We start from the raw sequence: 72,089 nt of genomic DNA, 5'->3' as shown, positions 1-72,089 counted from the left end.
TGGTCTGTTTGTCATACCCCCACACCATCCAAGACAGTATATAGTATACAGTTAAGAGTTATGTTCATAAATTACTTGAATTTATTTTCTTTATTTTTTCCTTTGGAAACATAATTGTCTTCCTTTATTTTAGTTTTAGGCATTTTTCCCTTTCTTATCTTTATTAATCTTATTTTATTGTTTGGACATGTAGAACATTATTAGGGTTCCAAAATAAAATCTAAATAGAAAGTTACTCAGAAGAGAGATGTTCCCACCCCTCTCATACCTACTTCCTTCATCACTTGTGTGCATCCAATTTCATTGTTGTCTAGCTTCTTATTCCTGTACTTCTTTTTGCAAATATTAACAGATATATTGATGTCTTCTTATATCCCTTTCTTTCTTATGCAAATAGCATATTAAATATGCTCTTTTGGACTTTGCTTTTTAAAAATTGAATAATATCTCCTGTAAGTCATTTTACATGATTTCCTAGATATCTCCTTTATTCTTTTTAAATTTATTTTATTTTATTTTTATACATTTAGCGGGTACAAGTACAGATTTGTTACATGCATATATCACACAGTGGGGAAGTGTGGGCTTTTAGTGTACCTAACCAAATAGTGAGCATTGTAACTAGTAGGTAATTTTTCAATCTTCATCCCCCGCCCACCTTCCCACCTTTTGAAGTTTCCAATGTCTATTATTCTACTTTGTATGTCTATGTGTACCCATTGTTTAGCTCCCACTTATAAGTGATAATATGCAGTGCTTCACTTTGTTTCTGAGTTATTTCACTTGGGATAATGGCCTCCAGTTCCATCTGTGTTGCTGCAAAAGATATGCTTTCTATCTTTTTTATGGCCAAAGAGTATTCCATGGCGCATATGTATCCCACATTTTCTTTATTCAGTCATCAGATGGACATTTAGGTTGATTCCATGTATTTTCTACTGTATATAGTGTTGTGATAAACATACAAGTGCAGGTGTCTTTTTCCTATTACAATTTAGTTCCCTTTGGGTATGTACTCAGTGGTGGGATTGCTCAAATGATAGTTCTATTTTTAGTTCTTTTAGAAACTTTCATACTATTTTTTATAAAGGTTGTGCTAATTTACTTTCCTACCAACAGTGTGTAAGCATTACCTTTTCTCCATATCCCCACTTTGTAATAGTAGCTATTCTGACTGGTGTTCCTTTTTTTTTTTTTTAGATGGAGTTTCGCTCTTGTTGCCCAGGCTAGAGTGCAATGGTGTGAACTCTGCTCAATGCAACCTCCACCTCCTGGATTCAAGAGTTTCTCCCACCTCAGCCTCCTGAGTAGCGAGTAGCTGGGACCACAAGCACCTGCCACCACGCCTGGCTAATTTTTGTATTTTTAGTAAAGAAAAGGTTTCACTATATCGGCTAGACTGGTCTCAAACCCCTGGCCTTAGGTGATCCACCCGCCTTGGCCTCCCAAAGTGCTGAGATTACAGACATGAGCCCCCACACCCTGCCCTGACTGGTGTAAAATGGCGATCTCACTGTGTATTTCACTATAGTGTTAATTTTCATTTCTCTGATGATTAGTGATATTGAACATATTTTCTTATGATTGTTGGCCACATGTATGCCTTCTTTGAAAAACATCTGTTCATGTCTTTGCCTACTTTTATTATTTTTCTTGTTGAGTTTTTTGAATTCCTTGTAGAGTCTAGCTGTTATTCCTTTACCAAATGCAGAATTTGCAAATATTTTTTCCTATTCTGTAGGTTGTCTGTTTACTCTGCTCATTGTTTCTTTTGCTGGGCAGGAGATTTTGAGTTTAATTACGTCCAATTTGTCTGTTTTTCATTTCTGTTCCATTTGCTTCTGAGAACTTGGTCACAGATTCTTTGACCAGACCAAAGTCCAGAAGAGTTTTATCTAGGTTTTCTTCTAAGAGTTTTATAGTTTTGAGTCTTGTATTTAAGTGATCAATTTATCTTGAGTTAATTTTTGTATAGAATGAGAGGTGTGTTTCAGTTTCATTATTCTGCATATGAGTATCCAATTTTCCTAGCACAATTTATTAAATAGAGTGTCCTTACCCCAGTGTAAATTTTTGGTGACATTGTCAAAGATAAGTAGGTTGTAGGTATGTGGTGTTATTGCTGGTTATTTTTTCTGTTCTATTAATCTATGTGTCTATTTTTATATCATTACAATGCAGTCTTGGTTAGTTTTTACTTACAGCTGCATTATACTCTATTGTGTATACATATCATAGTTTATTTAATGATTTCTCATACTTGGGCTTGTAGGTAAATAGTATTTTTCAGCTACAAATAATGCTTCCATGATGAACTTGGAGGATTTTGCATTAGTGAGGTATATTGCAAGGCAAAGTCCTAGAAATGAAATTGCTGAGTTAAAAAGTAAATGAAGATAAAGTTTGTTAGATATTGTCAAATTTGCCTCCATAGAGGTTGGACTATTTTGTGTCTCTACCGACAATGTATGAGACACCTGGGTTTTGTACTAACATTGTGCACTGAGGTTTCTTTTAATTTTCGACAATCTAATGGATAAGAAGGGATAGTTCTCTATAGTTTCATTTTCATTTCTCTTTATGAGTGAAATCAAACATTATATCTCATGCTTAATGGCTATTTTTATGTCTCTTTTGTAAATTTTCTATGTATCTTGTTCACTGCTATAGAAGCTTTGAACATTATCTTATTAATTTTAAAAGTCCTCTGTAACTTAGAAATATTAGCTCTTGTGATTTATGTTGTTAATATTTTCTCACAGTTGTGTCATTTTCCTTTTACTTTAATATATATATTTTATTGTGAAATAATGTTTTCTAGTAAAATGTATTATTTTTAAAAATTGCATTTAATATTTGAGTAATAATTAGAAACTCTTCTTCTCACCCAAGCTTTCTTATCCAACATACTTTTAAATCATTTATCTTATATTATTTTGCAAAAACAGATAACAATAATTTTAAAATTAAATTTTGGGGTCGACAGCCAAAATTTATTATCATCAAGGAGAAACAGTTGATTTGAAGAATGAACCAAAGAAGAATTTAGGGTATCTTGAAATTTTCTTTGTAGGCTACAATATGTCCAAATATATAAATTCTCAGTACTCAAATTATCCTATCAGCTTTGACCCACTTCTCAGAGTAAGAGGCAAAACAATCCCTATTGTAAATCATGACTCATAATTATCTAGTTTCTCAGCTTTCTGTTGTTCTATCTCCCAGCAAAAATAAAGATGCTTTAGAATAGAATGACTTTAATATGCATCTCAATCTAACTTTTTTCTTAACTCTTACTCTTCTGAAATTATGAATCCACTACTCAAGTTGGATTAGTTAGCATTTTCTCTTCTAATATAATCTTTATTCTTGCTAAATTTTTACTTGTATTTTTCTCCCTTTTCTATTCACCAATTTAAACATCTTATAAGAACTAATTTATATCTATAATTTTCTTTTTAAGAGACAAGGTTTTTCTCTGTCTTCCAAACTGAAGTGCAGTGTCATGATCACAGCTCACTGCAGCCTGGAACTCTTGGACTCAAAGGATTCTCCTACTTCAGCCTCCTGAGTAGCTGAGACCATAGGCATGAACCACAGCACCAGGCCTGCAACAGCTTTTGTAATGAGAACATAGTAATAACTAGGCTTCCTAATTTAATTCAGTAAAATTAATCTATTCATCATATATTTATTAAAGACTATGTCTATAGTAGATGAATTGGTATGAATTCATAGACTTCTTAACATTATGTATTATTGATACTGATATTTAAGTATTAATATATACTGAATTGTATTGGCATTTTAATGTTTTAATTTGCATTGTTTAAGACCATTCAAAATTTAAAAGAGTTTTTGAAGAAAGAGAATGTTTTATAATTCCTTTAGGGTGTGAAATTTTGCTTTGGTTGCCTAGGAACAATTTCTTCCCAAACTGTCCTGGTGCTTCACTGGAAGGAGACCTCTCCCTCATGACGAGCATTGCACTCTGGCCCCAACTAATGGAGTAATCTCTCCCTTATTAGTCTAATTAGCCTAGAGCGCAGGGTTTCCGTTTGAAAATGGTCACAAAACATGTTCCTACTTTTGGACAAGAAAGAAGAAGGATTTACTGTATAAGTCATTGACAGCAAACTTGGGTCCAAGAGCAGATGTATTTGATGGATATGACTTCAGTGCTAAGGCAGAGGGAGGCCAGAAAGAGGAATTATTGAGCCAAAGCCACCATTCCTTCCGTAAGTTCCATCTCCAGTTTTTACTACTAACTTTTAGAAAATCAGGCACTGGGTTAGTTCAAAAAAAACGAAGAGTCTTATATTGAACTGAAAATTTCTCCAGTCAGGGTTATTAAGTATTGCTGTTGCTAGTTAATATTGTGATATCTTTATTTATTTATTTTTTATTTTTTATTATACTTTAAGTTCTAGGGTACATGTGCACAACATGCAGGTTTGTTACATATGTATACTTGTGCCATGTTGATGTGTTGCACCCATCAACTCATCAGCATCCATCAACTCGTCATTTACATCAGGTCTGACTCCCAGTGCCATCCCTCCCCCCACCCCCCTCCCCATAATAGGCCCCGGTGTGTGATGTTCCCTTTCCCGAGTCCAAGTGATCTCATTGTTCAATTCCCACCTATGAGTTAGAATATGCAGTGTTTGGTTTTCTGTTCTTGCGATAGTTTGCTAAGAATGATGGTTTCCAGCTGCATCCATGTCCCTACAAAGAACACAAACTCATCCTTTTTTATGGCTGCATAGTATTCTATGGTGTATATGTGCCACATTTTCTTAATCCAGTCCGTCACTGATGGACATTTGGGTTGATTCCAAGTCTTTGCTATTGTGAATAGTGCCACAATAAACATACGTGTGCATGTGTCTTTATAGCAGCATGATTTATAATCCTTTGGATATATACCCAGTAATGGGATGGCTGGGTCATATGGTATTTCTAGTTCTAGATCCTTGAGGAATCACCATACTGTTTTCTACAATGGTTGAACTAGTTTACAATCCCACCAACAGTGTGAAAGTGTTACTATTTCTCCACATTCTCTCCAGCACCTGTTGTTTCCTGACTTTTTAATGATTCCCATTCTAACTGGCGTGAGATGGTATCTCATTGTGGTTTTGATTTGCATTTCTCTGATGGCCAGTGATGATGAGCATTTTTTCATGTGTCTATTGGCTGCATGCATGTCTTCTTTTGAGAAATGTCTGTTCATATCCTTTGCCTACTTTTTGATGGGGTTGTTTGTTTTTTTCTTGCAAATTTGTTTGAGTTCTTTGTAGGTTCTGGATATTAGCCCTTTGTCAGATGAGTAGATTGCAAAAATTTTCTCCCATTCTGTAGGTTGCCTGTTCACTCTAATGGTAGTTTCTTTTGCTATGCAGAAGCTCTTTAGTTTAATTAGATCCCATTTGTCAACTTTGGCTTTTGTTATCATTGCTTTTGGTGTTTTAGACATGAAGTCTTTGCCCATGCCTGTGTCCTGAATGGTATTACCTAGGTTTTCTTCTAGGGTTTTTATGGTATTAGGTCTAATATTTAAGTCTCTAATCCATCTTGAATTAATTTTTGCATAAGGAGTAAGGAAATGATCCAGTTTCAGCTTTCTACTTATGGCTATCCAATTTTCCCAGCACCATTTATTAAATAGGGAATCTTTTCCCCATTTCTTGCTTTTCTCAGGTTTGTCAAAGATCAGATGGCTGTAGATGTGTGGTATTATTTCTGAGGGCTCTGTTCTGTTCCATTGGTCTATATCTCTGTTTTGGTACCAGTACCATGCTGTTTTGGTTACTGTAGCCTTGTAGTATAGTTAGAAGTCAGGTAGCGTGATACCTCCAGCTTTGTTCTTTTGCTTTAGGATTGTCTTGGCAATGCAGGGTCTTTTTTGGTTCTATATGAACTTTAAAGCAGTTTTTTCCAATTCTGTGAAGAAACTCATTGGTAGCTTGACGGGGATGGCATTGAATCTATAAATTACCTTGGGCAGTATGGCCATTTTCACGATATTGATTCTTCCTATCCAAGAGCATGGTATGTTCTTCCATCTGTTTGTGTCCTCTTTTATTTCACTGAGCAGTGGTTTGTAGTTCTCCTTGAAGAGGTCCTTTACATCCCTTGTAAGTTGGATTCGTAGGTATTATATTCTCTTTGAAGCAATTGTGAATGGAAGTTCATTCCTGATTTGGCTCTCTGTTTGTCTGTTACTGGTGTATAAGAAAGCTTGTCATTTTTTGCGCATTGATTTTGTATCCTGAGACTTTGCTGAAGTTGCTTATCAGCTTAAGGAGATTTTGGGCTGAGACGATGGGGTTTTCTAAATACAAAATCATGTCATCTGCAAAGAGGGACAATTTGACTTCTTCTTTTCCTAACTGAATACCCTTGATTTCTTTCTCTTGCCTGATTGCCCTAGCCAGAACTTCCAACACTATCTTGAATAGGAGTGGTGAGAGAGGGCATCCCTGTCTTGTGCCAGTTTTCAAAGGGAATGCTTCCAGTTTTTGCCCGTTCAGTATGATTTTGGCTGTGGGTTTGTCATAAATAGCTCTTATTATTTTGAGATACATTCCATCAATAGCAAATTTATTGAGAGTTTTTAGCATGAAGGGATGTTGAATTTTGTCAAAGCCTTTTCTGCATCTCTTGAGATAATCATGTGGTTTTTCTCTTTGGTTCTGTTTGTAGGCTGGATTATGTTTATTGATTTGCGTATGTTGAACCAGCCTTGCATCCCAGGGATGAAGCCCACTTGATCATGGTGGATAAGCTTTTTGATGTGCTGCTGAATCCGGTTTGCCAGTATTTTATTGAGGATTTTTGCATCGATGTTCATCAGGGATATTGGTCTAAAATTCTCTTTTTTTGTTGTGTTTCTGCCAGGCTTTGGTATCAGGATGATGTTGGCCTCATAAAATGAGTTAGGGAGGATTTCCTCTTTTTCTATTGATTGGAATAGTTTCAGAAGGAATGGTACCAACTCCTCCTTGTACCTCTGGTAGTATTCAGCTGTGAATCCATCTGGTCCTGGAATTTTTTTGGTTGGTAGGCTATTAATTACTGCCTCAATTTCAGAACCTGCTATTGGTATACTCAGGGATTCAACTTCTTCCTAGTTTAGTCTTGGGAGAGTGTAAGTGTCCAGGAAATTATCCATTTCTTCTAGGTTTTCTAGTTTATTTGCATAGAGGTGTTTATACTATTCTCTGATGGTAGTTTGTATTTCTGTGGGGTCGATGGTGATATCCCCTTTATCATATTTTATTGCATCTATTTGATTCTTCTCTCTTTTCTTCTTTATAAGTCTTGCTAGCAGTCTATCAATTTTGTTGATCTTTTCAAAAAACCAACTCCTGGATTCATTGATTTTTTGGAGGGTTTTTTGTGTCTCTATCTCCTTCAGTTCTGCTCTGATCTTAGTTATTTCTTGCCTTCTGCTACCTTTCGAATGTGTTTGCTCTTGCTTCTCTAGTTCTTTTAATTGTGATGTTAGAGTGTCAATTTTTAGATCTTTCCTGCTTTCTCTTGTGGGCATTTAGTGCTATAAATTTCCCTCTACACACTGCTTTAAATGTGTCCCAGAGATTCTGGTATGTTGTATCTTTGTTCTCATTGGTTTCAAAGAACATCTTTATTTCTGCCTTCATTTCGTGATGTACCCAGTAGTCATTCAGGAGCAGGTTGTTCAGTTTCCATGTAGTTGAGCGGTTTTGATTGAGTTTCTTAGTCCTGAGTTCTAGTTTGATTGCACTGTGGTCTGAGAGACAGTTTGTTATAATTTCTGTTCTTGTACATTTGCTGAGGAGTGCTTTACTTCCAACTCTGTGGTCAATTTTGGAATAAGTGAGATGTGGTGCTGAGAAGAATGTATATTCTGTTTCTTTGAGGTGGAGAGTTCTGTAGATGTGTGTTAGGTCTGCTTGGTGCAGAGTTGAGTTCAATTCCTGAATATCCTTGTTAACTTTCTGTCTCGTTGATCTGTCTAATGTTAACAGTGGGGTGTTGAAGTCTCCCATTATTATTGTATGGGAGTCTAAGTCTCTTTGTAAGTCTTTAAGGACTTGCTTTATGAATCTGGGTGCTTCTGTATTGGGTACATATATATTTAGGATAGCTAGCTCTTCCTGTTGTATTGATCCCTTTACCATTATGTAATGGCCTTCTTTGTCTCTTTTGATCTTTGATGGTTTAAAGTCTGTTTTGTCAGAGACTAGGATTGCAACCCCTGCTTTTTTTTGTTCTCCAATTGCTTGGTAGACCTTCCTCCATCCCTTTATTTTGAGCCTATGTATGTCTCTGCATGTGAGATGGGTCTCCTGAATACAGTGAACTGATGGGTCTTGACTCTTTATCCAATTTGCCAGTCTGTGTCTTTTAATTGGAGCATTTAGTCCATTTACATTTAAGGTTAAGATTGTTATGTGTGAACTTGATCCTGCCATTATGATATTAACTGGTTATTTTGCTCGTTAGTTGATGCAGTTTCTTCCTAGCCTCGATGGTCTTTACATTTTGGCATGTTTTTGCAACGACTGGTACCGGTTGTTCCTTTCCATGTTTAGTGCTTCCTTCAGGGTCTCTTGTAGGGCAGGTCTGGTGGTGACAAAATCTCTCAGCATTTGCTTGTCTGTAAAGGATTTTATTTCTCCTTCACTGATGAAACTTAGTTTGGCTGGATATGAAATTCTGGGTTTAAAATTCTTTTCTTTAAGAATGTTGAAGTGAGTGTCCCCCACTCTCTTCTGGCTTGTAGAGTTTCTGCTGAGAGATCTGCTGTTAGTCTGATGGGCTTCCCTTTGTGGGTAACCCGACCTTTCTCTCTGGCTGCCCTTAACACTTTTTCCTTCATTTCAACTTTGGTGATTCTGACAATTATGTGTCTTGGAGCTGCTCTTCTCGAGGAGTATCTTTGTGGCATTCTCCGTATTTCCTGAATTTGAATGTTGGCCTGCCTTACTAGATTGGGGAAGTTCTCCTGGAAGATATCCTGAAGAGCATTTTCCAACTTGGTTCCATTTTCCCCCTCACTTTCAGGCACACCAATGAGATGTAGATTTGGTCTTTTCACATAATCCCATACTTCTTGGAGGCTTTGTTCATTTCTTTTTCCTCTTTTTTCTCTAGACTTCTCTTCTCGCTTCATTTCATTCATTTGATCTTCAGTCGCTGACACTCTTTCTTCCAGTTGATTGAGTTGGTTACTGAAGCTTGTGCATTTGTCATGTTTTTCTCATGTCATGGTTTTTGTCTCTGTCAGTTCATTTATGGCCTTCTCTGCATTGATTATTCTGGTTATCCATTCTTCCATTTTTTTTTTTCAAGATTTTTAGTTTCTTTGCGCTGGGTACGTAGTTCATCCTTTAGCCCTGAGAAGTTTGATGGACTGAAACCTTCTTCTCTCAACTCGTCAAAGTCATTCTCCATCCAGCTTTGATCCATTGCTGGTGATGAGCTGCGTTCCTTTGGAGGAGGAGATGTGCTCTTATTTTTTGAATTTCCAGCTTTTTTGCCCCGCTTATCCCCATCTTTGTGGTTTTATCTGCCTTTAGTCTTTGATGATGGTGACATACTGATGGGGTTTTGGTGTGGGTGTCCTTCCTGTTTGTTAGTTTTCCTTCTAACAGTCAGGACCCTCAGCAGTAGGTCTGTTGGAGATTGCTTGAGGTTCACTCCAGACCCTGTTTGCCTGGGTATCAGCTTCGGAGGTTGCAGAAGATTGAATATTGCTGAACAGCGAGTGTTCCTGTCTGATTCTCACTCTGGAAGCTTCGTCTCAGGGGTGTACCCCACCGTGTGAGGTGGGGGTGTCGGTCTGCACCTAGTGGGGAATGTCTCCCAGTTAGGCTACTCAGGGGTCAGGGACCCACTTGAGCAGGCAGTCTGTCCGTTCTCAGATCTCAACCTCCGTGTTGGGAGATCCACTGCTCTCTTCAAAGCTGTCAGACAGTGTCTTTTACATCTGCAGAGGTTTCTGCTGCTTTTTGTTTAGCTTTGCCCCATCCCCAGAGGTGGAGTCTACAGAGAGAGGCAGGCCTCCCTGAGCTGCTGTGGGCTCCACCCAATTCAAGCTTCCCATTGGCTTTGTTTACTTAAGCCTCAGCAATGGCGGATGCCCCTCCCCCAGCCTGGCTGCTGCTTTGCAGTTAGATCTCAGACTGCCTAGGTAGCAATGAGGGAGGCTCTGTGGGTGTGGGACCCTCCCAACCAGGTGTGGGATATAATCTCCTGGTGTGCCGTTTGCTAAGAGCCTTGGTAAAGTGCAGTATTGGGGTAGGAGTTACCCAATTTTCCAGGTGTTGTGAGTTTCAGATTCCTTTGGCTAGGAAAAGGTATTCCCTTCCCCCTTGCACTTCCCAGGTGAGGCGATGCCTTGCCCTGCCTCAGCGCTCACTGATCAGTCTGCACCAGCTCACCAGCACCGATTGTCCGGCACTCCCCAGTGAGATGAACCCTGTACCTCAGTTGAAAATGCAGAAATCACCTGTCTTCTATGTCGCTTGTGCTGGGAGCTGGAGGCTGGAGGTGTTTCTCTTCAGCCATCTTGCTCAAAATCCATATTTTGATATATTTAAAGAGTAAGATGTGATTTGCTGAAGTATACTTTTCAATCAATGCATACCATTCCCTTTGAGGTTTTGCAGATTAAATATTTATTTCAAAAGATAGATAGATCTACACCAGAAAGATATTTTGGAAGGTATGTAATAAGAAAGTAAACTTTTACATTTAATTTGTAATTGATAGAGTTAAAATTTTCTTTTAATATAAAGACATATGCATGTGTAATTTAGCATATATATGTATGTATAGAGATACTTTTAAAAGAAGTAGCATAAAATATGTATTTTATCAAAATTACATCATTTTAAAAATTTCTCATCATCTATCAAATTAAGAATTTGTTACTTACTGAATCAATGGCACCCAAAAGTTTTGTCCTCATAAATGTATTTAACTTGAATTAAGACTCACCAGCAATACAGAAGAATATTACCATGAGACTTAATATAATTACTTCTAATACAATCTGATATTTTTCATGAGGGAATTGTGCTACTTATGATTATCATATTTTTGCTCCAGTTAAGGACAACCTTACTTTGTCATTTTTCTCTCTGTGTAGTTTACAAAAGGCACCGGCCCCCCATAGAAAATCTTTCTTATAACTTGGACTGGTTTCCTCACAAAAAATTGTGCCACTTCTGATTTGAAGAGCTTAAATTATTATATAAGTTTTTGCAAAGCTTCAAGCTCATTAGCAAGATAAAATGTGCTGTGGCTTGCAGGGGAATTCTTTGATCAAAACTCTTTGGTTCCCTAAAATTCTACCTGTGCCACAGTGTTTCAGTAGAGGAGAGTTGAATGAGCTATTGATATTACAAAGTTCTCATAAGAATATGCATGATTAAAGATCTAAGTAAATTACAGAAATGAAAACTTCAGAAGCACAAGATGAGGCTCAACAAGAACAGAAAATTCAGAAATACTTCAACACAATCAGAAAATGCTTTTGTAAAGCACAGACATTCAAGTAACTCTTTCGTATTGTGGCAAACTAGGAGCTTGGAATAGAATCTGGCTTCTTGCCAAAAAACGTTGTAATGTTCCTGAACTTATTACTTTTTATAAATGAAAGAAAGTAGAGAACATCATCTCCAGCCTTGGAAGGACACCATCAATGCACACAAGTTTCTACACATTTTAAATTAAATTTGGTGGAATGCTGACACAAAAAGGTATCAGTAACAGAGATTTAACCTTTTATAAGAATTTTGGATAAGGTGGAAGGGAAAGGCTTGTTAAAATGGTCTTCACTGAAAGAGAGCTACTATTTTAATTTGAATTTATTTTGTCCAGATATGTAAATTTTAGTTGCTAAGCAATGCTGACCTCTTTTGTGAATACCCAAGATACACTTAAGCCAGATTTCTTATTTTCTTTCTTGTTTCCTTTATGTTTACTTAATTCCTAAAGAAATAGTGAAAGCACTCACTTTACTGAAACAAATACTAACACCAAAACAAAACCAATAAATACAACTTTAAATACATAGTGTTTTCGAAAGTCAACCAGCCTTAAGCTTGGCTAAGTACCTTATTAGAAATGACCTATATGGACAAACAAAGACTGCTTTCGTGGCATAATATTTTTCTATTGTACTGAATTTAGCAAAAAGACTGTTAAACATTAAAAAGTGTTGGTCAGTTTGTGTTTAGTAAGATGTCACTGGAGTTAAACTTGATTCTTTTGGACACCTATGCCTATATTAGAATTTAATATAACCTCTAGCTTTTACTTATTAGGTTTAAATTTTTTTTGTCCCTGAGTACCAAGAATTTTATTCCCTTACTACCAAGTGTATTAAATCAGTGTGTTCAGTAGAGTGAATTATTATTGCACTTTTGCTTCTCAAAATCCTGATTCATCCCCTGGGTAAACTTTAGACACTGAAAAGAATATATACTCATCATTTTTCTTCAAGCAAGGGATGTTCTAATGGCCCTCATTTTATAAAGTGTTATTTTTTGTCTATCTTTTTCAAACAATCTGGCTACAGCCTCTCTATATTCCAGTTCTTTCCTCTGTAAAATAAATATAGTAACTGCGTCAGATGATTGATCTAAGGTTCACATGAAGGTACACAAGTGACCTAGCACATTGCCAAGCACAAAGTTAAGTGTTATATTAAAATAATGTACTGTTGTATTAGTCCATTTCACACTAATATAAGGATATACCCAAGACTGGGTAATTTAAAAGTAAAAGAGGTTTAATTGACTCACAGTTCTGCATAACTGGGGAGGACTCAAGAAACTTAACAATCATGGCGGAAGGTGAGAGAAAAGCAGACACAGCTTACATGGTGGCAGGCAAGAGAGGGCAAATGAGCAAAGGAGGAAGAGCCCTTTATAAAACCATCAGATCTCATAAGAACTCACTCACTATCACAAGAGCAGCATGGGGGAAACCAACCCATGATCCAATTACTTCCACCTGGTCCCACCCTTGACATGTGGGGATTATGGGGATTACAATTCAAAGTAAGATTTGGGTTTGGACACAGAGCCAAACCATATTAGTTATTATTTTTAATATCAGGTATTGGAGAATTATTTGAGATTTGTATCTTTAGGCAAAGTGTGTGGCAATATCTGGTACTCTAAGAAAATGAGCTACTTAATTTTTTTAAATAAACCTTATTCTTTCAGTCAATCTTAAAAAATTTATTCCAAATTGAAGTCTTTCTAAAATATACCACATACTTTGCTTTGCCTAAGTCAGTTAGAATATATAATAATTAAAATTTGTTCTTGATTAGGCCCTTTATGAGGAGTAAATATTACAGATATATCTTAGTAACTGCTTACTATATGCCATGACCTACACTAAATACCACATAGATTATCTCAGTTCATCTTCCTCAAAAACGTTCAAGTTAGGTACTGATAAAATATTTATAAGCAATATAACTGAAGGTTATGAAGGTTATGAAGCTAAAGAAACTTACTCATGGTCAAAGAGAGTAATAGCAGAGCTACATTTTAAATTTAAAATTGTCTAAATTGAAAACTTGCAGATTTAATTATTATGAATAATCTTTTTCACATACTGTTTTTGTGTATGTGAGTTTTGTGGACAAATAGAATTATGTCTATTTCATTTGCACAATAGTTAAACTAATTAAATTAGATTACATATCTCGCTAAGTTTGTATAGGAACTGGTAGATAGTTTTTCGCATTCTTCCTATATATGTTGCCTAAATGAGGGACAGAATGTATGATGAGATGTGAACCTAGTTTTCATTTAAACAAATGAGAAGCAGTGTATTACTTAACAGATTCTTGTGTGGTGTCTACTCTTGGTTTAAAAATTAATTGTAAACTTGGGTTGTACTAATATATAATAGTGTTTGAATCAAGAAAGACCCTTTTTTTTCATTGTACTGAAGGTGATATTTACTGCTGTTGGTACAATTATCTATAGGACACAGAGAATTAAGACAAATTAAGAGCAGTGTAAACAATATAATACAGGGTTTACAACTCTTATCTTTGAGGAATATTTACAAGTGCTGAAGAATTCAGCTCTAGAGGAATTGGCAACATGATTTCTGTTTTTGAAAACGTGGAGCCTGGAGGAGGAATTAGAATTATGTTCCACAGAACTACAGAAATGGGCTCAAACCATCGAATGAAAGGTGAACTTCCATTTCAATATAAGAAGGCGTTGCATGGTGGATCAATCCAACAATGGAATAATTTGCTTATATGACTAGGGAATCACATCCTGAAATGTTTTTTCTTTTTCAAAAAATGTGTTGTAGGTTATATAAAACTTAATAGTGTGTAAATCATATGCCTTGATGAAAATTTTTATTTTTTTTGTCACAAACATCAAATAGGTGCTCATTACTCTCAATTCTCAATCTCTGTAGAAATGGAAAGTAGCACATGAATAAAATCTAAAGCAAATCCCTAAATCTCATTTGAACAATTAAATTTCCAACTTCTTTTTATATCAAAATCTTCCTTAAGTTATTAACAAGCAGTCTTACTAAATTTATTTGCATTTCACAGCTTCTTCACTTATCTGCTTTGTGCAACAATGGGAAAGTGAGAGGTGGGGTAATAAGCAACAGAAAATAAATAACAAAAACACTAAAAGTTTGTAAATGATATTTTGAAAGTGATAACTTATTTGAATATTGACTCTCCACTGTATGGACTCAATATCTTCATACTTTCCATAATAGTAGATGTTTGCAAAGTTTCATTAAAACTAGTTTACTCATTTTCTTTTTTGAAAACAAATGTCATTCTTTTTAGTCTTTCTCTACTCTGAGTACTCTTCTAGCTTTCCATACTATTTCTCAGCAGTGACCTCACTTGTAATTTCATGATAAACTGTCAATTCTTTCATGAAGAAACAATGTCAGTTTAACCTTCATTTGTATTTATGTTTGTCGAGTTAAATCATACTTGATGCCATTGCCACTCAGTGAGTGGCAGTAGGACCAGCAGCACTGGAATAGGCTGGAGTTTTTACAAATGCAGAACTTCAACTCCCATCTGAGACCTACAAAATTATAATCCTCATTTTACAAGATTCCAAAGTGACTTCATGCCACAACAAAGCTTGAGAATGCTCTCTGTCTATTTATAGATGCTTTCAAGTCTCCAAACCCTCCATTTCTGCCTCTATGCTGATTTGCTGATTTGTTTGCCTGTTAGATCATTCAGCTACTTTTTCATTAGAAAAATGTTTATTGAGGACCTATTACGTGCAGAGCACTATTCTAGATGTTAGGCATAAGGCACTTAAAAATATAAGCAAGACTCTGACCCTCAAGAAGCTTATATTAGCAATGAACAGATAAACAAGCAAAAGAAATGATTTCAGATGCATGCTGTACAAATATTCGTTATACACTCTATGACTTGTATTTGTATTATTTTAATACTTTTTGAAAAGCAGCAAGTTTAAAAATTAAAATTTTGATGAAGCCCAGTTTACCAAGTTCTTATTTTATGGCTTGTGCTATAGTGCTACATCTAAGAAATTTTTTGCCTAATCCAGGGTGACAACATTTTTTTCTTTTAGAAGTTGTATGGTTTTAGGTTTTACAGTTAAGTCTATGATCCATTTTGAGTTATTTTGGTTTATGATATAAAGGATGAATGAAAGATTATTTTTTGTGAGGCATATCCAATTAACTAAATGCCATTTGTTGAAGAGACTATTCTTTTTACACTGAGTTGCCTTTACACATTTGTTAGATATTAATTGTCCATAAATGTTTGTCTATTTTTGGACTCTCTATTCTGTTTTTTCAGTCTGTTGGACCACTTTTACCCCAATTCCCCAATATGGGATTCCTTGGATCACTGCAGCTTTGAAATCACACTTGAAATGTAGTAGTGTTTGCCCTCCAACATTATTATTCTTTTTCCACATTGTTTTAGCTATTCCAGGCCCTGTATATTTACATAACAATTTTAGGATATGTTTTCTGATTTCTACAAAAACAAAAGCATGTAAGAATTTTGATTGTTATTGTGTTGAACCTGGAGATCAATTTGGGAGATTTATATCTTACAACACTGAGTCTCCTAACTCATGAACAAGGTATATTTATCCATTTATTTAAGACTTCTTTAATTTCTCCAAGCCATAATTTTCAGTTTTCACTGTATATATTTTACTCATCTTTTGTCAGATTTATACATAAATATTTTATATGTTTGATGACACTGTAAATGACATTATGTTTTTACTTTCAATTTTTAATCATTTGTTGCTGTTAAGTGTCATTTTTTGTATTGCTCTCCTATCCTGCGATGTCTCTAAACTCAACTTATTAATTATATTAGTTTTTTTGTAGATTCTATCAGCTTTTCTACATAGATGGTCATCGCCACTACAAATAAAAAAAGTTTTACCTCTCTCTTTTCAATCTGAATTGCTTTTACTTCTTTCATTTTTGCCTGAGAATCTTCAGTACAATGTTTATAACACATACTCTTAAAACTCATTAATAAAAAAGCAAATAATGAAATAAAAAAGGACAAAAGATTTAAACAAACATTTTACAAAAGTTGATGTGTACATGATAAAGAAGTATATGAGAAGATGCCTAATATTAGTCAATAGGGACATGCAAATAAATAACACAATGAGCTTTCACTATACACCTACTAGAAAGACTAAATTTGAAACAAACAGAATTTACTCAGTGTTGGCAAGAATGTAAAGGCACTGTGAGTCAGATACACCACTGCTAGGAATACAAAGCAGAAACAATCACTTTGGAAAATTTAGTCTTTTAGTTAAAGTTAAAATTCTCCTATTGTATGATTCAGACATACTGCCTGTAGTTATTTACTAATACAATAGAAAGATAGGTCATACAAACCCTTTTTCATAAATGTTTAAAGCAGCTTTATTTGTAATAGTCCAAAACTAGAAACAATTAAATGTTCATCAACAAGTTACAGAACAGATTATGATATACCAATACTAAGGAATAGTACTCAGAAAAAAGTAATAAATTGTTGATACACAAAAGAAAATGGATAAATCTCAAAAGGAAGAGAAGCCTCACACAAAAGAGAGTGTATCTCCTATGATTCTATGAATGTATAATGAACTACAGTAACGGGAAGCAGTAAAATTGTCACCTATAGGTGAGAGGGGAATGAAATAGCTGGGAAAAAAATTTTGGTAAAATATATATGTTCACCATTACCACAGTAAAGGTCACAGACTATCTGTCTATCTATCGATCTATCTATCTATCTATCTATCTATCTATCTATCTATCTATCAATCAATCATTTGGCTATCTAGCTTCAGGCTAGACATATACATATATGGTTTCCTATATGTCAAATATCAAATTATAAACATCAAATATTCAGTGTTGTTATAAAAATACTTTGGTCATTAGACGATTTAATACAGAATAATATATTGGAGGGATTACAGCAAACTTGGTCTATGAAGATATTTCTGTGAGGGAGTAATCATTCTGATGAAGCACAAAGCGTGAATCTGAACCAATGTCTCTAGACTCCAGTTTGACCCCATGAGCCTCAGACTCACACCTCCATTATGTACTACATAAATCCCTTTTGACATAACAAATGCATTTATAGCTTGTGTTCTTATCTGAACTTGTCATCTTTCCCAGGATACACTTCGGTTTCTCTATACTATCTCAATTAGAGTTAAGTCTATCCTTCCAATTTCTTACACCTTCAGGTTGCTGTAATACAGGTAGGACAGGCAGTAAATGTTGCTTGAGGAGGGTTCTCTAAAGGAATAGAGCTAGTAGGATACATGTATATATGATGGGAAGTTTATTATAGGAGTATTGACTCACACGATCATAAGGCGAAGTCCCACAATAGGCCATTTGCAAGCTGAGGAGCAAGGAATCCAGTCCAAGTCCCAAAACCTCAAAAGTAGGGAAGTCAATGGTGAAGCCTTCAGTCTGTGGCCGAAGGCCTGAGAACCCCTGGCAAATGACTGGTGTAAGTCCAAGAGTCCAAAGGCTGAAGAACTTGGAATCTGATGTTTGAGGGCAGGAAGCATCCAGCATGGGAGAAAGATGGAGGCCGGCAGACTCAGCACATCTGCTCTTCCATCTCCTGCCTGCTGTATTCTAGCCCTGTTAGCAGCTGATGAGATGTTGCCCACCCAGTTTGAGGGTTGGTCTGCCTCTCTCAGTCCACTGATTAAAATGTTAATCTCCTTTGGCAACACCCTCATAGATACACCCAGAAACAATACTTTTCATCCTTGAAACCAAACAAGTTGACTCTCAATGTTAACCATCACAGGAGGCATGGAGAGGAGAGTTCTTATCTTAAGTTCAGATTTTTCCACTTTGTCTCACCCCACATTGAATCAATTACTAATTTCTGTTTATTCTACTCTGCGGTGTTCTTCAAATTTGTATACTATGCCATTTTCTTCTCCTAGAGTTCAGGAAACCTCCCTTATAATTCCAGCTTCCCAACTGATATACCTGCCTCCTCTTTTTTACTCTCTTCAATCAATTTTGTGCCCTGAGACCACAGTAGTCTTTTCTATAGGGCAAATGTATTTGTCCCCAAAGCCAAAAACAGTGCTTATTATGTGGGGCACTCAATAATTATTTCTTTCATGAAAGAATGGATTAGTGTCATTTTCCAGATTATAATTCTTTAGTAGCTTAGCATTGCATGCAGTGTAAAACTCAAATTGCTAAGCATAGCCCAGAAGTTCTTTCCAGCCTAATATCCCACATCAAGCCTATCTAAAGCTGAATATAACTTTTGAACTAAGTACAATTCCCTGAATGCACCCACTTTCATTTGTTTCTTGGTCCTGTACTTGGGAACTGTAACTACCTGCACTGTGCTTCCTCTCTTCTTTAATGGCTTACTCAGGTTTCAGGACTCAGCCAAAAACTCTTGGTTAGGAAAATTCCTATGCTTCTATCTATTTCTGAGGCTATTTATCTACACTTCCTGTGTGTTCTCAGACTATCCCAAAAATAGAGAAGCCATATACTGGTGAGTAATAAATAACTGATTACAAAAAATTCCTAGAATGCAGAGACTAAGCCTTCTTAATTGTTCCTTCTGCACTGCACAGCTCTGAACCACAGTGCGTATTCTATTAAAATGATTTGAATAAATGGATTATATTTATTCAGTTTATGATCTCCCTAAAAAGATTGGGAACAAATCTGAGTTTGAGACAAAATGCATTTTATATTCATCTACAGAATATAGAATCATCGAACTTATAAAAAGAATGGAGCCAATGGTCTAATTATGAAGGTAAGAACACATAACCTGCAAAATTATATTGAACTTGATTTGGAATAACCTGCAAAATTATATTGAACTTGATTTGGAATAGATTTTGTTTTGTAGTATTGTTCATTCCAGTAACTGAAACTGTTATGGGCGTATTGAACAGTTATTGGTATATTGATTTAATCATACATTCATTCATTTATTCATATATTCAATCAGTGTAGTACATACTCCATGAATTATTTAATAATTATTTAATAATTCTGTAGAATAATGATTCCATACTGTCTCAGAAAATAGATTCTGGACCCAAAGTGCCTGGGTTTACTTCTGGTTTTACCAGTAGTATACTGTGTGATCTTGAACATACTGTTTAACCTCTAGGCTTCTAAAATTTATAATGAGGTAAATATTAGGAACAGTAATGCCTCAGGGAATTAAATAAATGGATTTAATAAAAGTTAAGCAGCTAGAGAGCCAAGTACTATGTACATATAAAATACTGCTGGCCATTTATTTAACACTTAGGAGCAGCCGTTGCCTTTCACGGCTTTTACATTATTTCTCATTGCTTCCTTTTTTTTCTATCTGAATATAAAAATGTAGGCATCTAGATGGCTCACAAAACTTGCATGGGACCTTCAGGGAGGCATTTTCAACTGAATGAATTCAAATTCTCTGTATGCACTAGGTGTAGAATGATATAATCAAATGTAAAAGGATGTTAGTAGAAAACCTCATTCAGCCTTTTTGTCCATAAAAACCTGTGAATATAATGAATGATGCCTTCACAGCTGAAAATCAGCAGGCATTATAAATACTTACAAAGTAGGTTAAGAAAATGTCTTTCTTCTTATGGGAACAGCAGTTGAAAGGCCTAATGACGCTAATTATAATAAGTAGCTACTCAGTGTCTCATCAGAAACACTGACCCGCAGTCCTAGCAGGTGCTCATTACATGTGCTAAATTTTGCTCTTAATAACCATTTACCCTCTTGTGATGTCTACATATGTAGTAAAGAAAAAAATAACATTATGCATTTTGCTGGAGAAATTCACGAGGCTGTAAAAAAGTAATATAAATACTGTAGTAAAATGTTTTCATTTCTCAGGCATGAATACAGGAAGCTAAGTTTTATATACGCATAGTTTTGGGTCACAGAATGATTTTAAGAGAATGCCAATTTTAGATAAGATATTTAAAAGGCCCAGCATTGTATAGTTTTTAAAACTATGTTAATAAATATTTATTAGAAAAAGGACACCTTGAATAAAGTAATATCTCGGTTATTTTTTTACCTTATTAATTTATGATTCACATCAGAAATCCCAACTAAAAGGAATGTAGGTGGCTCAGTTACAATTCATCCAGCATAGTACAGGACAAAATAGTGCTTTTAAAAAGTAAAGTAATACATTTACTTGGTTAAAAATAAAAAGCTATACACAACTATATGAAAACAAAAAGTTATACAAAGGTTTACAGGAAAATCCTCATTCGCTCCCCTTTCCCCTCCTAGTCCATCACCTATAGAGAATATTCTATTCTATTAAGCTCTATCACCTGTAAGTGACTAATTATGTTAGCATCTATTGTTTCCAAGGAAACATGACCATATGTAATTACAATTTTATTTTTTCCATGTAAGTTAGCACAAAATATGCATTTATTTGCATCTTCTTTTTCTGTTTGCTTGTTTTGGATTCAACAATACGGACCAAACAAAATTGCCTGAGTACTATCTATTTGGCTCACGAATTTCATATTGTTCAACCTAGTATCTTGGAGCGCTATTTATACTAATATGTCGATAATTTTCTTAGTTTTCTTTCCTTAATGTTTTCAAAGGTTACAGAGCATTCCATTATGTAAATATTTCAGAGTTGTTTCAATCTGTCTCATATGAATGACCCCTGGTTGTTACTAATCCTTTGTAATTATAAAAAGGACCAATTAATAGACACTCAAATGCATTAATCATATTCATTAATAGCTACAGTATGTATTCTTAAAGGTAAAGTTATTGGTCAATGGGTAAATGTATTTGTAATTTTTGTAGAAACAGGTAAGATTATTCTAGGCTTCTTTATTGATTACTAACAAAAGAGTTAAAAAATGAAGCTGCAGCACAGCCTTAGGGGCATCCCTTTGCCCGGAACTTTCATATCTACTACGTAAGTATCTTCTGGATGGAGCTGGAAGTTTCATAGTTTGTGCTTCACTTGGCCCAATATATTGTACATGTCATACTTCAGAAGTAGCCAAAACTTCTGATAATATTTTTTCTACCCAAGTGTCTGATGTAAAATGAAACTTTTCTAAGCTACTAAAATATTTTCCTCAGGGAATAGTCTGTAAAGAAATAGAATATTCTTCCTACACAGGCCACACAGGAACTGGTGCATAAATAAACACTGTCTAAATTAGGTGTTTGGGGACCTGCTTTTAGCAGATGAAGAAAATTAAAAATTAGAATATCTTTGTTTACATGTAAAATGATGCATCAAAATCTGTTAATGATGTTCATCTTTTTAATTTTAAGACAAAGTTATTTTTCCCTGGGTAATGCTGGATTCCTTCCAAATTATCACAATTTCTGACCAAATGGGGTTTAAATTAATAACCTCTCTTCAAGGAGAAGTCAAATAATAAAGTACCACCCACACTATTTCCACAGTGACATCTGAAGGACATCCTCAACTTATAGATTATATTATATAAGATTCCAAAAGAGCATTTTGTTATTTGTGATGGAGATTTTTTAACCTAAAAATAGAAACATATTTTATTTAATTTATTTCCTATAGTCTTCCAAAAATAATATAAAATATTCAAAGAATACAAAAATTACAGTAGATGTTTGTAAATGAAACAATATAATTCATAAAACATTAGAATAATTTCAGAATCCAAATACTCCAGAAAACAAGTGTTAGTTCTGTTTATACTTCAAGGCCTCAAAACCTAGGCATTTTCTATCTGAGTGCTCTGTGATGCATCAGGCACTTAGTTCAGGACAGTGACATTTACATTCAGGTATCCATGTTCTAGGAAGCAGGATGGAGGAAGAACTGAAGAATAACAGAACTAAGCTTGATGCCAGTTGTCTCTTTAAAAAGGTTCTCTTGTAAATGGGTATAAGTTCCTTGTAGATTCTGGATATTAGACTTTGTCTGATGGGTAGATTGCAAAAATTTTCTCCCATTCTGTACATTGCTTGTTCACTCTGGTGACAGTTTCTTTTACTGTGCAGAAGTTTTTTTAGCTTAATTAGATCCCATTTGTCAAGTTTGGCTTTCGTTGCAATTGCTTTTGATGTTTTAGTCATGAAGTCTTTGCCCATGCCTGTGTCCTGAATGGTATTGCCTAGGTTTTCTTCCAGGGTTTTTATGGTTTTCGGTTTTACATTTAAGTTTTTAATCTATCTTGAGTTAATTTTTGTATAAGGTGTAAGGAAGTTGTCCAGTTTCAATTTTCTGCATATGGCTAGCCAGTTTTCCCAGCACCATTTATTAAGTAGGGAATCCTTTCTCCATTGTTTGTTTTTGTCAGGTTTGTCAAAGATCAGATGGTTGTAGATATGTGCTGTTATTTATGAGGTCTCTGTTATGTTCCTTTGGCCTATATATCTGTTTTGGTATGAGTACCATGCTGTTTTGGTTACTGCAGCCTTGTGGTATAGTTTGAAGTCAGGTAGCATGATGCCTTCAGCTTTGGCAAAGAATATGAACAGACACTTCTCAAAAGAAGACATTTATGTGGCCAAAAAACATTTAGAAAAAAGCTCATCATCACTGGTCATTAGAGAAATTCAGGTCAAAACCATAGTGAGATGCCATCTCATGCCAGTTAGAATGGCGGTTATGAAAAAGTCAGGAAACAGATGCTGGCGAGGCTGTGGAGAAATAGGAACACTTTCAAACTGTTGGTGGGAGTGTAGATTAGTTCAACCATTGTGGAAGATAGTATGGTGATTCCTCAAGGATCTTGAGCAAGAATTATCATTTGACCCAGCAATCCCATTACTGGGTAAATGCCCAAAGGATTATAAATCATTCTATTATAAAGATACAAGTGAACGTATATTTATTGCAGCCCTATTTACAATAGCACAGACTTGGAACCAATCCAAATGCCCATCAATGACAGATTGGATAAAGAAAATGTGGCACATATACACTATGGAATACTATGCAGCCATAAAAAAGAATGAGTTCATGTCCTTTGCAGACACATGGATGAAGCCAGAAGCCATCATTCTCAGCAAAGTAACACAGAAACAGAAAACCAGACACTGCATGGTCTCACTCATAAGTGGGAGTTGAACAATGAGAACACACGGACACAGGGAGGGGAACATAACACACTGGAGCCTGTTAGGGAGTAGGGGGCAAGGGGATGGAAAGCATCAGGACAAATACCTAATGCATGCAGGGCTTGAAAACCTAGATGACAGGTTGGTAGGTGCAGCGCACCACCATGGCACATAGCTATAACAAACCTGCACGTTCTGCACATGTATAGCAGAACTTTAAGTAAAACTTTAAAAAATTTAAAAAAAAAAAAAAAGGTTCTCGAATCTGCCAAATGATTGTTTCCATCTGCTTTTCACTGACCAGTCTTAATCACCTGGCCATACTAAGAAAGGGAGCTGGGAAATGTCGGTTTGTTGCTAGTCATCCAGTTTCCAAGACTGACAATAATAGGGGCAAATTGATAATGGGGGAAAACCAGCCATTTCTTCCTATATCCTTATCCAGTCCTTAAGGATAACAATATGTTACCTGTAACAATATGTCAGGACAAACTTTACTACCAAATGATGGCAGCTGAAAGTAGTCATATAATTAAAAAAAAACATGTATATCTTCCAGAATAAAATAGTGTCTGGCTAGCAGCCTCTGAAGTTCTGGCAAAACAGAAAAGGAAAACAATAGTGAAAACATTTTAAAAGATAGAAACATGCGACAGCACAGAAAATTAAAATGTTTGGTCCAATTGTTCGAGGGAAGACATTTCATAGGCTGAAAAGCTTCACTGGGAGACAGATGGATCAAACTTAAATACATTTTCTTAGTTGATGTCTACCAGTCTGAGCTAACCAGGAAATATTGCCTCTATCTGTTCCAGATTTGGGGGATTTGGGGTCTGCTCTTAGCCTCCAAATTTTTAGACTACAATTCCCACAAAAATACAAAAGTGGGCTTGCCTATGGTACCATGAATATAGGGAAAGGAAGTAAAATCCTATAAAATTCAATGAAAGCCTTAGTAAGACCAAAGGCTGGGAATTATTGGTTTTTAATGTGTGTGTGCATGTGTGTCTGATAAGGAGTTAACATGTATACATAAAATTTCCTTAGGAATTTGAAAGCTACTCTCATATAGTAATGGGAATAAAGTAGTTAGAAGCAAAAAAATGTGTGAGTTTTGGTAACTAAAAAGGCTACATTAACGAAAAGTTTTATTGTTGACATAGTGAATTAATTTTAGTGAGGCTTTTAATTAAGAGATGCGTGATCAATAATAGGTTGAATAAGGATCACCATGGTTATATGATATTGATTTAGATTTGTATAATGATTAGATCGAATATATTTAAAGTTTATTAAGGAAGGCTGAAAGCAATGAACACATTTATCATTATAATGCTATTTCTTTGTATCTCACAATAGAATGTAAGCTTCTCGATGGCAAGAGCAATGGAAGTCAATTTACCTTTGTATCTAAATCACTGGACACATTGAACATGTTCAAATAATATTTGATTGATGAATAAATTTATGAATAAATGAAAAGCAACTGAAAGCAATTATTCATGTCATGCCAGCACAGACATTTTTAATTTGAAAGTGTCAATCTTATTGCACTTTTAATCCCCAGCTTTTTTTCTTCTAAATTTCTCACTATGTCAGCATCACAAAATTCCAATCTCTCACCCTTTCCTTTATTTCTATTTATTCATTTTCTTATTATTTATGATAGATCCTATGACCCTTCCATATCCATTATTCTCTTATTCATATCCTACATTCTTTTACTGTCCTTGATTTCAGCCCCCTTGATCTAGGCCCCTGTCCCTGATACAACCAAATGTAGCTGAATCCAGGTACCCTTTCCTGTTTTATCACAGATTAAAGTTGTCAGAGAAAACTTTTCCACTTATATAAATGCATGGTTATAGTTTCCAACTAGACCCCTGCATATCTGCCTCTCCAGTACGAGAGCAACTGTTCACATGTGGTTATTTAAATGTAAATTAATTAAATTGAAATGAAATGTTTAAAGTTGTTCAGTTGTGCTGACCACATCTAAAATGCTCCATAGCCACATGATTTTTTTTATAACTTTTATTTTAAATTCAGAAGTACATAGAAGTACATGTGCAGTGTGCAGGATGAGCAGGTTTGTTACATAGATAAATCGTGTCATGGTGTGTCATGGGGGTTTGTTGCACGGATTATTAATATTTCATCACCCAGATTTGTGTGTGTGTGTGTGTGTGTGTGTGTGTGTGTGACGGAGTCTCGCTCTGTCTCCCAGGTTGGAATGCAGCGGCACGTTCTTGGCTTACTGCAACCTCTGTCTCCCCGGTTCAAGCAATTCTCTTGCCTCAGCCTCCTGAGTAGCTGGGATTACAGGCACCTGCCACACTCAGCTGATCTTTGTAGTTTTAGTAGAAACGGGGTTTCGCCATGTTGGCCAGGCTTGTCTTGAACTCCTGACTTGAGATGATCCTCCCGCCTTGGCCTCCCAAAGTGCTGATATTACAAGTGTGAGTCACCACGCCTGGCCTATCACCCAGATATTAAGTCCAGTATCCACCAGTTATTTTTCCTGATCCTCTCCCTCCTCCCACCCTCCACCCTCTGGTAGGCCCCAGTGTTTGTTTCCCCTCTATGTGTCCATGTGTTCTCATCATTTAGCTCCCACTTATAGGTAAGAACATGTGGTATTTGGTTGTTTGTTCCTGCGTTACTTTGCTAAAGATAATAGCCTCTACCTCCATCCATGTCCCTGAAAAGGACATGATCTCATTCCTTTTTATGACTGTATAGTGTACATGTACCACATTTTCTTTATCCAGTCTATTATTAATGGGCATTTAGGTTGATTCCATGTCTCTGCTATTGTGAACGGTGCTGCGATGAACATATACATGCATGTATCTTTATAATAGAACAATTTATATTCCTTTGGGTATATACCCAAAAACAGGATCACTAGGTCAAATGGTATTTCTGTCTCTAAGTCTTGAGGAATCACCACACTGTTTTACACAATGGTTTTCCTAGTTTACACTACCACCAACACTGTAAAATCATTCCTTTTTCTCCACAATCTCACTAGCATGTGTTATTTATTTATTTATTTTTTTACTTTTTAGTAATAGCCATTCTGACTGGTGTGAGATAGTATCTTACTGTGGTTTTAATTTGCATTTATCTAATGATCAGTGATGTGGAGCCTTTTCTCATGTTTGTTGGCCACATGTATGTCTTCTTTTGAGAAGTGTTCATTCATGTCCTTTGCCCATTTTTTTTTCTGAAGCAGAAAGTATTTATTGTATTGTATAATAATAATCTTCACTTAGGACAATTTAAGGTGTTAAAATGAGGTACAAGGGGAGTTCGTAATGGAAAATAGGAGAAAAACACAAATTTTAGTTTAATATGAGACATCACTGCTTGGAAATATCTGTTCAGGATAGAATTCAAAATGCAATGTTATAGATGTTGGATATTATACTTTTGTCAGATGCCTAGTCTGCAAAAAATTTTCTCCCATTCTATAGGTTGTCTGTTTACTCTGTTTATAGTTTCCTTTGCTCTGCAGAAGCTCTTAAGTTTAATTAGATCCCATTTGCCAGTTTTTGTTTTTGTTGCAATTGCTATTGGCATGTTTGTCAAGAAATCTTTGTCCGTGCCTATGTCCTGAATGGTCTTGCCTATATTTTCTTCTAGCGTTTTTAGAATTTTGGGTTTTATATCTGTCTTTAATTCATCTTGGGTTGATTTTTGCATATGATGTAAGGAAGGGGTCCAGTTTCAATTTTCTGTATATGGCTAGCCTGCTATTTCAGCACCATTTACTAAATAAGGAATCGTTTCCTCACTGCTTGTTTTTGTTAGGTTTGTCAAAGATCAGATAGTTTTAAGTGTGTGGTTTTATTTCTGTGTTCTCTACTCTGTTCTACTGGGCTATGTTTCTTTTCCTGTATAAGTACCATACTGTTCTTGTTATGGTAACCCTGTAGTTTAGTTTGAAATCAGGTAGCATTGCCTTTGCTGTTTGGGCTCTTTTTTGATTCCATTTGAATTTTACCACAGGTTTTTTTTGTTGTTGTTTTTTCGTTTTTTTTCCCCAGTTCTGTGAAGAATGTCAATGGTGGTTTAATGGGAATAGCATTGAATCTATAAATTGTTTTGGGCATTATAGACATTTTTACAATATTGATTATATGTGCCCATGAGCATAGGATGTTTTTCCATTTGTTTGTGTTATCTCTGACTTCTTTGAGCGGTGGTTTATAGTTCTCCTTGTAGAGATCCTTCACTTCCCCTGTTAGCTGTATTCCTAGGTATTTTATTCTTTTTGTGGCAATTGTGAATGGGAGTTCATTTGTGATTTGGTTCTCGGCTTGCCTGTTGTTTGTGTATCGGAATGCTAGCAATTTTTGCACATTGATTTTGTATCCCGAGACTTAGCTGAAGTTGCTTGTCAGCTTAATAAGCTTTTGGGCTGATTTATGGAATTTTCTAGATATAGGATCATGCCATCTGCAAGCAGAGATAGTTTGGCTCCCTCTTTTCCTATTAGAATATGCTTTATTTCTTTATCATGCCTGATTGACCTGGCCAGAACTTCCAATACTATGTTGAATAGGAGTGGTGACAGAGGGCATCCTTGTCTTGTACTGTTTTTTTCAAGGGGAATGCTTCCAACTTTTGCCCTTTCAGTATGATATTGGCTGTGGGTTTGTCATATATGGCTCTTTAATTTTGGTATTAAAGGTATGTTCCTTTAATACCTAGTTTATTGAGAGTTTTATAACATGAAATGTTGTTGAATTTTATTGAAAGTCTTTTCTGCATCTTTTGAGATAATCATTCAGTTTTTGTATTCAGCTCTGTTTATGTGATGAATCACATTTATTGATTTGTCTATGTTAAACCACACTTGTATCCCAGGGATGAAGCCTACTTGATCATGGTGGATTAGCTTTGTGATGTGCTGCTGGATTCATTTGCCAGTAATTTGTTGAGGATTTTTGCATCAATGTTCATCAAGGATATTGGCCCGAAGTTTTTGTTGTTGTTGTTCTATCTTTGCCAGGTTTTGGTTTCAAGATGATGCTAGCCTCATAGAATGAGTTAGAAGGGACTCCCTGCTTTTCAATTTTTTGGAATAGTTTCAGTAGGAACGGTACCAGCTCTTCTTTGCACACCTGGTAGAATTCAACTGTGAATTTGTCTGGTCCTGGTTTACACAATGGTTTGATTAGTAGGCTGTTCATTACTGCTTTAATTTCAGAAATCATTATTGGTCTGCTCAGGGGTTCAATTTCTTCCTGGTTCAGCCTTGAGAGGGTGTGTGTCCAGGAATTTATTCATTGATTTTCGATTTTCTAGTTTATGTGCAATAGTAATTTTATATATAATACATATGCATATTTATACACATATATATACTTATATATATATTTTTATATATAAATATGTGTATAAATATATATATATTTATACACATTATATACATATATGTACACACATATATGTATATAACACATATATTATTTATACATATTTGATTCCTACATATTTCCTACAACATATCTTAAGCCAGGAAAGCTATGATTATTCATATATATGTTTTTCAGGGAAGGATCAGGTTGGCAATATCATTAAGAATCATATTTGAAGCTGTTGCATCAGGTAAAGTAATTAACATATAAATTGTAATTAAAGGAAGAACAACCAATATAGTCCCCTACTTACTATAATATTTAGAGGTCTATTAAGGACAAAAAGCCAACAGTGAAAAGCCAAGCATAAGTAGGCATTCCATGAAAAAGTGATATTCTAAAACTCAAGAGAAGAATGTATTTAGGTGAGGAAATTGTCATCTGTAACAAATGTTGAAGACGGTTTGGAGTAAAATGAGCCAGAAAATTGGCTTTTGGGTTTGCAAAAAGGTGTGAGATATAGTACAAAAAAAAAAAGAAGAAGAAACATGGAGATGCCTCTCGCATTATAGTAAGAAGGAAGACAGTGTATGGTACAGATGTCAATGACTTGTTTAAATTAATGGTGAGAAGAAGTCGTCTCACTTGATGCTTACATTTTTTTTTTCTATGAAATACAGAAAAGGGCATTAACTGAGATTTAGAAGAGCAAGACAGAATAAGACATTGTATAAATAATAGTCATAGATTATAGGCAAATACATATTTAAGAAAAGTGCAGTGGCATGTTCTGGTAATATAGAACAATCAGTATTTCTGGACATAATTAGAAGTGATTTTGGTCAAAACTTTTTTATATTTTTGTACAGCAACTTTGGCTTGACAGCAGTGAGATTCCTGGATTTAATCAGGGTTGGAATTTTGTCAGGTGAGAAAGAAACAAGGGATAAAGAAACAGTTATAGGTGTCTGCAAAGGAATGACTATAAAACAGGACCATTGAAATTTGTCTGGGTTTGAAAGAAATTGACAAGAGAATGTACTGTCTACTGCAAATGTCATTGTGTCTCTAATCATCAGAGTGGAATACTAAGGCAGTGAAATGAAGGATGGAGATGATGGCTATAAAGTGTCATGTTTCAAAATGAGACTTAGGTACATTTATGGGGGATAACAGTAGAGGTAGTTAGATGGTTCAGTGAAGAGATCAACAAACTGAGTTAATGTGAGTGGATCGTTGATGGACCTCAATGTTTAAATCACATATGGAAGTTAATCAGAGTAGTAAAGGAGTTGAAGGCCAGTGATCTAGGTGTGGGAGTCCTTAGTGAAAGATTGAGAGGAACTGGGAACGCAGGAGATGCCTGCAGTCAGGAAAAGAAGTGGCTTACTTAGGTTGGAATTGGGGAAGCCTCTGCTGAATTTCTTCCCCAACCTGATAAGTGTGGGTCTCAGACATCCTAAAAGAGATTAATGCTAACACCAATGTCTGTAACTACTTGCAATCTGATTTTACAATTTACCCAAACACATAGAATTTAAGATAAATAAAAGTTAGCAGTTAACTCTTTTATAACCTGAGAGTATGTAAGCAATGGTATGGCTCATAATTCAGATACTACTTTCTTGTCTGTTTTTTTTTTTAAATTATTTTGTTGTCGTTGTTGTTAAGTGATTAGTATGCAGGCATTACTCTGATTTCAACTCTCACTAAAAAGGTCTCTTAAATATATAAATGTGTAAGGTTAGCGGAGAGAAAGGATGAGTAGACACAAAGTCAGGCAAGGAAGTTTTATTGTCCTGCGGGGCTGCTCCTTGACAGGCAAAGGAGTCATCCTCACTTATGGACTACAGCAGGGCTTGATAGAGCGAGGAAGTGGGTTGGGGTGTGCGGACTGAGTGGGGATACAAGTGTCCTAACCGCATCCTGGAGAAGTTTTTTGCCAGCTGTGTTATGCAAGGTAGGCAGGTATTCTGACCGCATCCTGGAACCAAATGCCAGTTCAGCTGAAATCTTTTGAACAAACAATTACTGGAAGGGTCAGTGTGTGTGGGGTCTTCTTCTAGCCTCAGGGGAGTTGTGTGGGGGGGCGGTCACAAAAGTTTGTATTGAAAGGAGGAGAGAACAGTCTAGTTGGATTGACCCTAACAAAATGTACCTCTCTGTCTTGGTAGAGAGCATGAAACATTAAAGTATATTTTTAATAGTTAAGGATGTTGCAATGCCAGCTATCATGATTCAGAACATAAATTTATTAATATGGATGTGTGTCATAATAAATCTGAATCAATATAACTTCAGAATTGCTTTCCTCAAAATATGTGCCTTTATTGATTTTAAAAGCCCAAAATAACTTGTTCTTATCATTTGAGTGACCTTACACAAAACCCTAGATTATTGAGCACTCCTGTGCATCTTTAAATACATTATCTTTAAAATCAGAAGCTTTAAAAAGAGAAGCCTTTTTAAAAACGTGTGTAAACTACTTAAACTTTAAATACCTTCTATTAAAATATACCTATCACAGCAAATAATGATGAAAAGTTATTTTAACTGTAATATTACACTTTGTTTCTGAGCAAATAAAGTAATCCAATATTTTATTTTGATATAATATCAAAATAACTTTAGTTTTAATTCTGAAGGATGCTAGTAGTACTACTGTGATGCCATTGTTACAGGCATGAGGAACTGGGTTCATCTAAATAGGGCAGAAGAAAATAGAAAAATACATGAGAGATTGGCAAACATTTTCCCTTAAAATGCAGAAACTGTATTCAGTTTGGCTGCTTTGACCATTAGATTTAAAAATATATATCTCTAACATGTTTCCAATATGTTCAATTTTCATTTCTTGAGTTTCTCTATATTTAAACATCTCACTGATTTCACACCATAGTAGCACCTTATATTGTAACTGTATTTCTTTCTTTCTCTCTCCTTCTCCTTCCTTCCTTCCTTCCTTCCTTCTTTCCTTCCCTCACTCCCTCCCTCCTTCCTTTCCTTCCTTTCCTTTCTCTTTCTCTCTCTCTCTTTCTCTTTCTCTCTCTCTCTCTTTCTCTCTTCCTCTCTTTCTCTCTTTCTTTCTTTCTTTCCTTCCTCTTTTGAAATCTTGCTCTGTTGTCCAGGCTGGAGTGCAATGGCGTGATCTCGGCTCACTGCAACCTCTGCCTCCCCCGTTCAAACAATTGTCCTTCCTCACCCTCCTTAGTAGCTGGGACTACAGGTGCATATTTTTGTATTTTTAGTAGAGACGGGGTTTCACTGTGTTAGTCAGGATGGTCTCCATCTCCTGACCTCATGATCTGCCCGACTGCACCTCCCAACGTGCTTAGATTACAGGCATGAGCCACCGCACCCAGCCGTAACTGCAATTCTTAGTAACTTACCTTTTCATTGGAAAATGTTCAAAATTCTGGTTTGTTAAAAACTTCATGTTAATTGATTTTTCTTCTCATAATATGTAGTTGAACAGAACAAACCTCTGAAATCTTTTCCCTGAAGAGTTAAGTTCACCGTTATATTTTTTAACTGGTCAATTTGATGTGCATAAAATAAGAGCTTTCTAAAAATAATTGAATTTTCCATTGAAAGTAAAAATTAATTTACCTTATTTTTAAGTCTACCTTTTAAATTACACTCTGATATTGAACACTACAATGTGTCAGGCTGTATATCAAACACATTACACATTTGTAAATGTGTTCTTTGTGGTTACTCTAAACCAATATATTGGGTTTAGAGTATTTTGCAGTTTTAGAGTATTTTGCAGTTTCCCATTAACAACATATATTAATAGATATGTTGTATATCAGAGAGAAAATGTCATGAATATCTTTTAAAATATTTGAAAGTAATTTATTTTCATTAAAGCAAACAGTATAATCTAGACAAATTAGAGTATTACTGTGTCCTAAAAAATAATAGCAGTAATTAATTCAATTAATGAGAATGCCTCAGTAACAGTGTAGAGTGATTACTGAATGTGTAAGTAACTAAAAAAAGAAATAATGAAAGTGGTGAATATATTACATGCCACATACTTCCTTGTTAAAGTTGGCATTCTTCTCTTGATAATTTTTACTTTAGGTGTATTCCAGTACATGTTAGAGTCTAATCAAATATTTAACTTTTACCAAATTTAGAAAGCATACATCTCAAAAAGAGACATTAATTCCACCCAAATGGTTAAGTCTTAATTCCCTGAAATAGACAAATTGAGAATGAATATAATGCTCATGGAAATCTTAAATCAAGTAGCATAAAATTTCAAATCAAAATCACATAAGAAGTATATATTTAAATACAAAGGTTGATAAAGCATTGATTTTTTTCTGGGACAATCTCATGTGTCTTTACATGGACCTACAGGGGCTATATAGTGTATCGATTAAGCCCCTGCCTTTCTCTGAACCCCACCCCTATCACTACTGTCAGCTATTTCATCTCCTGAAGCAGAAGATGAATGAATGAAGCAAAGATTTTACCTCCACCTCTATTTTCTTCATCCAAAATCGAGAGAGCTTCTTCAACAAAACATTCGCTAATGCCTCTTTTCTTGATTTTTTGAATTCACTGGATTTTTGATTTTGAAACTCCCTAATTTTTAACATTATATTTTATGTATAGTAGATCCTTATTTTTAATGGATTACATATTTTCAAATTTACCAACTCACTAAAATGTCATTGTAACTTCCAAATCCATCCTCCTAGTGTTCCTGTGGGCATTACAAACATGCCAGTTGAGTAGTAGTGAGTTGAGTTGCGAATGCTCATGTTTCCAGCTGAGGTTGAACGAGGCCATGCTGTCTTCTTGTTTCAGTTCTCATACTGTAAAAAAAATTCCTTTTTGTGTTATATTTAGTGCCATGTTTTTTCCCACAATTTGTGCTTTGTGTTGTTGATTTCTCCTCAAGAATAGTGCTGAAGTGCTGCCTAGACCCCAGTGGGCGTGTGTTACAGGGTGCTCTTTAATTTAGCTGTCCATAGACAGTTTGTGTTAGCCCAATTAGACCCCTGCCTTACCGCAAAGACAGAAGGCTTTCTGTATCCCAGTGCTCTTGCCTTGGGGTACTGAAATAATAGGATCACACGTGGGCTTAGAGAATGAGTGCAAGGTTTTATTGAGTAGAAGTAACTCTCAGCAGATGGGAGAGCCAGATGGGAGATGATTTTCCTCTGGAGTTGAGCCACTCGGTGGTCTGGGCTCTCCTCTGACTGTCCTGGCCAAACTTTGCCTTATTCCACAGGTCAATGACCTGCAGGCATAATGGCATCTGTTGTGTGCTTTTCTGCTGGCATACTTCCCTAGATGTCCAGCTGCTTGTGTCTTCTTCCACCGATCTCCTCCTGTCAACATCCTGCTGTTTGTGTGTGTGCCCCCTAGGATCTCAGGTTTTTATAGGGAAAGGATGGGGGCATGGTGGGTCAGAGTGGTCTTGGGAAATGCAACATTTGGGCATGAAGGCACAAGTTCGTATCCTCACCTAGGTCCACGGGCACAGGCCTGGTGTAGAGCCCTCACCAGGGGCCTCCCCTTCTCCACCCAGCACTTCCCTGCCCCTCTTCCTTATCATTTCCTCCCTCTGATAAAGTGTATCTAACTGCCATTAGAATATGGACGACGACTGGTCTTAGCTGCTTGCTGTTGACAGGGGGCATTGCTTTGGGGAAAACAGCAGTCGGACTCCTCCCAGAGGTCTATCTAAGGGTTCCTAGCAAAGGGGAGACATCATCCAATGCTTGGATTGCCTTTTTGGAGTTTGATGCTTCTTAGGCATGAGAGAAAAAAGTTTCATAAGGTTAAGTTTGTGTCATAAGGTTAAATTGCATGTGTATTATATGAGGAAAGAATTTAGTGCCAACAATTACAGAGATAAGAAGTAAAATATACTAACAACAACATTGTACCCTGAGCTGTCTCACCCTAGTGAAATAAATTAAACCTTGTGTGAGAGCAGTTAAACTTCAGAAGAGAGATAACAATTCTTGCCATATCTTTAGCAGTTAATAGGTGTACCTTGGGAATTTGGGGGTTTGTGGGCTTGCACAGTAGCCATTAAAGCTTCTGTCTCTTTCTTATGTCTCCTTTTCTCTATTGTAGAAGGCCGAGGTGGCCACTTTCAGGAGGTCCTCCAATGTACTATCTGGTTCCAGGGTCCATTTCTGCAACTTCCTCCTGATGTCAGGAATTGCCTGAGTAACAGATTTATCCTTTAGGATGAGCTATCCCTCAGCTGAATCAGGAGATAGAGAGGTGTGCTTTCCTAATGCCTCTCTTTGCCTTTCTAGGAAGGCAGTGGGATTTTCATCAAATCCCTTGTCGATAATGGACAACTTAGTATAATTGAGAGGCTTGGTCTTAGCCCTAGGTAAGCCCTCCACCTGAAAGCATCTCCTTTTCCAGTCTTCCATCTTGTCATTTGGATCCCATTTAGGGTCATTCATTGGTGTACTGCTTCTCTTCCAGTTAGGTACTAATCGTCCCCTTTCCTGTTACTCCATGTGACACAAAGCTCATCCCCAAATCTCCCTCCTGCTTGCAGAGCAGCCTGTTTCTCCCTGTCTGTAGGGTCTGATTCAAAAGTAACATAATCATTCTCTAGGATAATTCAAATATTTGGGTAAAATTCTGGAAAACCTCTACCTACCAGGGTCATCTGAAAACTTGCCAAGATCCCCCTTAATTTGCTTTAAGTCCTATAGGGAGGAGGGGACCTGGACCTTACTGGACCCAAATTCACTGGGCATCTGTTGGAGGGGCAAGAGTGAGACTGGGGCTTGTTTGGGGTGAGGATTTCTAGGAAGAAGCAAGTGAGAGGCTGAAGCTGAATAGGTAGGTCGGGGTGGACCTGGAGGAACAGGACTGGAGGGAGCTGGCACCTCTGCTGGGAATGCCTCTGGGATTTGTATCTTTAATTCACTTGACTTGTCCCTTGCAGACTTCCCTGAGACAACAAACAGGAGGGTTGGATCAGCCCTACATTGTCGGCAAAGGGCTGGATTGCCTTGCAAGGTATAGAAAGCCTGAACATAGAGGCCTCAGACCATCTGTCCTCACGTCTACAGAAAAGTTCCAATTGCCGGACGGCATCAAAATGAATGGTCTCTTCCTAAGGCCAAACCAGTTCTTCCAGTAAATCATAATTTGGCCAAATGTTTGTGCAGAGGGCTATGAGGTGCTTTTCCTCCAGATTCAGAGGGTCAAAGCAGTCCTAATAGTTCAGGATACACTCCAGAGGAGTATAAGCTGCGGGTGGTGAAGAGAACTGGTTGCCCATTCTGAAAGGCAGGGAATAGACGTGTCCCTCACTCCCTTCCTTCTTTCAGTGAAAAACTCAGGATGTGATGGAGAGAGAAAGCGAGCAACCTCCCTTTACCTTCTACCTCTTGTCCGTGAGCCCCAGTGACATTGGCAGGTGCCAGCCATAGGTACCAATGCAGTATGTACCCGTGAAGCAGGGAAATTCTGGAGAATAGGAATCAACCACCCTCACCCATGCCTCCCTTTCTCCCTGCTATAGGCAAATCTTGAGTTCTCTGAGCCTGTTTACGCCATGAAGCATGGCCTCCTTCCATGTGGTGGGGCTCAGTTGGCAGGAATAGGTCCTGTCCATTTACATTGTGCCTGTTGCCTGACTTTGGATCCCTCAGACCTGGTTTTTCTTTCTAGGGCCTCTGCCTGAAGCTTGGAATCATGTTTGGGACTGAAAAGGTATTTCAGAGGCCCTTTGTGTCCATGTAGAGTCTCTCAAATGTGCCCTGCTGAATTTGCAGTTCTCAGCCAGCAAGGGTCATTCATCCATTAACTTCCCTATCAGAAACAGAGCTGGAAAGGAGAGCCTTCTCACTTAAAGAAGGAAAGAGAGAGAGAGAGAGAGAGAGAGAGACAGACAGACAGACAGAGAGAGAGAGAGAAAACAGTTAAAGGGCCAAAAATAGGGGGATTCTGGGGGGAATCTTTTGCTTAGTGCAAGTGAGCCCCTCTAATCCTTATAACTTTCCCATCCTTCCCCTATTTCAGACAGGTTGAATTCCTTGGCCAAGGAAGGAAAGATTCCATCGGCATGGCATCCAAGAAGCACCCTGTAGGGTCCTGGCTACTGCCTTGGCTTTCTCCCTCCCCCTTTATGGCTGCTGGGCTGGCCTTAGCCTGCTGTGGGCACACCCAGGCACCCATGCTGGGAGGAGAAAGGATAAGGAGACATGCCCTGAGCTGTATGTGCCTGCAGCTGTCAGTCGAGGCGGGGACGTATATGGCACCTCTAGGAACAGCTGGTTTGATTTGCACCTTTGGCAGCTGAGCCAGTTGGTCATTTTACTTAGTAACATTGCCTCAGCCTGTAGCCAAACTCTCAGTGTTATAAAGAAAGAGATAAGAGCCATTCCAAACTGTAAGAGAAAAGAGACAAAATCAGGGGTTTTGACATGCCCAGTGAGGGCAGTTTAAAACTCTGTGAAGGGAAACAGAGCCTCTAACCTGTAGGAAAGAGAGAGAGGCAGCAGGGTTTGGGAAGAAAGTCAGACCTGACAGTTTTGCATTTGCTCACACTCATTTACAGAGATCCCAAACAAGCCCACAGTTGAAACAGAAAAAAGTTCTCTTGTCCCTTATCCCCCTCGCAGGGCATGCGATGAGGTTGTGGCTCACTTCTTCAGTGCCCTGCTGCTGAAATCTCTAGAGGAGCCTACAGACGGGCAGGTTGTGGGGCTCCGACTCCACAGCAGTGTCTAGGGGTGAACAATTAGCGCTGAAGTCCCAGTGGGCATGTGTTACACGGTGCTCTTTTTGTTTAGCCATCCGTAGGTGGCTTGTGTCAGTCCGCTCAATTAGACCCCTGCTTTATCACAAGGACAGAGGGCTTTCTGTATCCCAGAGTTCTTGCCTTGGTGTACCAGAATAATCAGATCACATGTGGGCTTGGAGAATGAGTGAAAACTTTTATTGAGTAGAAGTACCTCTCAGCAGATGGGGGAGACAGAAGGGAGATGATATTCCCCTGGAGTCAGGTTGCTCCGCAGCCCGGGCTCTCCTCTGACTGCCCCGGCCAAACTCTGCCTCATTCCACTGGTCAATGGCCTGTCAACATGCCAGCATCTGTTGTGTGCTCTTCTGCCGGCATGCTTCCCTCGACGTCCTCTTGATGTCCAGCCACTTATGTCTTCTTCCACCGATCTGCTCCTCTAAATGTCCAGCCGCTTGAGTGTGTGCCTGCTAGGGTCTCGAGTTTTTATAGGCATGGGATGGGGGCATGATGGACCAGGGTGTTCTTGGGAAATGTAACATTTGAATGTGAAGGCAGGAGTGCCTGTCCTCACCTACATTTGTGATGGGGTGGAGCCCTCGCCAGGGACCCGTCCTTCTCCTCCCAGCACTTCCGTGCACCTCTTCCATAACACTAGGACTTCTTGAGAAAATAAGTGTGTTAGATGTATGAGTTATATTGCTGCTGGTTGTGAGTTCAATGTTAATTATTCAAAATATGTATTAAATAAGATGTCTAAACAGACACACATAAAACCAAGTTATGTATTGACCATTAACAAAACTGTTGTGAACAGAGTCTCACAGGAAGCTAACCCTGCATTTTCCCTAGGAGAAATAATTTAGTATGTGCTAATTTAGCATTTAGGATGACTTTATAAAACATAACTACCAAGAATAACAAGAATCAACTGTATATTATTTTATATATAACTATTTATATATGATACTTCTGTTTACTTGACTAATTCTTTTTAAGTAATTAGTTCTTATGTCTTGTCTACTATCAATTACTTTATTCATTTAATGTATTTGTTATTATATTGCTGTGATTTTCTCTCATTGTTGTAAATATTTTTATATTTGGATTTTTATCTATTTAGGATATTTTATGCAATGGCTGGTCTCTTTGTCTAGTCTTCATAGGAAGAAACTTCACTGACAGCTAACCTCATCTGATTTTCATATGGAGCCAGAGTCCATGGATAAAACAATAATATGCCATGTCTACACTCAGGTTCCAGTTATATACAGATATGCTTACTGAGTTTGAAGACCAGCGGATAGATCCTAAAGGAAACTACTGAACAATGAAGTTCATAACACGAAAATTGACAAAAGTGAGGAAAGATGTGCTTGATCTTTAGTGTATTTATGTTGTAAGAGACCAGAGAATTTAAATACAGTGTAGATATTTACTTAAATCAACTCCAACTCAACCCTCTGTCAAAGAACATTCCTATGTGGCCTACAAAAGAGATGTGTGCGAAGTAAAATGGAAAGAATGGAGATTTTAGAGGCTCTTGAAATTCTTTGGTGGGACCCTCCCAGAGCCATGTAATAAAATGGCAAGAACTAAATCACTAGGGTACATCAGTTTGTTAGGCACCTGCTGTGAAGCACTTTCAATCCTCATGCAGCTTCCTTTTGTTCTAACCACCACTACCATGATCAGCCTATTCTGGGCACTGATCAGGGCCAAGAAGATGCATCTAACAATACCTCAGCCTTTTACTTCCCACTCCAGACTTTCTTTTGATGTTGTTAAAAGAAAATCCAAAGCCTGACAGTAAAGTGGTGAAAACATATTTTTCTATTGCAGCAGGGGAAAAGAGACCTCACTATAAAACGGCTCAATTCTGAAAGCAGCATGGACAAGCGGGGATTTACAGCCAATAAGCAGACTGGGGGTCAGGGCATAGAAAATTACTAAGTGGAAACATCAGGAAAATTTCTAGCAAAACCTACCTAACATAATTCTTGCTGAAGGCAAGTGAGGGTAATTAGGTATCACCTGGGGAATGCTGGAGGATGAGAAAGCCGGTAAGATATGGAGAGTGATCAGCTATGAATGGTGTGGGGTTCTTATTAAACTGACTTAGCAGAATTCTTGCTCTTGAGTATAAGGCCCAAGGACAGAGACTTGTCAAAGAAGGGAGGAGAGAAGCCTGACTAAATTTTGGAGAGAGTTGTTGTCAATATAAATTTTCAGGACACCTTGGGACCCTGTTGAGCACCCATGTTTTTCAACCCAGAAATAGGGGGAGACATAGCAGTCTGCCTGTGGGTTTAGCATTTTACCAATGAGAATAGGAGCCAATGGGTATATTTACCATTCCGTTTCTCCACACCTTCCATCACCTTCCATCACTGGACTATTTCTTTGTCTACTATATTGACTTCTCAGAAGAAGATCCTAAGTGACTAAGAATCAGTCATCCCTAATGGCCTCAAATTGGCTCTCTGTCTTTGCCTGTGATTTTCTTTGTCCTCACGTTTGCTTCCTTGGATTGAACAACCTAATGAAGTAGTAGCAAATAAAATATTTCCTGAGATTTGGCTTTCTAAGAGTCACAGGTTAAGATACTCAGTTCAAACTTTTGTTGTTGCTGTTGCAAGTTGCAGAACATCCAAACCAGAAATGCCTGGTGGTATGCAAGTTTTAGAAATGAATCAATTCAGGGCACAAACATTATCAGCAGGATGTGATTTCTATCCAATTCTTGCTTCTGTTTTGCAATTTCTTGTCTTTATTCTGCAGCTTCGTTTAACAACAAAATGATAGTGTTTATCTAGTTCTTGAATTCCAGGTCTCAGAGCAAAACTAAGTGAACTTTTCATATAACATACTGCCAATATACTTTTAATGTAATTGTCCTGATTGAGTCATATTTCTATCAAATTACCAAACACTGTTGTAATATTAGCTTAAGACATGTTCTCATTCCTTGTGTTAGAATTGGTGTCAGCTTGACTTGAACTCTAATGGCCTGAAAGTGAGAGCAGTGATGTTTCATCAGAGGGAAATTGAAGTTTGGTTTTAAGAAGAAGTCTGAGTGGCTGCTGCAAAGTCAACATTTGTTATCTACATAGGACACAAGCTGATCTCTTATAAAATACCATCAGAGATAGAGCAGGCATTTTCCTGCTTCAAACTTCTAAATCAGAAGCATTTAGGAACATAGCTGTAATTGGTGAAGCACAGAAATAAAAAGACATTTCTAGGTGAATCAAAGTCAGAGGAAGCCATTGTCATTGTGTGCATGGTTGAACAAAAGCATCAGGGAGCCCAGCAGAGTGGTGCATTAAAGAAATAAGAAAAGCAACATCTGCCAGCAGTCAAGATAGGTGTCTGAAGCAGCAGTTGAAACAGATGTGAAGTAGAGGCAATGTCATGAATGTCAGTTGTGTGTTTTAGTGGATCCCACTGACTCTCAGAGATTAGAAAAAAGGAAAAAAAAAAAAAAAGATGAGCTTAAATTTTGTTGTTTGGAAAGTGAAAGCTATTGAGTTAGTGGATTTGAGCATAAACTGCTAAATAGCCTATCTACAATATCACCAGATTGAATTCATCAATTCCATTTGATGAAGTTTAGTAAAGCCTTAGTTTTCATTTATCTTCATGTTATATTAATTCATATTAATTTACATTTTAAGTTTTCCTCTTTTTATAGAGTTTGGATCTCAGATTTCCACTTATCTATAATCATGAGAAAATTATTTCCTTTCTACCTCAGTTTCTACATTTCAAGTAAAAGCTATTTTATAAGATTGCTTAGTTAAGAGAAAGTGTTCTGGAGGCTGTCTACCTGCAATCAGATATCACCTCTACTAGTTATATGATCTTCAATACCTTATTCTCAAATTCTCAGTTTTTTCTTTCATAAAATAGGGAAAATTAAAGTATTTACTTTGTAGGTTTAAGAATTAACTCTTGTGAACTTATTAGAAGAGTGCCTGGCATAAACAGGTACTACAGCATTGCTTGAAAATAATCAATCCATGTTTGCTTCTATTCATCACAAGTTAATATAAATTGGAAAGTTAAATCAAACCACCACCTTTGAAAAATATGCTAATTAATTAGGGAAATTCACTATAGATACAATTTTTGTTGCTCATACTCACCTGTGTACTATAGAGAACCTTGGAGTGTAATATTTCTGTTACATAACATTTAACATCAGGCAGAAATAACTGTTAAGTTAATTTAGGCTAACAATCAAGATACTACTGTATATTGTGAAATGAATATGTCTCTGTATAGAGAAAAATATTAGATTTGTGATAGATGTCTACAAATTGAAGAATTCAGTAGTGATTGGCAATTCTAGGGAGCCAAATTCAATTCAATATAAGTTTTATCTTCTTTAAGAAGTGAGTGTCCAGTGCTGGAATGGGTCTCCTTAACAGGTCACGAGCTTGCCCTCATTAGAGTTAAGCAAACTTGTCCTACATTTATGTAGCTTTTATTGTAGAGTCCATTAAAAAATCTGTCGGCAAATGGGTTTAATACTGTTTTTCATCTTTTTTGTCCCAGAATGCTATGATACAAGTCCATTTCCTTCAAATTTAAAGAAATCATACCTTTTCAAGAGAAATCAAAAAGAAGCCAAATAACTATGTTTACTAGAGGAACTGAATCTAAACCTAATCCTTATGGATTCATGTCACAGCAAGCTCTCTTCTGCTTTTTTTTTTCTTTTAATTTTTGAGTGATCTGAACTCCACTGTAAGGCAAAGGAAGCATTTAGAATTTTTAAAAAGACAGCTGTGTCAGTTAAATCCTGCTACTTAACCAGTGAAGACTTTTCCTTCTTATGCTTTGCTGAATTCCTAAACATGCCTCACATTACATTGCTGTAGTGATTTAAACCTCTTTCTCTCTGACATGCAAGTAACAAAAGCCCTTTATTTTTTCTTTAAACTGGGCTCCTTGTGGGGTGAAAAACCTCTCACAGTTTTAATTTTCTTGTCTTCATTTACACAAGAGTCATAATCTGCCTGGAGACTTGCAAGCGTCACATGGCTTGCAGAAATTGAAAGATGATAAAAGCAGCTTTATGTTGAGCCACCAAGCAGTAATTTCAATGAAATGTCATGAACACCTCTTTCTGTTGCTTTTACTTGTCCTATCGAATTTTGTATCGAAGATCTGGTGACAATAGACAATTTACGAATAGATAGGAAATATTAAATAAATAAAATATACTTATCCATTAAAATGATTAGTAACATCCAAATACAGGAATAATTTTAGCAAGATATTAGCCTCAGCGACAATAACCAAAAACAATTACAAGAAAATTACACAAGTGAAAAACATGAAGGGCTGTAGGAGAAAAAAAGTAATATATTTTCTCACCCATCACTAGGTTCACAGCTCAGACTGCAATAGACGCAGAAAAGGCCTTTGACAAAATTCAACAGCCCTTCATGCTAAAAACTCTCAATAAATTCGGTATCGATGGAATGTATCTCAAAATAATAAGAGCTATTTACGACAAACCCACAGCCAATATCATACTGAATGGGCAAAAACTGGAAGCATTCCCTTTGAAAACTGGCACAAGACAGGGATGCCCTCTCTCACCACTCCTATTCAGCATAGTGTTGGAAGTTCTGGCCAGGGCGATCAGGTAGGAGAAAGAAATAAAGGGTATTCAATTAGAAAAAGAGGAAGTCAAATTGTCCCTGTTTGCAGATGACATGATTGTATATTTAGAAAACCCCATCATCTCAGTCCAAAATCTCCTTAAGCTGATAAGCAACTTCAGCAAAGTCTCAGGATACAAAATCAATGTGTGAAAATCACAAGCAGTCTTATGCACCAATAACAGATAAACAGAGAGTCAAATCATGAGTGAACTCCCATTCACAATTGCTTCAAAGAGAATAAAATACCTAGGAATCCCACTTTCAAGGGATATGAAGGACCTCTTCAAGGAGAACTATAAACCACTGTTCAATGAAATAAAAGAGGACACAAACAAATGGAAGAACATTCCGTGCTCATGAATAGGAAGAATCGATATAGTGAAAATGGCCATACTGCCCAAGGTAATTTGTAGATTCAATGCCATCTCCATTAAGCTACCAATAACTTTCTTCACAGAATTGGAAAAAACTACTTTAAAGTTCATGTGGAACCAAAAAAGAGCCCACATTGCCAAGACCATCCTAAGTAAAAAGAACAAAGCTGGAGGCATCATGTTACCTGACTTCAAACTATACTACAAGGCTACAGTAACCAAAACAGCATGGTACTGGTACCAAAACAGAGATATAGACCAATGGAACAGAACAGAGCCCTCAGAAATAATACCACACATCTACAGCCATCTGATCTTTGACAAACCTGACACAAACCAGAAATGGGGAAAGGATTCCCTGTTTAATAAATGATGCTGGGAAAACTGGCTAGCCATATGTAGAAAGCTGAAACTGGATCCCTTCCTAATACCTTATAAAAAAATTAATTCAAGATGGATTAGAGACTTAAATGTTAGACCTAAAACCATAAAAACCCTAGAAGAAAACCTAGGCAATACCATTCAGGACATAGGCATGGGCAAGGACTTCATGTCTAAAACACCAAAAGCAATTGCAACAAAAGCCAAAATTGACAAATGGGATCTAATTAAACTAAAGAGCTTCTGCATAGCAAAAGAAACTACCATCAGAATGAACGGGCAACCTACTGAATGGGAGAAAATTTTTGCAAAATACTCATCTGACAAAGTGCTCATATCCAGAGCCTTCAAAGAATTCAACCAAATTTACAAGAAAAAAACAAACAGCCCCATCAAAAAGGGAGGGAAGGATATGAACAGGCATTTCTGAAAAGAAGATGTTTATGCAGCCAACAGACACATGAAAAAATGCTCATCATCACCCACCATCAGATAAATGCAAATCAAAACCACAATGAGATACCATCTCACACAAGTTAGAATAACAATCATTAAAAAGTCAGGAAACAACAGGAGCTGGAGAGGATGTGGAGAAATAGGAGCACTTTTACACTGTTGGTGGGATTGTAAACTAGTTCAACCATTGTGGAAGACAGTGTGGTGATTCCTCAAGGATCTAGAACTAGAAATACCATATGACCCAGCCATTCCATTACTGGGTATATACCCAAAGGATTATAAATCATGCTGCTATAAAGACACATGCACACGTATGTTTATTGTGGCACTATTCACAATAACAAAGACTTGGAACCAACCCAAATGTCCATCAATGACTGACTGGATTAAGAAAATGTGGCACATATACACCATGGAATACTATGCAGCCATAAAGCAGGATGAGTTCATGTCCCTTGTAGGGACATGGATGCAACTGGAAACCATCATTCTCAGCAAACTATTGCAAGAACAGAAAAGCAAACACCACATCTTCTCACTCAGAGGTGGGAACTGAACAATGAGAACACTTGGACACAAGAAGGGGAACATCACACACCGGGTCTGTCATGGGGTGAGGGGAAAGGGGAGGCATAGCTTTAAGAGATATACCTAATGTAAATGATGAGTTAATGACTGCAGCACACCAACATGGCACATGTATACATATGTAACAAACCTGCACATTGTGCATGTGTACCCTAGAAGTTAAAGTATAATAATAAAAAAATAAAAATAAAATAAAGAAACTGGGAAGTGGAGGCTGCAGTGAGCCCAGATCGCACCACTGCACTCCAGCCTGGGAGACAGAATGAGACTGCATCTCAAAAACATAAAAATAAAATAAAATAAAATAAATAAAATGAAAAGACAAATTGAGAAGGGCAAAACATATAAATATATTTAATAGAAGTTTTATATGAGAGCTTTCAGAAATGAAGACCCAAAGAAACAGAGAAAACTGTCTTCATGGACAGCTGTGCAGAAGTATAATTGGAGGTGAAAATATATGGTCTAATCATAGTGAGCCGAGGGCAACTTGGCAAGGCCTTTTTGTTTAGATTCTTCTTGGCATCTCTGTGTGACATTTTTTTCTTGTTAGTATAAACAGAACCTCTTTGGAATGAGAATCTTATGATCTCTTTTAGAGGAAGGTCAAAATGTTGACCTGCTTTTAGCCTGCTTTAGAGTAGAAATTCAAGTGGAAGGTGAGTGTGAACTTCTTGCTTCTCCTGTTACCTCAGATGCCAAGCTGTTACCAAAAGCCATTTTGGAACAAGTTTCTCAGTCCCAGAAATAGTTCAGTCCAGTTAAACAGTTAACACTGGGTCCTCATTTCTGAAGGCCCTCATAACATGTAAGACTTCTATCAAATAAACGTTATGCTTTTTTCTTGTTAATCTATTTTCTGTTATAGGGATCTCAGCCATGAACCTAATGATGATGGAGAAAGAAAAATACTGCTTTTTTTCTCCTCTACAGGGCCAGTTCAAATTAAAAGGACAATGTGTACTAATACCGAGTACCTACAAATATTTTCATCAGTTTACATTCCAGTCTTCAATAAACACTCCAAATTTATTGTTTATTAAGTATTTATTGAGCACTATTTATGTGCTGAGTGTTGGACTTATAGCAGCAAGTGAGGGAGGCATCTTCTCCGTTCTGATGAAGGTTCTAGACCACTAGTCTCAGTTGTCCTGTGATAAAATATATAATCTTAACAAGTTCGTAGCTTTATGATGAGTTTCAAAATAGGGAAACCAAAGCCCACAGGAGTGCTGCATTTGTTTCTATGTAACATAGCTACTGAGTGGCATAGATCAGAAGTGGGATTTAAACTATTTGGGGGGACTTCATAGTCTAACTCCTTCAATTTTCCATTAGTTTGGGGCATCTACTTCAGCATCAACTTTTTTCTTTATGATGTCTTCCTTTTTGATCATAGAATAGAAACCGATAATTCCTTCAAAATTTAAGCAGAGATAAATATGTTTGCAACTTTGAATTTCCATAAATATTTTGATCTGGAAAATAAGAAACTACTTGTTAAGTCTGTTAGATAAATTGAATTATTAAAGACAAAAATGAGGAAGATAATTATGATTTTAGAGATGTATGGTCCTAGGCTGAAAAATCATGTTTACAGATTCTAAATTGTGCTCACATTCAACAAGTAAGTTCTAAAATACGAATGAAATCCCATCTGTTCATGGTTTTGCAAAGATCAAAAATAAGCCCATTAAAAACAATAAAAAAGTCTAATAACTCTATCATGAGGGAAACCATGTATGTATGTACGTATGTATGCAGGTACTAAATGAATGTGTAGTTCACCTTTTTAAAAAATCTGTTTTAGGCCGGGCGCGGTGGCTCAAGCCTGTAATCCCAGCACTTTGGGAGGCCGAGACGGGCGGATCACGCGGTCAGGAGATCGAGACCATCCTGGCTGGCACGGTGAAACCCCGTCTCTACTAAAAAATACAAAAAACTAGCCGGGCGAGGTGGCGGGCGCCTGTAGTCCCAGCTACTCGGGAGGCTGAGGCAGGAGAATGGCGTGAACCCGGGAGGCGGAGCTTGCAGTGAGCTGAGATCCGGCCACTGCACTCCAGCCTGGGTGGCAGAGCGAGACTCCGTCTCAAAAACAAACAAACAAACAAAAAAATCTGTTTTGTTAACAAAACATTACTTTAATATATTCAGCCAAGTCAAGTGTATTTCTTTTTATATTTAACTGGCATATGTTCTTAATAAGCCTTCGGTTCCATATAACTGCCATTATTTCTCCCAAATCAATCATGGGCTCTATGCTGCCTTCTAACTCTAGACTGTTGAAGACATTCTCAACATAAACTATGAAAAGTATAAAAGATTCCCATGAGAACATGCTGACATTAATACAGTCTCTGAGACTCCAAATGATGAAGTAAAATATTATTTACCATCTGCTTCAGTCTTCTTTTTTCTAGCTTATTTTCATATTTTAACTTATACATTCATACACTCATTATTTCCTTTACTTATTTTCAAGCATTCATAGAAACATTTATCTTACATAAAAATAAGTCTGTTAGGTGCTATGCTTTTGTTACAGACATGAAATAACAACAACATTTACATAATACCTCTTATGCTTCAAGTGTTCCACATATAAAATTTGTTTCCAAGCCCTGAAGAACTCCATTATTTAGAAAAAGAACAGACAAGGCATTGAGATTAAACAAAGCATGTTAACATAGATATCTGTGGAAAGAAAGGGTTTGGAACAAAGAGAAATGATCAGCTATGTTTTGGAAGTGGATTTGGGGAATGTTACATAGAAGAATTTTTTTGTTGTTTATTTTTGTTTTTTCTTTGTTTTCAAGGAAAATTAAGGTATCTACAGGCTCAAAATAGAACTAATATGAGCTATTTGGAGAATATCATATAGTTCAGTATATTTATTGCATGGTGTATAGAGAGATTATGGGAGGAAGATGAGCTTTTGAGCTATACTTAAGTAATTCAAGTATTTCCAAAATTGTTGTGGCAAAACCATTGAATAATTACATAAGATGCTGACAAGTTCAAATTTCAGAAAGATCATTCTACTTGTAATATATTGAATTCAGGCAGTGATAGGTGCAGAAAGTGGTATGTCTATTCTAGTAAATCAGGCATAAACTACAAATTGAACAAAAATGTGGTAATAATAATGGAAATAAGTAACATAGTGTATAACTATTAAAGAGTTATATTGGACAGAATTAGTGATTATTTCAAAATGGAAATGAAGAAGAGTTAAATGCCAACTAGGAACCATGCACTGTTCTCGTTAGGAAAGAGAAATCAATGAACAAAGGAACAATAGTACAAAAAATAAAGCAGAGTAATTCGGTAGACCACCCATATCAATAATTACATTGGATGTAAATATACTGAACCTTCCAATTTAAAGACAACCATCAGAGAGAATAAAAACAAACAGAAGGCTGTATGTATAAGACATACTTTACAATGATGCTATCAGATATTGGAATATTTAGATTTCACAAGTGGAGAAGTTTGAGACAAAGCAAAGTTCCAGAGTAGAAGTCACTGAAATGGAATATGGGTTGCATAAGAGGGATACCTGTATACATGCAACTTTCTTTTGCATAGGTTCTCTACATAATTTGTATTAATCTAAATGCCTTGGTTGCCTTGGAGATAATTAATAATTCAAAAACAAAGCAAGAGAAGTAAACAGAATTGCTATTTTTCAATGACAAGATTAATAAAGAGTTGAAATTCTTATACTGTGATCAGAAAAAATGGAAGCCAGAGGTAGGACAGTGACTAGAAAGGATGGTGCCAGGCATTTTCTCATGAGATCTGTGACCCGCACTTCTCTCTTCTTTATCAGAAACTTTGTGGAATCAGATATATTAGAAATACTGAAGCTCTTAATGCAAGTCTGACTGATACTCTTGAAATCATTGGTCACTAACCAAAGCATTGTAATATTAAATTGTTAACGTTTATTATAAATTAACTTCCAAAATATGAATGAGAATAATAATAGAAAATTTCTAGGTCAAACCATTCTCATCTGTAATTAAGAGAGTCAGATAAAAAAGCCAACACCTGGCCAGGCGCGGTGACTCTCGCCTATAATCCCAGCACTTTGGGAGGCTGAGGCGGGGGGATCACGAGGTCAGGAGTTCGAGACCAGCCTGACCAATATGGTGAAACCCCGTCTCTACTAAAAATACACAAATAACCCAGGTGTGGTGGCACATACCTGTAATCGCAGCTACTCAGGAGGCTGAGGCAGGAGAATCACTTGAACCTGGGAGGCAGAGGTTGCAGTGAGCCGAGATCTCACCACTGCACTCCAGCCTTGGCGACAGAGCGAGGCTCCAAAAAAACCAAAAAACAAAAAACAAAACAAACAAACAAAAAGAACAACATCTTTAAAGAAACTGATTTTTTATAATAAAAATCAAATTGCCTAAAAGGCCCATAGAAATATAGTATACTGTTCTTTGACAAAGAGCAAAGACAATACAGTGGAAAAAAGATCTCTTTTCAACAAATGCTACCGAAACAGCTGGATACCCACATATAAGAATCTAGACACAGATCTTACACCTTTCACAAAAACTAATTCAAAATGTATCTTAAACTTAATGTAAAATGTGAAACTATAAAACTAGAACATAACAGGGAAAAAATCTGGATGACCTAGGGTTTCACAATGACTTTTTAGATACAATACAAAAGTCACTATCCATGAAAGAAAAAAAATTGATAAGTAGACTTTACTAATATTATAAACATCTGCTCTGCAAAAGACACTGTCAAGTGAATAAGAAAACAAGCTACTAACTGGAAGAAAACACTTGTCAAAGTCATATTGCATATTGATTATTATCCAAAATAACAAAAATGTCTTTTAAAACTCAACAATAAGAAAACAAACTGACTAAAAAATGTGCCAAAGATCTTAAAACCCTCATCAAAGAAAATATACATATGTCAATGAGGCAATAAAAAGATCCTCCACATCATATGTCATCAAGGAAATGGGAATTAAACCACAACGAGATACCACTAAACATTTGTTACAATGGCCAAAGTTCAGAACACTGACAACCCCAAGTTCTGGTGAAGATGTGAAACAAGAAGTACTCATTCATTGCTGATGGAAATTAAAATAAGCCAGCCACTATGGAAGATAGCTTGGCAGTTTCTTATGAAACTAAACATAATCTTACCATATGATACCATAATAGTGTTCCTTAGTACTTGCCCAAAGGAGTAGAAACTTATATCCACACAAATACAGGCTTAGGAATGCTTATAGCAACCTTTTTCATAGTTTTCAAAACTCCGAAGCAACCAACATGTCCTCTAGGAGGGGAATGGATAAATAAACTACAGTATATCCAGAATGGAATATTATTCGGTGCTAAAAAGAAATGAACTATCAAAGTGTAAATAGACATGGAACAAACTTAAGTGCATATTACTAGGTAAAAGTGGCCAATCTGGAAAGGCTATTACTGTATGATTCCAGCTATATGATATTCTGAAAAAGACAAAACCAAAGAGACAGAAAAAAGATAAGTGGTTGCCAGGGGTTGAAGGGAAGAAGGTGTGACTAGGCAGAGCACAGATGACTTTTAGGGCAGTGAAATCCTTCTGTATGATACAATAATGGTGGATACATGCCATTATATGTTTGTCAAAATCCATAGAATGTACAAACTCAAAAGAGACTCCCTGTGTAAACTACAGACTTCCGATGCTAATGATGTGCCAATGTGAGTTCATCCTTTATAATAAATATGTGACTCTGGTACGGTGTGCTGATAGTGGGAGAAGCTACGCATGTGTGGAGACTGGGGATATATAAGAACTCTGGATTTTCTGTTCAGCTATGCTGTGAATCTAGAGCGGCGCTAAAACTAAACTCTATTATAAATCAAATGCTCTAAAACTTCTATGAAATAGATATGTTAATGTATGATTGCTTCAATTCACTAATCTTAGAGCCTTAAGCAACCTAAGTATAAATTTTGCCATCTTTGACTATGATTTATCACACTCAAATTCAGTTAGCAAATAAACTGCAGCCGCAACAGCCACACAATATTATGCTATTATCTTAGCATAGTATTCAAAGCAATGCTGTATTTTTAATTAAGTGTAAACAAAATCTAAGAAGAACTTTTTATTATGGAATCATCTTTTAAATTTCATATAACTTAGGATTATTCTCAAAATGATTTTTAAGATGAGAGAGATTTTCAAAAATGTTTTTAAAGAAAACTTGGATAAAGACTGTTACAAAGCATTTTTTGTTTTGTGTGATTTGTTCATGATACCTTCTTTTTATCCCTGAGTGTTTTTATGTTAATTCCAAGTACTATGAGAAAGTACAAAAGTACAAAGATTTTTGAAACACCTTAGTTTGCCTAGTGCCTTGTATTTTCACTTTCATGTAATTATCAAAATAATCCTGCTGTGACAGAATATCTTTACTATTCAGATAAAATTTAACATTGAAAAAAGGAATAAAATGCTTCTGATTTCCTATTGATTTGTGAATACCATTAGTGAAATCAAATTGTAAAATATTTGTATAGATCAGAAAAGGTCTGGAAAAGTCAGAACGCTGCTCATGGGAGATTTCGATTTTCTAAATATTGACTGTGTAACAGCTATGCAGAAAATGTAAGACTGCTTCTTTAGAAAAAATTCTGTTTGTTCATAATTCAATTTGATGAACAATTATTCTGCAGAATAGAAAGAACTGGTTTGTTATGTGTTCTAACACTGTCAGTCAGGAATTATTGATAAATAAATAAGAAAGTACGATCTTTGAGCACATGATAATAAAACCATGGTACAACTTACAAAGAGAAACTCAGTTCCACGCCTACTGATTATAAATGCCATTTCATTTCCTCCAGTTCTTGCCCTAGATACGCTTCCCCAGGAAAGGCTACATTCAACTAAGCTCCCAATTAATTGTCTCTATGTTTCCTCATTTTGTGTGAGAGACATTGTTTTGTCCATTAGAAGGAGGAAGGGAGAAAGAGAGAAGATACAGATTTCAATTCAAGATAGAACTAAGTATGAGGTTGGTTGAATATTAAATAGACCCAGTTCTACTAACAATTTTCCTGGGGCAGAGGTTTCTCTTGGTACTATCGAGCATCTTTTCTATATTCCTTTTTCCATATTCTTTCCAGGTATAATTCTGACACTCAGGATTTTCGTGTTTAGAAACCTTATTAGAAAATATACCAATGGATTTATTAACTTTATTTTATGGGAAACGGATTTGTTGTAAATTACTCTTCTATAAAGGTATTTATATTCTAGTTAGTCAACAAAGCACTGCACCAAAGAAAAGAAAATACTACAGAAATGGAAATTAGAAATTAGAATCACGGAGAGGTATTCCAAATAACAACTAATGAAAGAAAGGAGAAATGAATTGAAGCCGAACCTGATTCAAGCAGGTGTCTAGGGTACCAGTGAATAAAAAGGATTAATTACATTATTGGTAGTTATACTCATCTTGCTTTTGATTAGAATGATGCAAATTGAAGCTACATTGAGGTGCCATTATTTACCTATGAAATTTGTAAAAATCCCTAAATTTGGTAACATACTCTATTGGCAAGGCAGTTGGGGAGTCAGATACTTTAATGCATTGTTATGGGAGTATAAATTGTTCCAATTCCTGTGATTAGATATTTGGCAATATCTACCAAATTTCAAACACACACATACTTTTGATCAAGTAATTCTGCTTCTGGGAATTTAATCTTCACATGTGGTTGTATATATGAAAAATAAAATAAGTTAATTTTTACAGCATTGTTTGTAGTGGCCAAAGACAAAAAATCACTTGAATGTCCTTCAAAAAGAGAAGCCTGAAATAAATTATGATTATATCCATACATGAATGAAATGTGAATTAATGAAATATGAGTAGCTGTATGGAAAATCCTCCAAGATATATTGTAAATACAAAATTATGTGCAGGACAAATCATATAATGTGTTGCCTTTTGTGTAAAAATACAGAAAAAATAAGTATTGATATCTGGGTTTACTTGAAAAGATTACTTGCGTGAAGGGAAAATAAATCTTGGGGCCCCAAAATCAGTAAGCTAAAGGGAAAAGTCAAGCTAGAAACTGCTTGGGACAAACCTGCCTGCCATTCTATTCACAGTCACCCCTCTGCTCACTGAGATAAGTGTATCTCTGATTGCCTCATTGGAGAGGCTAACCAAAAATTCAAAAGAATGCAACTGTTTATCTCTCACCTACTTGTGACCTGGAAGACCCCTCCCTCCTTGAGTTGTCCCACTTTTCCAGACTGAACAGATTTACATCATATACATATTTTAACACACAACTCCAAAATCTGTGTCTTACAACAAGTTTATTTCTCATGCCTCCCTAAAATGTATAAAACCAAGTTATGCCTCTACTGTCTCAGGCACATGTGGTCAGGACCTCCTGAGGCTGTGTCACAGGTGCATGTTCTCAGTCTTGACAAAACAAACTTTCTAAATTAACTAAGACCTGTCTCAGATACTCAGGGTTCACCCCGGAAAGTCTGAAAAGATATGTAAGAATCTAATGACAACAATTTTCATGGTTAAAAAGGAAGGAATGAAGAAAGAAACAAGCAGGAAAGGAGGAAGACTTTTCGTTGTGTTATCATCTTATATTTATAGATATATTATCCATGGGAAAATTAAATGAATAGAGATTTCATCAAATATTATTGGAATAAAATTGAAAATGTGGGATCATTCAACTCTCGTATCTGCATAATATGTAAATTGACACAAATCCCACTAATTAAACAGTCTATTTTAGTTTTTTTTTTTTTTTTAAATCAATGATTAAGGCAGATTTTATTTGTTAGGGCTATGACAGTAGTCCCCAGCCTTTTTGGCACCAGGGATGAGTTTTAGGGAAGACAATTTTTCCATGGGGTGGTAGGAGTTGGGAGGGTAATTTTGGAATAAAACTGTACCACCTCAGATCATTAGGCATTAGATTCTCATAAAGAATGCTCAACCTAGATCCCTCACATGTGCAGTTCACAATAGGGGTCGCCCTCCTATGGGAATCGAATGCTTCTGCCGATCATTACTGCGGAAGGAGGAGCTCCCTGGACTGCTGCTCACCTCCTGCTGTGCAGCCTAGTTCCTAACAAGCCACAGACTGGACTGGTACTGGTCCTGGCCTTGGGGTTGGGGAGCCCTGGTCTAAGTGATGTTGCAGTAACAAACAACTCTAAAAATCTCGATGTCCTACAAAACAAGTTTCTTTCTCATGTTTTAAGTCCTTTAAGGATGCACTTAAGTTCTTTCCCATGTTACCTGCATTCCAGGTTGATGTTGATGAAACTACTCTCATCTGGGAGTCTCATGGCAGAAGGAAAAGAATGAGGTTGTGAATCATAAGCTCTTAAAGCTTTATAAAACTGATACATATTACTTACCAACATTTCTTCAGCCAATGCAAGTCACATGGCCACTTCCAAATTTAACAAGACAATTTTTCTATAGAAAAGGGATACATCTTTTCTGTAGAAAAAACTTTTTAATGGTGAAGGGAGCTATAAATCTCTCCTGGGCAGGAAAGATTCTGATGAATAATATGAAATTCCACATACACTTCATTACTAAAAGATCTTCACTTTTTAAATGCTTTTCATTTTTAATATGTTTTCATTCAATGCATGCTGAACTAATTACTTCTTATGTTAAATCTAACTTTGTGTAATAAATATAAATTTTAAGGAATCTTCCTAGCATTCCTACATATTTCATTGCTAACTGGACAAGAATAGACTTCGAAATTAATAAAATTACCAGGAAAAAGTTTACTGTAATTACAGGTGAGGTGCTCCATTTTAAAAGTTATTTCTCAGCATTTTCTAACAGATCACCTCATGTGGCTAACCTCTTCAATGTACTGAAGCATTTTTAGGAACGTACATCACTTGACAAAGTGAGATCTAAGTGAAAGATTATGTTTTAATTGTGAAGGGGCAGCAATTTTTTAACCAACTGAATGAGTAGAAGCAACTTGGATGTCAATAATTCTCAAATATGCTACCTGTTTTTCATATTGAAATAGATTGAATATTATCCATAAAAATACTTCAATTAAAATTATAAGCTCTAATACTTAATTCCATCAGAGCATTCCATATTTTACTCAGATAATAGGAAATAACTGTAGTGCTTCAATTTAATATCATTTTAATTCTGAATATTCCTACAAAATTCTATTATTTATGAAGCTGTTAACCAGGTAACAGCTATGTGGATTTTATTACTATTAAAACATATCAACTACCTTTGGCTCTAATCAAATCTTTCTTTTGGGACTAAAAAAAATCCTAAACTAAAAGAACATTTTTCAGTTTAAATCATCACATAGGAAGGGCGATTTGACCATAATTTGAAAATGGCCGGAGACTTGAATTTCATTTTAATTCCACTTCTTAAATTGCTTATGCTGCTGTGATTGAAACTGAGCAGTGAATGAAATTGCATGACTGAAGTGGAATAAAGTGGGGGAAATGGTGTGAACTTAGGCTTAGAGGCAGGATTTAAGACAGCATATTGAATAATAAGAAAAGCAGCCTGGTGAAATAAAAGGATTATGATGGTAAGTATTCTGAGGCAGTTTTGGAAAAATAAATTAAGATAAACTGGGGAGGACTTATATCCACCTAAAGAGTCTATTGAAAATGAGCAGTTAGTACAAGTTTTCAAATGAGAGACTGAGAATTAGAATGTAGATAGAACCTGATGCAAAGCAGATTGGGAGGACACAATTGGAAGCAGAGAAATCACTGCCTCCTTGTGCATTCATTAGGAGTGACAAAGAATCTAAGTTGACTATATCAGTATAAAGATATGCAAGAGAAGAATTCAAAGCAAGAAAAAAATAAATTATCAGAATTTTAATAAATTAATATAAGATATTTAAAAAGAGAAAAAACATAAACTGACTCATTTTTAGGCTGAAAAAAATAGAGGCTGGATGACTGGGAAAATTAGAATCCATAGGAATAGGAAAATTGAAGGTCAGCCTTGGAGGTTGGAGTGGGAAAGGGGTGTGTGTGTGTGTGTGTGTGTGTGTGTGTGTGTGTGTGCGTGCGCGCGCGCGTGTGTGTTTTATGTGCAGGAAGAGATTTAAAAGTTACCTTAAATGAAAATATCAAGTAGATATTTCAAATGTGAAAATCTAATTTAAGAGGGCAGGGAAAACATGTTCTTCCCTTCCTCCCTTTCTACCTGCCTGCCTTTCTTTCCCTCCCTCTCTCCCTCCCTCCCTCCCTGCCTTCCTTCCTTCCTTTCTTCCTTCCTTCCTTCCTTCTTTTCACCCTTCCTTCCTCTCCTCCCTCTTTCCCTTATATCTCTCCCTTTCTCAATCTGTCTTGATTCATTTGTTTGTATGTGGATGTTGCAAACATGCAAATTATTCTAGCACTATTTGTTGAAAAAACTATCTTTTCTTTCATTGGATGGCCTTTGCTCCTCTATCAGAGATCAGTTGACTACATGTGGGCCCATTTCAGTGTTCTTTATTCTGTTACACTGATCTATTTGTGTATTCTTTAGCCAATTCAAAGCTGTCTTGATTACTGAAGTTTTATAGTAAGACTTGAAGTCAGGTAGTTTTAGTCTCCAGGCTGTTTTTCTCTTTCAGAACTGTGTTGAATATTCTGGGTCTTTTCCCTCTCCATATAAATGTTTAAACTCAGTTGGTGAATATCCACACAATAACTTTCTGGAATTTTGACTGGGATTTGATTGAATCTAATGATTAAGTAGGGATAACTGACACTTTAACAACATTGAATCTTCCTATCTATGAATATGAAATATCTTTCAATTTATTTAGATTTTCTTTGATTTCTTTTATCAGAGATTTGTATTTTCTACAAATCAGATTTGTACACAGTTTGTTGGAATTATATGTAAATCTTTCATTTTGGGGAAGTGCTAATGTAAATGGTATTGTGTTTTTAATTTCAAATTGTTCTCGTTTATTGTTGGTATATAGAAAAGTGATGCACTTTCATACATTTACCTTATATTCTGCAATTCTGCTATAATACTTATTAATTCTAGGATCTTTTTTTGTCAATTCTTTTGGACATTTTACATACCTGATTATGTCATCTATGAACAGTTATATATATTTCTTCCCAATCTCTACAACTTGTATTTCCTTTTCGTGTCTTACTGCACTAGGTAGGGCTTCCAGTATGACATTAAAAAGCAGTAGTGAGAAGAAACACCCTTTCTTTGTTCTTGATTTTATTGGAAAAGTTTCTAGTTTCTCACGGTTAAATGTGATGTTACCTATAGGTTTTCTATAGATACTCTTTGTCAAGTTGAGGAACTTCTATATTCTTAGTTTTTAATCACAAAAAAGTGTTAGAATTTTTTCAAATGCTTTTATGCATCTATTGATATGATAATATACTTTTTCTTCTTTTGATTTGTGGTGATGGGTTATATTAATTTTGAATGTTAAACCATCCTGGCCAACCTGAGATAAATAATATTGTTTGTGGTGCGTATTTTTTAATATGTTGTTGGATTCAATTTGTAATTTTTTTTTTTTTCTTTTTTGAGATGGAGTTTTGCTCTGTGGCCCAGGTTGAAGTGCAGTGGAACGATCTTGGCTCACTGCAGCCTCTGCCTCCTGGATTCAAGTGATTCTCCTGCCTCAGCCTCCCGGGTAGCTGGGGTTACAGGCACTGCCACCACGCCCAGCTAATTTTTGTGTTTTCAGTGGAGATGGGGTTTTGCCAGGTTGGCAAAGGTGGTCTCAAATTCCTGACCTCAGGTGATCCACCTGCACTGGCATCTCAAAGTGCTGAGATTACAGGCAGGAGCCATCGTACCCTGCCTGCAATTTTCTTTAGTTGAGGATTTTTGTGTCTATTTCGTGATAGATATTAGTCTTTAGTTGTCATTTCTTATAATGTCTTTCTCTGGTTTCGGTATTAGATTCATGCTTGCCTCACAGAATGAGTTCAGAAATAAACCTCCTGTTTCTGTCTTCTGAAAAAGATTGCATAGAATTGGTATAATTTCTTCCTTAAATGTTTGATTGTTTATCAGTGAAACCATCAGAACCTGGTCATTTCTGTTTGAACAGAAGTTCATTACTGATTCAATTTTAATAGATAATAGGCCTATTTGGATTATCTATTTCTCCTTATATGAGTTTTAGCAAATTGCATCTTTCTACAAACTGGTACATTCATCCAGGTTATCAAATTTGTGGGCGTAGGGTCGTTTATAGTGTCCTTTTATCATTCTTTCAGTGTCAATAGTATCTATAGTGACGTCATCTCTTTCATTTCTGATATTAGGAATTTTCTCTCCTCTCTTTTACTTAGCCTGCTAGAAGCTCAGTTTTTTAATTATTTCATTTTATTTGGTGCTAGCATGATTTATCTTTCCTATCTTTTTCATTTTAGTCTATTTGTATCTTAATTTTAACTTTTTTTGGTAGAAAGCATATACTTTTTCCTTACTTTTTAAGTTCAGTAAATCTCTGCCTTTCACTTGAGATGTTTAGTTCACTTACTTTTAATGTGATTATTAATATTTTGAATATTTTTAGATTTAAATCTACCACTTTAATATTTGTTTTCTATTTGTCTCATGTGTTCAATGTTCCCTTTTCTTTGTTTTTTCTATTCAAGCTTTGGATTTTTTTTTTTTAGTGATTTCTTTTGTTGTTGATTCCACTTTATTTCCTTTGTGAGCTATAACTCTTTTGTTGCTCTTGCTTTTGTTGTTATTTTAGTGGCTGCTTAAGAATATGGAGTATACATCTGGTATGTATACCATATCATTTCAATTAGCATATAACAATTTCTAATTGTAACTTTTCATTTCTCCTCTTGTGACAATATATTGCTTTTGCATATGAGCCTCAGATTGTAATCTGTTTTTAAATAGCAAATACCTTTTAAAGAGCTTTAACAAAGAAAAAAATTATATATATTTACTAAGATACCATTTCTAGAGTTCTTTATTGCTTTATGTCATTCAGATTTCCATCTAATACCATATTTTTCTATCTTAAATACTTAAATTTTTTTTTGCAGTGCACATCTGCTGGTGTTGAGCTCTTTCAACTCTTACGTGCATAAAAAAGTGTCCAGGCCGGGCGCGGTGGCTCACGCCTGTAATCCCAGCACTTTGGGAAGCCGAGGTGGGTGATCACGAGGTCAGGAGATGGAGACCATCCTCGCTAACACGGTGAAACCCCGTCTCTACTAAAAATACGAAAAATTAGCTGGGCGTGGTGGCGGGCGCCTGTAGTCCCAGCTACTCAGGAGGCTGAGACGGGAGAACTGCGTGAACCCGGGAGGCAGAGCTTGCAGTGAGCCGACACCACGCCACTGCACTCCAGCCTGGGAGACAGAGCGAGACTTCGTCTCAAAAAAAAAAAAAAAAAAAGTGTTCATTGAAACCTCATATTTATAGGGTATTTTCTCTGGGTATAGAATCATTGCTTGAGGCTGGGCACGGTGGCTCAAGCCTGTAATCCCAGCACTTTGGGAGGCCGAGAAGGGCGGATCACGAGGTCAGGAGATCGAGACCATCCTGGCTAACACGGTGAAACCCCGTCTCTACTAAAAAAATACAAAAAACTAGCCGGGCGAGGTGGCGGGCGCCTGTAGTCCCAGCTACTCGGGAGGTTGAGGCAGGAGAATGGCGTAAACCCGGGAGGCGGAGCTTGCAGTGAGCTGAGATCCGGCCACTGCACTCCAGCCCGGGCGACAGAGCAAGACTTCGTCTCAAAAAAAAAAAAAAAAAAAAAAATCATTGCTTGACGTTGTGTTTATTTGTTGTTGTTGATTTTAAGATTTTAGATATATTTATCCTCTGATCTGCATTTTTTTTTTTCATGGCAATCTTGTGTTGTCCTTTTCTTTGTTCTTCAGTAAGTAAGGTATTCTTTTACATTTGGCTGTTCTAAAGATGTTTTTTCTTTGCCATTAGAATTGGAGCAACGTGATTAGAATGTTCATTGGTGTATATTTTTTTCTTTTAATGATTTTCTTTGACCTTATTGGATCTGTCAACTTATAGCATTTATCAAATTTGTAAAATTTGGTGGCAAACATCTCAGCAAACATTTTTCCATTCCCTCTCCCCTCCTTTGTGGACTCCGTCTGTATGTAAATTAGACTACTTGAAGTTGTCCCACTGATCACTGGTGCTCTGTTCATTTTTTAAAAGTACTTTTCTACCTGTATTTCATTTTTAATAACTTCCATTGCTATGTCACCAAGTTAACTAAACTTACTTCTATAATATCTAGTCTTTCATCAAACCCAACCATTATATTTTTCATCTCAGTCATTCTAGTTTTCATCTCTAGCAATGAGATTGGGCTGTTTTCAAAAAGATCTTCTATGTACAGAGAAGATCTGTATTTTAACATGTTTAATCAGACTTATAGCTTTTTGAATTTGTAAAATGCAGTTACAATAACTTTTATAATGTTTATCTGAGAAGTGTTCCATTTGTTTCAGTTTTGTGTTGGTTTTGATTGATCAACTATTCTCCTCTTTATGGGCCATATTTTCCTGCTTCTATTCATGTCTGATAATTTTTTATTACATTCATAACATTAGTCTTGCCTTGCTGCGTGGTGGATATTTTTGTAGTCATATAAATGTTTTTGAGCTTTTTTTTCCTGGACTTGTTCAAACTACTTGTAAATAGTTGAATTCTTTTTTGTCCTTCCTTTAATATTATTTTATTTGTGAAAAGAGCAACAATTTTCCTAGGGCTTATTTCTCCCTCTTACTGATGAAAGTTCTTCTGAATATTACTCATTTCTGCATAAACTATGAGGCTTTCCAATGACTGGTTTACAGGCACTATTCCTGCATTCTGTGAGCTTTACATGTTATTCCTTTAGGTATTATTCCTTCTAGTTCATTTGGGTGGCTTTTTCCTATGGCCTCTTGTAGCCCCCTGTGTACTGGGAAGTACTATACTTAATATTTCAAATGGATCCTTTGCAAAAACCCTGAGGAATTTTTTTTCTGTTTAGCTTTAAATTCATGAGTAGTCTTCCCTGGAAACTGTGGCTTTCTTTGTCTCCTTGAACTGACAGTGTTATCTCCTCAACTCAGAGCACCCACTGGTCTCTGCCTGGTTTTAAACTTTCTCAGGGCAGAATGGCTTGGTAATTGCTGGGCTTCTTTCATTTGTTTCTTATTAATCAGGAAAAGACGTCTTATTGCCTGATGCCCAATGTCCTGAATATGGTTAGTTTGTACATTTTGTCTGATTATTTGACTGGTTCAGGTGGAAGGGTAAAACTCTTGTAAGATTACTCCATTTAATCCAGAAGCAAAAGTCTATTTCAGTCCTGAATAATAGAAATGCATAGAAGGAACCTATTAAAAACTAAATGCGTATACAAACTCAGCACAAACCTTGAAACTGGACTTTCTGTGTTTAAATCTTGGCTGCATCAATGTAACTTCAGACAATTTTCAAGAATCCGTATCACTCACTTACTCATGTCTAAAATTAGGGTGATAAGAGTAGCTACTTTACTAAGTTAATATGAAGATTAAATGTGTTAATGTATATGAAGTGCTTATAGTACTGCTTTTTTCTTGGTAAACCCTCAATAAGCACTAGTTTATATTAATTACTATTATGTAGCTGTAAGATGCAATTTTGTATTATTATTACTTAAAGGGAGAAAGTGTACAATAAGGCCTCCTGAAGCACTAGAGTGAGGAAATAAAATACATTGGTAGCTAAGGTTACTCTCTTTCTTTCTGATAATGGATGTTCCTTATCTCTGCTTCTCTCAGGATCTTCTTCATTTTCACCTTCCCCTTTGCAAAGCAACTTTCTCTGCTTCTGCTCATGTACGTGGCTAATATTCAGTTGCTGAGTTTCTATGTACTGATGTCAAGAAATTGGCTAACTTTGTTGACTGCAGTGAAAAAATACAATAGCTGACTGGGTGGGAGGAAAATTATTAGAAAAGGAGTATTGTGAACTAGACAGGTGTTTACTGTAGGGAAAAAAGTTCTAGTCAGGATTGAAGAATACACATGAGGATCATTTGTGTAAATCTGTGTTTAAGGGACTACAATACTGTTTCAAAGATTTTGGTTTGAGGGTGGTAAAAGAGCAAACTTAACAGCTGAATTGGGAATAATTTAGGAGAGAATGCCACAGAGGTGAGAAACTATGCTCTCTGTCTACTTAACAAATGCGTCTCTCCTTTTGATATTCAGTGAATCTCACTGTGAGTGAATAGGTGTCACTTCAGTAAAGCCCTGTTTCTAACTAGCTGTCTGCTATTTCATATGAGTGAAAGAATTTCATGAATACTAATTAATACATGACGAATGTTAGTCATGATTTCTTAATTATTAAAAGTGATTAAATTTTGTTCCATTATTTGGTTAAAATATTGTTGGTTGCTATTTTAGAAGAGATATGAGCTTTCTTTAGTTAATGTCTAAAAAAGTAATTTCAATGAGGGCCAAAGAATGCTAATTAGTCTTGGTGGTATATTTATTAAGCCCTGTATTTTTAAAACTGAAGTCTTTTTAGACAACGTGCTTATAAGTACATATCTAAGTGTTATTACAATCTTTCTGATACATTTGGGTCTGACCCAGGACAGTCCCAGTGGTAGTGGCCACAGGATTGTTTGTGTGACCCCTACCTTAGTACCAGGCAGCTCAGCACAAAGAAGGAAACTCCAATGGGTTTGAGAGAAAGTAAGGGAAAAGAACAAAAGTCTATGCCTATTAATTCACAGAATTCTCCTGGATATTACCTAAGACCACCAAGGCAGTGCCTCTATGAGTCTGTAAGAGTCACAGCATTACTGGGATCGAGGTATCCCCTAATGCAAATAAAGCTGTGGTGGCCAAAGACTTAGATCACAACACTCAATTCTCTTTGAATACTTGGAAAAGTCTTCCCAAGAAACATAGGTAGTAACAAGCCAAGATGATGAAGGTTACAATAAACAGCTAACTCTCCCATGTCCATGCATTCACCAACATACACAAGCATCAAGATCATCCAGAAAAACATTATCTTACTCAACAAATTAAATCAGGCACCAGTAGTCAATCCTGGATTGACAGAGATATGTGACCGTTCAGAGAATTCAAACCAGCTGTTTTGAGGAAGCTCAACAAAATTTAAGATAACACATAAAGGAAAATTAGAATCCTGTGAGATAAAATTAACAAAGAGATTGAAGAATGCTTCAATCTCTCAGCAGCAGAATGGATTAAACAGAAGAAAGTAGTGAGCTCAAAGGCAGGATCTTTGAAAAAACATAGAGGAAATAAAAAAGAATAAAACACATTTACAACATCTAGAAAATCACCTCAATGTGTCAACTCTAAGAGGTACTAATTACAAAGAGAAAAAGATAGAGATTGGGATACACAGTTTATTCAAAGTGATAATAACAGAGAATTCTGCAAACCTAGAGAAAGATATCAATATTCAAGTACAATAAGGTTATTGAATATCAAGCAGGTTTAACCCAAATAAGACTACCTCAAGGCATTTAATAATAAAATTCCCAATGGTTAGGGATAAAGAAAAGATCCTAGAAGCATCAAGAAAAAAGAAACAAGTAACATACAAAGAAGGTCCAATATATCTGGCTTCAGACTTCTCAGAACAAATCTCATGGGCCAGAAAAGAGTGGCATGACATATTTAACATGCTGAAGGAATAAACAAAACACCTTCATTCTAGAACTGTATATCCAGTGGAAACATCCTTCAAACATGGAAGAGAATTTAGCCCTTTCCCAGACAAACAACAAGCTGAGGGATTTCATCAACACAAGACTTGTCCTACAAGAAATGCCTCAGGGAGCTCTTCAATCTAAAAGAAAATGTTAATGAGCAATAAGAAATCATCTGAATATACAAAATTCACTGGTCGTAGTAATCATACAGACTATTACAACACTGTAATTGTGTTGTGAAAACTACTAATACTTTGAATAAAAAGATTAAATGATGAACTGATCAAAAACAGTAACTACAACTTTTTAAGACATAGTACGGTAAAATATAAAGAGAAACAATGAAACATTAAAAAGCAGAGGGAAGACGTGAAAATGTTGAGGTTTTTTTTTAGTTTTCTCTTTGCTTGTTTGTTATTTGTTTTTGCAATCAATGTTGTCACCAGTTTAAAATGAAGGATTATAGGATGTTATTTGCAAGCCTAATGATAACCTAAAATAAAAAAACCTAAAACAGATATGCAGAAAATAAAAAGCAAGAAATTAAAACATATGTCAGGTGAGAGAAAATCACCTCACAAAAAGAAAGACAGAAGAACTAAATTAAGGAAAGAAGGAAGGTAGAAAGAAAAGAAGGAAGGTAGAAGGAAAGAAAGGAAGGAAGGTAGAAAGAAAGGAAGGAAGGGAAAAAGAAAGGAAGGAAGGAAGAGAAGACCACAATATAACCAGGACACAAATTATAAAATGACAGTAGTAAGTCCTTACTTCTCAATAATTATATCAAATGTAAATGGACTAAAATCTACAATAAGAAGACATAGAGTGGCTGACTTTATAAAACATACAAGACCCAATACTATATTGCCTACATGAAGCACTTCTCTTATAAAGACATATATAGACTAAAAATAAAGGGATGGAAAAAGATATTCCACACAAATGGAAACCAAAAAGAACAAAAGTAAATCTGCTTATATGAGACAAAATAGATTTCAAGACCCTACTATAAATAGAGACAAAGGAAGTCATTATGTAATGATAAAAGGGTCAGTTCAGCAAAAGGTTATAATAATTGTAAATATATATGCACCCAACACTGGAGCTCCTGGATACATAAAGCAAATATTATTAGACATATGCGGGAGATGGACTCCAGTACAGTAATAGCTGAAGACTTCAACACCCCACTTTCAGCAGTGGACAGATCAATCAGACAGAAAATAAACAACAAAATATTGGATTTAATCTGCCCTATAGACCAAAAGGACCTAATAGATATTTAAAGAATATTTGATCCAAAGATTACAGGTGATAGATTATTCTCCTCAGCACATGACTCTTTTTCAAAGATTGACTATATGTTAGGACAAAAACAAGTCTTAAAAAATCATAAAAATGAATTTATATTAAGTATCTTCTTTGACCACAATGGAATGAAACTAGATATTGATAACAAGACGAACTCTAGAAACTATAAAAGCAAATTGAAATTAAACAATATGCTTCTGAATGACTCAGGGTTTCAATGAAAAAATTGAGAAAGAAATTTTAAAACGTCTAGAAAAGAATGAAAATGAAAATACCAACATATCATGGGATAAAGCAAAAGCAGCACTAAAAGGAAAGTTTATATCAATAAGCCCCTACATCAAAAATGCAGAAAAACTTTAATTAAACAACCTAATAATGCATCGTAAAGAAATAGAATGGCAAGAGCAAACCAAACACTAAATTTGTGAAATAAAAGTAATGACAAAATCAGAGCAGAAATAAACAAAAATGTGTTTTTTGAAGAGATAAATGACAGATAATCATTTACTCAGACTAAGAGACAAGATCCAAGTAAATAAACTCACTATTAATTCAGACTTCATTAATTCTTCATTCTGCAGTCTTCATTAATGTAGTCTTCATTAATTCTTTTTTCAACTCCCAGTTAAAAAAGGAGACATTATAACTGAAACTACAGAAATTCAAAAGATTATCAGAGACTACTATGAGCAACTATATGCCAATAAATTGAAAAAGCTAGAAGAAATGAATAATTTCCTATATACATACAGCATACCACGACTGAACTATGAAAAACTCTAAAACCAAAATAGATCAGTAACAAGTGATTGCAATGTACAGATTCAATACAATCTCTATCAAAATACCAATGACATTCTTCACAGAAATAACATAAATAATTCAAAAATTCATATGGAGACACAAAAGACCCAGAGTGGCCAAAGCCATCCTGAGCAAAAGATCGAAACTGGAGGAATCACATTATCTGAGTTCAAATTATACTGCAGAGCTATAGTACACAAAACAGCATGGTGCTGCCTTTAAAAGAGACACATAGACCAATGAAACAAAATAGAGAACCCAGAAGTAAATCCATACATCTACAGTGAACTTAATTTCAGCAAAGTGCCAGTAATATACATTGGGAAAAGGTATCTTCAGTAGATGGTGCTGGGATTACTGAATATCCATATGCGGAAGACATTTCCTATCTCTCACCATGTACAAAAATCAAATCAAAACCTATTAAAGATTTAAATCTAAGACCAGAAACTATGAAACTACTAAAAGGAAACACTGAGAAATCCCTCAAGGACATTGGTCTGCACAAACATTTCTTGAGTAATACATCAAAAGCACAGGCAACCAAAGCAAAAATGGATAAATGAGATCACATCAAGTTAAAGAACTTCTTTAACTTGAAGTTAGCAAAGGAAACAATCAATAAAGTGAAGAGACAACCCACAGAACGGGAGAAAATATTTGCAAACTATCCATCTGACAGGGGATCAATAACCAGAATATGTAAGGCGGTCAAACAACTCAATAGGAAAAAAATCTAATAATCCTAGTAAAGTATGGGCAAAAGATCTGCATAGATATTTTTCAAAAGAAATATACAAATAACAAACAGGTATATGAAAATGATGCTAAACATCATTTATCATCAGAGAAATGCGAATCAAATCAGTACTACAATCAAATCAGTAGTTTCACAATGTGGTTTTGAACCATTCTCCAGGGAAGCTGACTTATGTAGTGTCTGAAACTTTTATAAGAATAAAGATTACTTTGAGTATACTCCATTAGGAAATAAAGCATATATTCTCTTTTTGCATCAGTCTCAGCACAACTGCTGCAAAGAAAAATGTTTGAAAAATACTTACCAGCTGAATAAATGATAATATGAATTGCTCATACACCATAATAGACTTGAGGAAGGGGATAGAGTGGTGCACTCTTCACTACTGTAGATAATCCAAGTGTCATTTTCATTTGTCTTGAGGTTATTGATCTTATTAGTAGATCACCATTTATATATGAATTAATCTAAATTTTGAAGCAGCTTGACATTGTCTTTATGAAGAATCGATTATCCACCAACTGGTAGCAACACCTTGCAAAACTCCATTAACATCCTCCAACATATCAGCAAACAATATGGTACCCTTTAATCCTGTAGGTAGGATTCACAGGTCAGGGAATCAAGGGTTTGAAAGAGGAATGACTCCTCTCACTCTTATCCCTATTGATGCACTTGCAAAATTTTTACTTCCTTGTTAAGCAACTTTAGGGTCTGCATTTTTAAGGGATGCATGCTTTTAGCAGGGGAAACATCAATGGATTCACTAAACTGAAGTTTGAGACTGCCACTGGGCTACTTTGGATTCTTTAGGCCAGTAAATAAAGAAGCAGAAAAGGGAGTTACTGTACTGGTGGTGGTGATTGATCTTGATTATCATAGTGAGAATTTGATGGTCCTATACAATAATGATAATAAGAAATATAACTGTAACGCAAAAGGTCCCCTAGGCTGTTTCTTAGTACTTTGATGTGCATAATTAAAATAAAGGGAGAACTACAGTTACCAAATACAGGCGGGTACCACGATGATCCATACATTTCAGGAAGGAAGACATGGATCACTCCCCATCAGGCAAGTAACAAAGTCCATGAGGAAAGCAAAAGAATATGGAAAGACAGTGGAAGAAGGTAGCTCTAAACTAACTGTATTAAAAAATTATAAGAGCTGTGATTATCTCTCACTTATTCTGATCTCGATATATTTGTGTATGTATTAACCAGTGTTTTTGTCTTCCCCTTTTTTGGTTCCCCTACCATGTAACATATAATGTGTTAATAATAGTTACTCTTAGGTCTCAAAATTTAAGTTGCATAATATCAAAGTATGTCTCAGCTAGATAAAGAATGAATATCATCCAGCACCAAATAAAAGGATGTTGTATCATTTGGGGTGGAGATAGTTTACATATTTTCAATTTTACAAGGGAGCACTGTATAAGTAAGCAGAAGTAACAAATAACTGTATGCATATATATGTGTGTATATGCATATATATCTGTATTTATGTATATAGTACAATGTATACATAGTACAATATATGTGTGTGTATATATAGTACAATGTGATGTTTTATATATGTCTCTAGTCTAACTAAATCTTTGTTCCCTCCCATCAACATTTTCCCTTTCCCCATCATGTTTGTCAGCCAGCATAAAAACAGACACATTGACCTACAGAACAGGACAGAAAGCCCAGAAATAAACCCTAGTATTTATGGTCAATTGATTTTTGACAAAGGTGCCAATAACCCACCATGGGGAAAGGACAGTCTCTTTAATAAATGGTGCTGGGAAAACTAGATATCCATATGCAGAAGAATGAAGTTAGACCCTTATCTCACACCATATACAAAACTCAACTCAAAATGGATAAAAGACTCAAATGTAAGATCTGAAAATATAAAGCTCCTAAAAGAAAACAGAGGGGACAAGCTGTATGATATTGGAATATCACTATCATAGCAATAGGAAAGCATACTTCTGCTTATGTATGCAGCTCTCCCTTGTGTAAGGTAACAAAAGCAACAACAGACAAACAGGATTGCATAAGACTATAAAGCTTCTGCACAGCAAAGGAAATAAGGAAAAGAATGAAGAGACAACCTATGAATTGGAGAAAATATTTACAAAGGGCTAACATTGAGAATAAATAAGGAGCTTACATAACTCAATAGCAAGAAAAGAAATAACTGGATGAAACGAATGAGCAAAGGATCTGAAAAGATATTTTTCAAGAGGTACCAATGATCAACAAATATGTAAAAAAATGCTCAACATCCTTAATCATCAGTGGAATGCACACCACCACCACAATGAGATATCAATTCACATCTTGTTACAATGGCTACTATTAAAAAGACAAAAGATAACAAGTGTTGGCAAAATGGTATAAAGAAAAGGTAAAAATTGTACATTGTTTGTTTGTGGAAATATAAATTGGTATAGCTCTTTTGGAAAATAGCACAGAAGTTCTTAAAAAAAAAAAAAAGTAGAATTATCATCATATGATCCAGCAATCTCAGTTCTGGGTATATATTCAAAGGAATTAAAATTTATATGTTGAAGAGATGTGTTCACTCCCATGTTCATTTCAACATTATTCACAATAGTCAAGATATGGAAGAAACCTAAGTGTTCATTAGTGGATAAATGGATAAAGAAAATGTGATAAATAGATAAAAAATGGATAAACGGATAAAATATATGCACACACACAATGGAATACTACATACAGTCTTAAACAAAAAATAAATTTTGTCATTTATGACAACATGGATGAGCCTAGCGGACATTATGCTAAATGAAATAAGACAGGTGCAGAAAGAAATGCTGTATGATATCACTTTTGTATGGGATTTTTAAAAAGTTGATCTCGTAGAAACAGAGTGTAGAAATGTGGCTAGCAGAGGTTATTGTCTGTATTAAAATGTTCAATATTGATAAAATAAATGTATATGGGTTCAAGTTGACAAAGGATGGGCTGTGGTAGGTTTGTATTGTGTTAACTTAGCTAAGGTGGCACTCCCCTTCCTAGAATTCCCTTCTCCACATTGCTCGCTGTTGATGTGGGCCACAGGAGACATGGCACACAAGATGAGGAAGGTAGAGGAATGGCGGCAGACATCTTATTACATGTCAGGAGGCAGTACAAGACACAAGGAGTTGTTGAAGCCTATGCAATATGGTCATTACCTTGTTTCTTTTGATGTGGGATAGCAGCCTCTCCTGCAGCAACATCAGATCATGGAAGATTTTCCCTGTTCAGTTCTACAATTTTTGGCTGAGGTTTGTGTTCAGCTATTTGATGAAGAGTGCCAGTATTTCCGGTTGAACACTGTCATTTCTGAAGTTGGAAGATTGGAGGTGTTAAAACACGTTGTAGTTTGTCTTCACAGATTCCAGTCTATCTTTTTGTTTCTTGCCCATTTTCATAGGTTCCAACTGGTTCTTGTCTGCCTCACTTCACACCCACCTTACCCTTCTGACTGACTGCCTTGCTAACTTCAGAATCTAATACCAGGTACAGAAGCAAAAACCTCACATAAACTGTTTAACCAGATGCTACAATCATGCAAACCCAAATCCCCATAACAACATTTTTGTTGTGGGGATGTGTATATATTTGAGTCAGTGCATGTACCCTGCTTTTCCAAATGAACTCTGACTGATATGTATTGCTATCTTATTGGAGGTGACAAGCGAACTCTTTGCTGATATCATGAAATCGGAGTATAGTAAACAAATGCATAATGAATGCAAAGGATTTAATGTCGATGTGTGCTTAGTGTTTTGGCAGTGCAGGAAACTAAAGTGGCTGTCACAGAGTAGATCAAGAAGCAGTAGATGAGGTCAAAATGTAGCCAGGGAAAATTTCATGTATTTGCTTTTTGGATGTGCTCGGTAGTTTGGTTTTACCCTGAGTGAAACTGAAAGTCATTGAGTGATGCTGAACAAAAGAATGGTGTTATATGCATTTTAAAAGGCTCCATGAAGAAGACTTTCACTTCTTCAGATAGAAATCCTTGTAGGAGACAAGACTTCTATCATGAAAAACCAGAAAAATTAGGTTAAAAACAACAACAACAAACTATGGTCTCAAAGAGAAAAACACTTCATAGAGTGAAAATGACCTTGTGCCATTTTCACCGAAGATATTTGACAGATTCTTCAGCTGCAGGGCGTGAGGATAAAATGCAAGACACCACTAAAAAGCAGAACAGATACATGACTGTCTATGATAATGAAATAGGCCCTGCACCTCGCCCCCATAAAAGAAGGGTACTATTAAACATTGCAAGCTCTCTGATGGAATTTCTAGAGGTCAGTGAATCAGATGGAAATAAACGTTGCAAAGTTCTTACTAGATCACGAGGTGAACTATTCCTGCCAAAACATAAAATCATGTAGCTTCTCAAAAATTTTCATAAACAATGCTCGGTGTTTAATCAAGAATTGCAGCGAGGCACAGTGGCTCACGCCTGTAATCCCAGCACTTTGGGACGTCAAGGCAGGCTGATCAACTGAGGTCAGGAGTTTGAGACCAGCCTAGACAACATGGTGAAACCCCGTCTCTACTAAATAACACAAAAATTAGCCGGGTGTGGTGGTACGTGCATATAGTCCCAGTTGCTCGCTTGAACCCAGGAGGCTGAGGTTGCAGTGAGCCGAGATCGCGCCACTGCCCTCCAGCCTGGGCGACACAGTGAGACTGTCTCAAAAACAAACAAACAAACAAAAAAAAAAAATTGTAAGGCATATCTAGAAATAGAAACCAAGAAATAAAATGCAGACAAAAGAATCAGATTCCTAGAGGACTCAGTTATTAGACTTACAGTGTATGAATTTAAAAGTAATTGTGATTTTTTATGTTCAAAAAATAGATTACAAGTGGAAGAATTGCACAATTAAAAACTATTTTTTTTTTAAATTAAATTTTTACAACAGAAAAAAAGTTATAGTTAAGATCAAAATTAAGATCCTGATGAAGGATTTACCAGAAAATTAAGAACAGGAAGAGAGGGTTACTCAACATGATTATAAGACAAGTTGAAATGTTCAGGTGGAAGTCTGAAGAATCAGGAGGATAGAAAATATTGAAATGAGTATAAGAGACTTTACAGACATGAAGAAAACTTCTAACATTTGCATAATTTGGAGTCACAAATTATTGAGCAGAAGCTGTATTTGAAAGATAAGGGCTCTGGGAGA

This window comes from Theropithecus gelada, chromosome 5, assembly GCF_003255815.1.
Source record: "Theropithecus gelada isolate Dixy chromosome 5, Tgel_1.0, whole genome shotgun sequence".
Taxonomy (NCBI): domain Eukaryota; kingdom Metazoa; phylum Chordata; class Mammalia; order Primates; family Cercopithecidae; genus Theropithecus; species Theropithecus gelada.
The sequence above is the reverse complement of the archived record's forward strand: the minus strand, read 5'-3'. Positions refer to the sequence as shown.